The sequence below is a fragment of the Corvus kubaryi genome, unplaced genomic scaffold (assembly GCF_017639235.1).
Source record: "Corvus kubaryi isolate FWS band 111438036 unplaced genomic scaffold, C.kubaryi_AGA036_p1.0 37382, whole genome shotgun sequence".
Classification (NCBI taxonomy): domain Eukaryota; kingdom Metazoa; phylum Chordata; class Aves; order Passeriformes; family Corvidae; genus Corvus; species Corvus kubaryi.
The window spans coordinates 1,620,717-1,692,805 of record NW_024581124.1 but is presented as its reverse complement, the minus strand read 5'-3'; the positions used below and the strand labels follow the sequence as shown (position 1 = coordinate 1,692,805).

The following is a 72,089-nucleotide window of genomic DNA, read 5'->3' as shown; positions in this document are numbered from 1 at the left end:
ACCAACAGCAATGTCGAATCAACATTCCCAAATGCTGGATGAGAACAATGTTTCCTCTCTCTCAGATCCCATCCTGAGCAGCAATCAGTACAAACCACTGCCTTATGTGGGATGGTGCCAGGAACTCCCTGGTGATTACAATGTTTGCTTGTAAATGGGCAGGTTTAATAAAAGCCAAGCCTCATTAGACTGGCAGGATCCATTCAAGGCTTCATAAGCACTATAAAGAGTTTGTACTCTACAGGCAGATACTTGAAAGTCACCATATGGGGATAAATACCAATAAAGCCAGGGAGATTAATAGTGGTTGCCATTAAAAGCATTACTGTTGCTGTTTGCAAGTAAAGCATTTTAATCAGCTCATAGTTCTGATCTAGCAACAAGTTTACAGAGTATCAGAAATACTTTAATTACTTGCGCATAAAATAACAACGATGGAATGATTCTGCAATATATTATGCTGGCCTTGTTGATATAACATAAAGCTCTTTAGGAGGCCAAGAGAGGCTGGAAGTTCTAAGATTTGGAAGAGCAACTTTTTGACGAAAACATGGGCCTGGGACATTTGGCACATCTGCATTCAATCCTAGGCTCACGCTGACTTGTGCCAGATGCTGGCAAAGCATTTCATATCTCTGTGCCCGTTTTCTCAAATACAGTATGAAAATAAAATTTCTCCAGCTCATAGATTACAGTACTAATTATATCAATTTGGTTTCTAAAGTAGTTTGAAATCCACTGGTAGAAAGCAGTCTAAGAAGTAAGGATATTTATTTATTCTATTCAGAAACTAAAAATACCAGAATATGAGCAGATGTTGGGTTATGGGTTATTTCGATTCCATAAAAGAATTTCAGAGGCATTCAGAAAGCTCAGAAACATCCAAACCCAAACACGATGCACTTTTCAATCACAGTCTGCCTACTATGAATGCTCGGAACTTACAAACTCCAGAATGAATAAATACCAAAAATTTACAGTAAAAACCCAAAAATGTCTGTACCACTGGCCTATAAAATGTACTGGAAAAAGACAACAAGATAAGCTGAGCATATTGCAACTGGAAAGCTGACAGTAGATAACTAGCAGTGTGAGAAAAAAGAATCAACAGAGTGACTGCAGGAAAAAAGAGAATGTCTTAGAACAGTGGCAAAGCCAGGAGCAGATTTCATGTCCATCTCTCCTGGTCTGGTGCTCTAATTACTTAGATATGCTTCCTCTATAAGGGACCTGAAGGCTGGGAACATCCATCCTCCAGTTACAGATAGCTGCTACATATGACTAAGCAGAAATTAAGACCAGATTGTATTTAATTTTCAAAATGGCATGGGAAGATGAATTAAATCTCAAGTGGTTTGGTATCTCAGGAAACCAAACCAAACTAGGATACATTTTCCAACAGTTATTTCAATGAAACAAAAAATTCTCAAACTTCTAAATTCTAGTGCAGCCACAAACACATGAAGTTAAATTTTACATTTTTTTAAAGTTAAATTTTTTCTTCTTCTTCAGCCTAACATTTTCATTGAGAGTTTATATCACTGCACAAAGACAAGCTTAAGGCAAACCACAATTTGGGCTATGAGACCAAAATGCTCTGTGTTTCATGCTCCTGTTGTTAGCACTATCAAACCTAATGCTTGAGCAAAATCAATTTTAAAATGAAGAGCAGATGATTCTGAGCAGGACAGAGAAAAGCATTTGAAGATGACAGCTATGGAAGCTTGCTTTGTTCAAAGGCCATGTTAGGCAACAGTTTAGGATGACTTCAGATTCCTTGCTTATGTAAACCTCCCACACTCTTCTGGATAAGAGTTTTTATTGTCTTCTTGTGGGATGGAGACAATGTCATCTCAGTTTATGAAGGCCTGGCCTCAGACAGATGTTTTCAACACTCACAGCCTGCCCAGGAGCCAGACAACTCCACAGCATGGAGCCATCAGCCCCCAGGACAGCCAAAACAGCTCAGTGGGAGCTGCAGAGCACCCATGGGTGCAAGGGCAGAAAAAACGCAGCTGAAAAAACCCAAACCACAAAGGAAAAGAAGTATGGTGGAAAAAAAAAAGTGAAAAAAGCCCAGATATGAGGGGCGCTTTGGGGCTGGGGCTGTGAAAGGGTAAAGCACTGGAGGGCACAGAGTTCATCAGCCTTGGGAAGAGGGCTGAGACCAGTGCCACACGTGCAAACTGTCCCTTAGCAGTGGCAGGGGCCTGTTATTGATCCCATCACACTGATCTCTATCACCCACACCATGCTATTGATGTGCACATGAATGTGGGTCTGCATCAACCACAGGGGCTGTGATCATAGACATTTGAGTAGCTGCAGGGGAACTGAAGTTTTACAGGCTTTTTGGCACAAGGTGTCCTGTTGGCACTTGGTTTGGAGAAGCAAAGCAAGTTGGGTCCAACAGCACTGTGTGTGTGTGTGTGTGTGTGTGTGTTCATATGCATGAGAACAAGAGAGAGACACAGAGTGAGACAAAGAGCTAACTCAGACCCTATTATGGGCAGTGTGGGCTTGCTGGAGGAGTTCAAAATACCAGGAGAGAGGGCAAATGATTTAATCTTTTCCTTTCTTTCTTTCACTCAATCTCATGGATTGTTCAGTCTGACTCATAAAGTTTGAACTTCTGGGGTTGATGGTACTCGCCACATAAAACCTATTTCAAGGCCATGAGTAGATTTTAAATAATAAATAAGCCTGGGGTGATGCTCTGTGGCTAAAAAAGGGAAATCTTTGCCTGCAGTGCATTAAAAAAAATATATCTGAAAATAAAAAAATAGGCAATCTTCCTAGATCTCCCCAAAAGCTCCAGTAAGAGCGTTACTGATAAGATTTGGACCATCTTTTGCTTTACCCAAGCTGACTTGCTGGCTTTCCTTCCCAACTCAACACCTCAGCCACAAACATGGAGAAAGGATTGCTTCTTACCTGTTCATTCGTTGTGCGCCCTCGGGCCACTAGAACAATATGGAAGCCAGTGAGACCAATGACTGGAATAAAGAATAACCCAGCCACACACATGACAGCCATTCTGTATCCAAGAGTTAAAGAAACTGGGATGAGTGAAGGGAAAAAGAGTCTATGAAAGACAAGAGAGAGGAAAAGGAGAAAAAAAAATAGGGAGAGTGTCACAGTGTCACAGAACGGTTTGGGTTGGAAGGGACCTTAAAGATCACCCCCCTGTTCCAATGCCCCTGTTGCGGACAGGACACCTTTCACTAGACCAGGTTGCTCCAAGCCCTGTCCAGCCTGGCCTTGGACACTTCCAGTGATGGGGCAGCCACAGTTTCTCTGGACAACCTGTGCCAGTGCCTCATAGTGAAGAATTTCGTGCTAATATCTCATCTAAACCTGCCTTCTTTCAGTTGGAAGCGGTTTCCCTTGTCCTTTCACTCCAGACCCTTGTCCAAAGTCCCTCTCCAGGTCTTTTGGAGCCCCTTTAGGCATTGGAAGGGGCTCTAAGATCTCCCTAGAGCCTTCTCTTCTCCAGGCTGAACAACACCAACTCTCCCAGCCCGGCTCCAGAGCAGAGGGGCTTGAGCTCTCTGGGCATCTCTGTGGCCTCCTCTGGACTTGCTCCAGCAGCTCCACATCCTTCTGATGTTGGTGCAGCACTCCAGGTGGGGTCTCATGAGTGCAGAGTAGCGTGTCGCTCACCTTTAGCAAGGTCTAACTAAATTTCATCTCAAAGTCCATCTGCTCCTAGTCTGGGTCCTCCTCCCTGAGATGGTTAAAAAGTAATGCGAACTCAGTGACTCTGGCTCTACCTACCTTGTAAGAATGTTCTGCACTAATCTATCAAGAGCAGTGACACCCCTCAGAGCCAGTGGTTCGTGTGTTACACCAGCATGCAGGAGGCTGCTTCCAGAGCAAACTCTGCTCCAAAATACAGCAATAGAGTTTTGAATACAGAAAACAGCAGCTGAGAGCTACACCTGGTTCTAAGCAAAATTCAGGGAGGCAGCTCATCCTTCTGCTGGGTTGTCATGACAAAGACTGAGAAAGACAAAGGGTCAGCTATAGTTTCTGGAGCAATCCATGTTCACACAGGTACGACAGGAACAGAGGAAAACCTGCACTGAGCATTTACAGGAGGAGAACAGTGGGGGATCAGGAGAGGCTCCACCATCTCCTGCAGGAAAAATATTCAGATTCATTCTTTCACATTTTCCTCAGTCACCTTGAGTCTTGAAAGACCAAAAGGAAGGATACGTAATGGTAGTATGAGCTGCTCCCAGCTTTTCCATATGGTTTAGTACGAAGATGAGCCCAAAGGTGAACACTCCAACCATGTGCGTACTTAAGGACAGCAAGAAGAGAAAAAAATAGCGGTAGTTCCTCCGTCCTATGCAATTGTTGACCCATGGGCAGTGATGGTCAAAATCCTTGTAAAAAAAGGGAGAGATAGGGAAAAATATCCAAACAGTGAAAGAAAATACATTGCCTTAGAGATGAACCCGAACCACTGTCATGTAAAATTACATCAGACTAGTTCTGCAGCTTTACAAAATGCTTGACTGTCTTTATAAGGCTCTTTTTAGAACCAAGTTGTTTCTCTGTCCATGGATGGAGAGGTACTTGAGTGTTTATAGCATTTGAAGAGAGAATATATTAAAAATAAAGGACAGGCTATTTATCTGCTAGCAGCAGAAGCCCTAATTTTTTTTCATCCTTAGCACGAGTCAATTACAATGAAGTTATTATAACCTAAAATGGTTTGAAGATGCAATACTGCTGCAGAATTTCCTGTCCCACATTTCAGTACTTATACATCACTGAATGAATCCACTTTGAACAACGGACATCACAAAAGTACCTTTTTACCAAGGAGGTCCACAAAGAAAAGCAACAGCTGGATCAGACACAGGCAAAGTTCTGCACAGGTTCATTAATAGTTATGAATCCAAACCTAACTATTTTTCTCAGTCAGAAGTCCAAAGTACCTCACAAAGTCAGATCCCTTTTAACAGGAGATTTAATAATGAGGGCAAGCCACAGACACCCTCTGAGTGCCTTTACACAGTTTTGTAAGCATGTAAATCCACTGTCTCCAGTGGGATTATTCTTGACGTGAAGACAAGATCAGATGCAAGAAATAAACCCTTCTCACCTCTGTGTTCTTCAGAACAGATATTACACTTTCATTGCATCCACAAATGAACTGTTTATTCTTTGCTTTGTGCCAATGCTATTTTTAAGCACTGCTCAATGATGACACAGGGGGTTTTATATTTCTAAGTTTTGCACAACACATTTACCAAAAATTTACAAAATACAAAAAAATGGATTAGAGCTTTCTCAAAGCACATTAGAAAATGAGAGGGGCAACTTAATCTTAAGATCATTTCAGGCTATATCTGAAATGCTGACATAACATCTGTCTGTTATACAAATATGGCTGTATGCAACCCAAAATACCTATGGATTATGAAACCATGTAAGTACTCACTGCAAACATTTCAATTAAGAAAACAAAAATCTGACTACTTTTGTCACAGATTCATTTTTGGGTCCCTCTGGTAACAGCATGCTTTAAGTTTTAATTGGTTTTATTTCTGTAAATGTTGTCTGCTTTTGTTGTTTATTCACTTTTACCAAATTGTTCAGAAGTTTTATATTTGGGAAAATAATTTTTATTGTACATTCTAGACTGAAAGTGAAAACATGTGAACTACAACTCTGAGTGGATCCTACATGGAAAGCCAGCAGAGTCACTCCTGTTACTGTCTCAAAGCTCTTCTAGGATAGACAGGTGAGTGGGAAACAAGCATCACAAGAATCAATAAAACATGTTTTAGGCCATGATTTATTGATTCAGAAGTCATTAATGATTTTTGCCTACATTCCTCCACAGCAGTAATAACTTAATTACAAGGAGAGCTCCTTACTTGGGCACCAGAATAGTAGGGAACATTCAACTGACCTGACTATCAATAGAACTTGTGGAGAGCTAGCCAGTGTCACCTTGCCTTCTGCTATTTTATGCAGGTTCCTTTTGGATTCTCTCCCATTTTCACTTCTGCTGCAGAACTGACTCCCATGGAGGCCTTACATCAGCATGAAACTTCAAGTGTTTATACCAGTGAGTTTTGAGCAATCTTTTTCTAAGAAAACTTCATTTGTTGAAAACAAAGTTTTATGCTGAGCCACCGGGTAAGGTGGAAGAAAGAAATTCCATGGGACAACTGAGAATTTACCATCATCTAAACAATCCTCAGGATCTAGAATTAGTGCAAACATTTATGTTTTAGAACTAGGAATGTTTGATTCAGGTTTTCTACAAAAAATCCAGCTCTATCCAACAATTCACAGCAGTCTAAACAAATTGTGCGTCACAACTTATGAACAGCTATGGCTATTCCCCTCTACCCAGGGACCTTGGCAGCTCCTTACTCTCAGGCTTCTAAAATCCCACATCCTTCTAAAGCCTTCCAAAACAGGACAGACTTGTCCTATTTATCGATGGTTACTAGGCACAGCACTGCTTCCAGGTAATTATAACTTAGATATATATTGCCCTGAAGGAGAAAATGACTGACACAAGATAAATACAGGCAGCCTTTCTCTCACTTGTAACTGTGCTGCTTTCTTTGGGACTATTCCCTTGCTTATGGCAAAGAGGACTAGGACAAAGGTAGTGCATACAGCATTCCAGCTGACTACGGTATTTTTTCCTCTTCTGATTAGTAATTCCTTTCATTTTAATGGCACAGCTGAAAATATTTTAGACATATTGAAGATTTCATCTTTTGAAAAAAATTAGACCTTGCAGCAGAAATGATCCTTTAGAAGTAGAATTATTAGCTCAGCAATAAAAAGCATCCTCTGGCAATACACTACTGTGAATACAGTGCTCTGTACCTACATGTTTGGGAGATGCTTATAGCCCAGAAGCACATCTTACTGTTCAGGGGTTATTTTTTAAAAATCCTGTGTGACTCACCAAGACCCTAAGGGTATCAAGAATCATGAAAATCCCCTAATTCAGAGCAATCAACATTAGAAACATGAATGATCTCATGCACTGAGCTGAGGTGTTGAAAGAAACATGGGCACCTTCCATTGACTGGAGAACCACTTACTGAATTCTGAGTTTGGTTTTCCTGAACTCACACACCATTCTGGCTTCTCTTCTTGTCCACTAATGTAGGCATCAGTTTGCTCCAAATTTAATGATGAGCCTTAAGCTCACACATGACAAGTTAAAATGGCTCACCCTGCATTTCTTGCTCTCCTGAACTCTGCATCCACTCTCCCATTCACCCCTTTTTAACATTCAGAAGACACAGCCAGCATTATAAATTTTTATTCTAATTATCACTGCCAACAAGGCAGACATCGAGCATTACTCCATCTGTGACACACATAACTGAGGGCTGTTCAAATGGTACCACTCAGCAGAGTCCAACAAGGCTACAGCTGTGAACTTCCAAGAACTGGAATACTGGGGCAACCCCACTGCCTGTTTCCAATAGCAGGTGCAAGCCCAGCCCCAAGGCAGAGCCAGAGTGACCTGACCCACAGCAGTGTTACCTCCACGCAGTTGTCACAGACGCTGCAGTGGGAGCAGCGGGGCGGGCGGTAGAAGTGGCAGGTGGCACACCACTTCATCCGTACTTGGATTCCTTTGATCTCCACGTTCTTGTACAGCGGCGCGCGGAAGTCGTCGTCTTTATCCTCATCTTCGTCTGCTGCTCAATGCAAAACTGGAAGTTAGTGGAGATAGCAGAGGACAAAGAGAACAGAGCTAATCCTGTCAGCACCTGGGACACAGGGGCACTGCACAGTCCCCTTACTGGGGACAACACAGAGGGCAGATGGTTTATCACCTCTGCCCTGTTTAAGAAAAGAGTCCATTTAAAAATAAATGCACAAAATAAAAACCGGTCTATAACAGACAAAGATATATTGGGAAGAAAAAAATATTATTCTAGATTCCCATGGTCTTTGTTTGTTTCCTCCTGACAGAAAATCTAAGAAGTTCACATCTATTTAACACCTGGTTAAACATTATAGCGCAGCTGGCATTGGTTGACTGGCTCCAAATTAGGTGGAATTTGATAATGTTGTCCCAGTGGAGCATCAATTACTGTCATGCAGTTCTATATTAAATCTTCTCTAGATGTGTTATCATGATCCAATTTCCATTGACTTCAGAGGGAAATTCTCCCTTCACTTAGATGAGCTTGGGATCTGGCTCAGCTACAGTATTTATCTTGCAAGAGTATTCTCTGGATTAACGTTTGTGTGTGGAAGCAGAGTGCTGTACTGGCACCATTCCCTATAATTTTCCTTCATAACTAGTCACTGGGACTCTTAGAGAGAGTCAGACTCTAAATCCCTTAGGCACTTCTATAAATACAGTCTGTAGGTTCTCCAATACCATTATAAACCTGCCCATGCTGTGTTACACATGTGGGCAGATGAAAACAAGACACCAGAACAGTCAAACCATTTAAGCTCTTATAAAAAATCTGATTATGCTGACAAAAAGTATGTACATTATATATATACCTACATGCATTTAAACGTGTTGCTTTTGCAGAATTCAAATACAGAGTTGATATAAACCAGATTCACATCAAAAATGCTGAAAGCTAGTTTGTAGTTGGTATAATTAGCCAGCAACAAACATTGCCAGTCTCAGCCTAGTCTGTAAATCAGATTTTTCAAGGCAGCCCCAGTTTCAGTTACTTAATACTTCCTTTCCTACTCACTCATTCTGGTGTATTACCAGAAATTCACTCACACAGAGCCAGTCCTGATTCATACCAGAAACACTCAGAGAGCCAACAAATTTTTAAAAATATTCAAAAATGAGTAATGGATCTGGGAGTTTGATTAAGATCCTCTTCAACAAGCTGGGTTTCTGCAGCCCAAGTTCTATCATTTCCCCCATAGGCCAAGTTCTATCTGCCAGAGAACCTGTAAGCTCATATGATATAGCTGGAAATGTGCTTACTTCCAGTTTCCAGTGACCTGAGCAGAAGAATACATTGGCAGAGGAATGTATCTTACTACACAGATTCTCATACTGTGATCCACTGACACAGAGTAGCCAACCTCATATTTTTCTAACAAATTTTTGGAGGCTTCCTTACAGGAATTGTGTGATTTCATTAGAGTCTCAGCTTTTGTATTGCTTATTTGTTGTTTTGATTTTGAAGTAAATTCCTAACTATCAGAAATGTGCTAAGAAGCTTGAAAACCAAGAAGACTAAACCTAATTTCAACAGCAGAAAGCAAATGGAGTGATTGTGTATTCATTTTAAGTCCCTCCTACAATTCCTGAACTCCTTGCGCTGGCAGCCCTGCAGGTGGCGTGGGGTGGTGATATGCTTTTTTTCACATGCACACTTGTGATCTGAAATAACATCTGCTCCTCCTTCCTCCCAGCACTGGTATTTATAGTCTTTTCCATCTTTTCCCTTATCAGTTTGCTTCCTTCACACATCTAAACTCCTGCTCCATTACTTTCTCCCAGGACGAATTCCATGCCTTTTCTCGTCCTTTCCCCACTCCTCTTGCTCCCAGCATCTTCCTGACAAAGCATAGGCACAGCACAGAGATGCAAGGCCAAGGCCACAAATGAAGTGAGAGACAGAAGAGTGGTGAACTTTAGGAACTCCTCCTTCCTCTTCCTGCTTTGCTCCTGGACTCCCTTGTGTAAAGGGAGATGGGATGGGAGGGAAGATGATGAGAAAGTTTCTATTTGATCTCCCTGTGTGTTTCTTCCTTAAATGCAAAGTCCAAAATGAAGAACTTTGTTTGCAAAAGGAAGTTAGAGGAGCCCAAAGGCAGGTATGAACTGACAATACACACAGCACTGATCACTCCTGGGGCCTGGTGATGTCCAGCCCTCTGAGGGAACTGCCCTGTACAAACACACTGGATTCTCAGACTGAGAATGTTTAATGTTTAATTAACCACTGCTATCTCTGCTGAGATAAAGAAACTAACAAGTCCAGGAAACTCCTTAAAACTCCACCTGCATGAGTTCTTCCGAAAGTCACTATCATTTGTAGCTTTAAGCACCTTTACACTTTATCAGTTATCTTACACAAGTGACCGAATCTTGCCTCTGCCTCAGTTTGCCTTTACACACAATTATTTCCTTAACTGGAGTGCTGCAACACTTAATCAGGGGTTCAGAAGCTTCGGCTAAGAGGAATGGCAGAGAGATCCTCATCATTAGACCCTGCTGCCTGAAGAAACCTGGCCTTGCTACTGAGCAAAGCCAGCAGGACTGGTACCTTGTTCTTGTCAGGTAGCAATTCAAAATAGATACTGAATTTGGTAAATAGAGGTGAAGAAGCACAGCTTGCAGACAGCACAGATCCATTGGTTTAGACAGACTGCCTAGAGCAGTCTCTGCTGCAAACTGCATGTGAATAATTATTGGAAGACAGATAAAATGAGGTGATAATTCTCTCATTAGGATGTGTTAAAAGAGATAGCTGCACTGTGGTTCCCATTACAAAAGCTGAGTGATCTCTATCCTATTTAATCAGCTGTGAATCAGTACTAATTTAAGCAGGAATATCTTTCTAAATGTATACATTTTTAGACACTCTAAGGCAAGCCTCAATCATCTGTTCTAGCGTTCAATGCTTCTGCTTTTTTTTTTTTTTTTTGGTATTCTGGAAGGACTGCTTTTATGAAACTGTTTCAGAAAGTTTAGCCTCTCCCCTCTGCCATGCTCTGCTACCTATTGGGAAGACAGTGACTTAAATCCAATGTGCCAGCATGACACAGGGGATAGCAATCAAAATCACATCACCCAGGAGAGCTGTTCAAGGAGAACCATTCTACACAACCCTGTGCCCTCGAGTGCCAGTCTGAGCAAGTGCAAGGACAACTGACACTCAGGAGCTCAGAAGGGAGCAGGAGGATACCCAGCATTTCACTGCCATCCCACTTCTACTGGCAGTCGAGTATAGTAAATAAATAAATACAGTCTACAAGATTACTCAGCACCTTGTGTGTTTGGATACCTGGCACCTCCTTTGGCTTGGATTTTCAAAGCCTCCCCAACCCCTGCAACAGTGCCATTTCTGTTACCTCGTGGGAAAACTCCAGGGTCCATGAAAGTTGCCATGCTGAAGTTTGCCAGTACAAACAAGAAAACGAGTCCATTGTACACTGGGATGGCTGGGGAGATGGCTTTTGTCAACCAGGGGCACCTGTGGAGAAAAAAACTTATGGGTAAGGGCTCTTTCAGCTGTAACACGTAGTTTCTTTCCACTCACCACCATCACACAGAGAAGTACTCTGGGTCCCCCCCCAGCCATGCAGCAAGGCTGAATTTGCAATGTAACAGAAATTTCCACAGAGCCCGTTTCAGTGATCACTGCAACACCCTCTGTAAAGCTGCTTTGTTCCAGAGCACAGAAAGCACCGATTGTTCACAGGGCTCACAGGGCTTTGCCACCCTATTGCCTTATCTGCAACCTGGCGTTTTACTACTCTGTGTGAAAGCTTCACCCCATTGTTGCATTTCTGTTACCTTCTCTACAGCCTTGTTGCAGTTGGGGTTACTTTCAATTTTCACTGGTGTAAAGCAGAATAGGATTCAAACCATTGATCCCCAAAGCAGGCGCAAAGAGAATCACACTTGCTTCTCACTAAGCTTCCATGGTTTTCAACACTCAGAACCAGCACTACAAAACCTATCCTTGGGGGAAGGTTTTGTCAGACCAAGCATGGGCTTTGCAGGTGTCAGCAGAACATGAAAATGCAGTATCAAAAAGAAAGTGAATGGCATATGCCATGTGAACGATGTTCAGAAGCACCAGAAAGATTCGTTGCTTACCCAGTGAGATAAGAAGATAAAGGGTAAAGGAGTAGGAGACTTTGGAAAGAGGATGGGGAAATGCCTGTTAATTAGAGGAAAATTGTTTAAACTGCAAAGAACACTTCCCACCAGCAGAGAAGGGCAGGATGAGGCAGCAAAGAGCCTGCTTTACAGGCAGCTTCACCAAATAAAAAGCAGTGTGCATTCGCTCAGCCATTCGCAACCTCTGAACACCACACCAAATGTACTTCTCCTCTCTGCAGGAGGAGGTTTGGTGTTACAGGGGCACTGAGGAGAAAAATCAGATCAATCTCATGACACTTGCAAATATAAATAAGGAACAATGTGGGTCAAAGTATGTAATTGAAAAAAAGACCCCTCACTGAGTTGCTCCTTAGATTTCCACATGTCTTGACAGCCAAGGACTCTTCCAAGGCTGCCGAACAGGCAGGCATTCAGCAATGCCTGCTGCCATTAGCATAAATCATACACCGGCTCATGTATTCTGGTATTTTGCCTGCATTACATCTACAGCTGGATCTGATTGTCTGCCAACCTGAAGGAGAAAACAACAAGCAAGCAGCCTTCTTCCATGAATTTGCACCAACAGGCTGTTTTGAACAGCTGAGAATGGTGCTACTGACCTTGAAGGGACACTGTCAAACGTGCTCTTATGGCCACTGTTGGAAGGGCACCACATTTTCTTCTCCCATTTCTTTGTGGGCAGGCAAAAAGAGATTGTTTTGCACTCCCCCACCTCTTCACAGCTGGGCTTTTAACACTGCACTGCTGCAAACTGCTTTTAAAAGGACCTTTCCTTGTGTGTGCTTCACTTAGCCTAGCCTGGATTGAGGAAAAGATGAAAAAGTCCTACCCAGGACTGAATGAACTCTAAAGCATTGAGCAAGACACGTCTGTGGCCAGGGCCAAACCTCCAGGCTGACTAAAGGAGAAGTTAAATCAGCCAAAGACAGCTTGACTCCATGAGGTACCCTAAGAACCTTATTCTTCACAAAAGGAGGCATTTCAACAAGTAGCAAGGTCATACTGACTTGCTGCCTTGCTCAGTTTGCCTCAGAGCAGCTGCTGATGACTGAAAACCAAAGCAAGGCACAAACTTCTCACTTGCCAGGAAAGGTGCTGCAGTGACCTTGCAAAGCAGGCTGCAGGCCTGTCACTAACAACAGTTTCTGCCACATCCTTTGGAGGAGAGCAAAATAAATCCTGAAGTAAGCAGTTATAAAATCAATTCTACTCAGGGAAGAGTTCTTCCCTCTAAATTATAGTAAAATTAGATTCAGTAATGTGCATGACTGACTTAATTTCTTCCCATGAAGAAACTGCCTACACAGAAAAAGATTCTGAAGTTACCCATTGCTTGTCAAGCATGGAGGAGAGATGTCCTTGGCAGTAAAGTCACGTAGGCTGGCAAATCAAGGGACAGGAAACCCTTTCTTACAGATAACTAGTTACTCTGAACAAGATTATAATGAGAGAGATTGTCTCAGATGATTAATGTAAGCATTTTTTAAGATTCTCATTAGTGATTTACTTTGTCATGTTCCAAACAAATATATCAAAATATTAGGAAGAATTTTAGCCATAAGATAAACTGCACAGCTCATTTAATGGGTAAACAGTGTATCTGAAAAGCCTTCACGGAAGTTGAAATAAAGGATAGAGTGAGTCACTGTACATACTAGCCACAAGGTCAGTTCACAATCCTTCCATTTCTTCTTCCCAGAATTGTTATGCAGCATCACAGATTACATAAAATTAGATGGGACAAAAGGGGCCTCATTTGTAAACTAGACTGGCCAATAAAAACAGATGTGGAGATCAAGTCCTGGTTCATAACAGTAAAAAGGTCTGAAAAAGAAAATTAAATTTCCAATAGGATTCACCAAAGTGATGCAGCCTCCCTGTCCCCCTCCACTAATGCACACATAATTTTTGGCAAAATAACAGAAATTCTAATCTGGGCCTAGCAGGTTGTTTTATTACTAATCCATCATGCAAAAGCCTGGCTTCTGCCCCTCTGCCTCAAGGAGAAAGCTGCAGAAATGTTGAAGCAGGACCTGTAGTGAGTTTCTTTTTACTTTGTGCATATCACCTCTCCAGGAGATCTGGTTCCAGCAACAATTATGCCTATTATTGGGGCAAATCTAGCTGAACTTTTCCTTTGCTTTTTCCTAGCAGGAGTTGTTGTGAATCCAGACAAACAGCACATAGGATTTTAAAGCTTTCCTTGGCTGGTGAATCCAAAATTTCAAGAGGCTACAGTTTTGTGTCTTCAACTCATCTCACAGTGGAATTATATAGCAGGAATGGTACCACAACTTTTATAGGGCTACATGAATCAAGTAGAGCCAGGAGCAGTGTATAATCCCCTACTGGAGCACCACCAGATTTTTTTTCTGAGAGAAAGTAATTGTACAATGTGTGTCTTATTCCAAGTTAATTTGGATCTCTCACTTGAACCAGAAGACCTGAAGGGTAATGTTGCTATTGCTGCAGGTACTAGCCACACTGCATCAAGAACTGCTCCAAAGAGAAACTTTCCTTGGCTTTGTTTACTGTGGAGGTTCAGAGCCAGCACACGCCACCATGGCACACTAGAGATAATTATGGATCTCAAATTCTTCAGAACGAAGCACACAATTACACAGGCAGCATTTCCCTCATAATTATACTTCTCTGACATAGAGTGATTCTGTTCATAACTCAGTGGAGAGTAATTCAAGGCGACAGATTTAATCTCATTTATCCTATTTGCTCTTGAAACCCTATCCTAATAAAATGGAAAGTTAAAAAGATTAACAAATAGGATCACACAACTTGCTAGGTGTCAGATAGACTTAGCATGATCAGCTGCCTATCTCTGCTAAATTAAACAACAAATAATCCTTTCTGCTTTTTTGCCTGGTGCTTTGTAGCAAGACATGTTTGTGTCTTATAATTATAGTTCACCTATAATTAAGTAATTGAATGGGACATTTTTCTTGAATCTTGCTCTAAATTAAGATTTGGTGTTTTTCATTAAAACATGCTTAGAGAGGCAGTAGGCCACAGAGAATGGACCCTTGGATTTCAAGAACCAGGTTTTAGTCTTGGCTCTGACATTGGCTCACAGAACCACCTGCTCTCCCTGGCCACCCCAGTTACATATTTTGCAACTGAGACCAAACTCAGACCAAACTGAGACCACCTTCCCCACAGCAGGGCAGAGTTTGAAAGTCTTAAAGCATCTCTGTTAGGGTCAGGCTGTTGCCCTGGCGTTCACGTCCCAGAAGGCAGCTCTGGGCACCCACCAGCCTCCCCTGAATGGGGCAGGGTGAGGATCCTGCTGCTGGGCCATGCTGTGAGGATGGGTCTGTGATTTACTCAGCAAACAAGGCCAGTGGTTCATTTTAAAGCCTGCATGGAGCACCACAAGCACACGCAAGCACACGTCTGGAGGCCAGAGACAGGGAGCAGAAAAAGGGCCAGGAGGCTACAACTCTTCCCTTTCTTGAAGCTGCTTGTGCAGTGCAGAGAGATGTGGGAACCTCAAGAGATGGGCATCCAAGCTTTGGATACTTATCCACACCTAATAAGAAGACTCTCAAGGATTGTCTAATTGGTTGTTCAGCTACACCTAATATTTGATCTGAGATTACCACACATTCTTCCCCTCAGCCTCAAACAGATGGCTGATGCACAACAAAACAATTTATTTCTTCAAAATCACAAGGCATGGGGTTATAACATGGAAAAGAAAGCACTTCTTAGCTCAAATGTACTTCTGCCCTGAATTACAGTGGTAAAAGACTAATGTGAAATAGCTGATTCAGTGCATGCAAGTAGAAGCAGCTCAGTGAAGTAGGGACTAATTAGATAAGAGGGGTCAACAAGCAAACATAATTTGACTAAGCACAAGTACTAATTTCACTGGAAACTTTCAAATGATGTCCAAAGACTGTAGAAGCCCGACCCTGATTCCTCTCCAAGACTTTCTAGCCAAACCCTGACTGTTAGGAACATGTTCGCACTGTAAAATCCATATAAACAATTTCTAATCATCTGACCAAAGATTTAACATTTCTAACATCAACTCTGGGAGCTGGACCCAACATCCTGGGCTGCCCAAAAAGCTGCTCTATCCTGTAAGGCACAACAGTCAGGATGGCTGAGAGGACACACCAGAGGAGGGACAGGTCCACAGGGGTAAAAGTCTGCCTCAACCAGCACTGCACCAGCTGGAACATAAATGAAAGGGCTGTCAACTGACTGATTCTGAACACCCACACTGCAGAAGGATATGGAATTGGATGCAAAATTGTACCTTAAAGCCCATTCCACCAGTTTGTATGTGGGACAGAGAAGGTGCAAGACAGCATTCTGAAGGCTGTGCATGGCCCAGTATGCACCACAGAGCAGAGAAGGGCAGAGCTCTCTTAGTCTTTAGCAGTGTTAATCTAACACATTTCTCACATTTCCCAGTCTGGGTGAGATTTTTCTATTTATATGCTTTTTCCTACCCTGAAATTACAGAAAAGTACCTTTCTGGAATAGTAACAGAAGAAAAAAAAATTGCTCATTTTCCATTTTTTGTCACTATCAAAGACAGCATGAAGATTATTGTACATCTAAAAATATTTTCCAAGGTGCTGAGACATCTGTAGGTTTAACAAGGCATCACTGGAAACAGTTAGGAGAGAATTTATGTGAGTGTCATAACCAATGTGAAACAGAACAGCAGGTCTTGTGAAAATAGCAGGAGGTTCTGGACTGCCAGGTTCTTTGCTCAGCTCTGCACATCAGATTTTGATAAGTGAACTAATTTCTGCACTATATCTTACTCATTGGCAAGACTGCAGATAATACATTGTTGCCATAGCACTATATTCTCACTGTGAGTACGGCAGTTGTACTGACAGAAAGTGATATCAAAGTAAAGGATAACAAATCCAAATGTTACCAAAGAATGGGAAAAGGACAAGTAAATACTGGAAAATTTATTACTGAAAGGCAGTAAATTATGAGAGCTGAGTGCTACACAGAACAGCTCATGCTGGTGATAAATAGGAGCTACCAAAACATCTACCCTGAGTTTTCAGGTGCAGTTATCCATCAGAAAAGGCAAAAAAATCATCCCAAATCCCACCACCAAAACCCTCATGAATTTAATGAGTCCCTTCCTCATTGAAATAGAGACAAACACTAGAGATAGAGGTTCAAATCCATCACCTGCTTAACTGTGTTTAATTATTCACAAGAAATGTGCCGGGCTGGAATTCACTCAGGTTTAACAAGAGCTGATGGGGTTTCAGTGAACTTTCCATTACACTCTGGACTCTATCCAAAGGCTAGTGGTTCATGTCTGGCAACGTACAGATCAGAGGAGCTAAATCAATTAAAAAGTCAACTTGAGATGTAATGGTCCTTGGTGAAAAATCTTACCCGGGCTATACATCATCCCCAAAGTAAAATACAATCTACCTTTTTCACAAAGCTGCCTGAAAGCTCTGGATCATGTTTCCTTCCTGCCTTTTTAAACAGTCGCCAAGTATCTGAGAAAAGACAGTATTGTCATGTGAACTGATGTGGGAGAAACACACAGAAGAAACAAAAATACCAATAACCCAATCTGAGTGAGACCACCGCAGGGCTAAACTCACCCAGGTTCAGAAGCTCTCCAGCCATCCCAGACCTATTGCCCAAGCACAGGCTGACCCTGCAGCCAGCGGGCAGGACGTCCTGTGTGAGCTGTGACACTGTGTGACTTTACATCGTGTGCACAGCAAGCAGACAGCCCTGGGCTGGGCTGGACTCAGTGCTCACGCCTTGCAGAGATGCTCTCTGCACACTCAGTAGCTGCTGTGAGCCCAGGAAAGCACCCCCAACTGTGGCCAAGCCATGGGCTACTGCCAGGAGCTGCAGTCGCACACTGCTCAGAGCAGGGCTTGGGCAGGCAGGGCTGGGCTCACCTGCAAATACACAGCAACCCAACAAAATCCTGCTCTGCACACTGGTTTGAAATCTGCACTGTCCTGCAGGGAGTTAAGGACCTACTCAGTCAGTTTGCACTTACTGACATACATGAAGGCCCAGGACAGAGGTTTTGATGTATTTGTAAAGGAATATGCTGTAATAGTGCAGCAGCACTTGCACACTGATCCGGGGTATAGACAGGCTGAATTTCAGAGGGCACAATAACATTTTTGTATGAGGAGAAGGATAATGCTCACAGCAAAGTGAGGCAGTAGGTCTTCGTGGCACTTCAAGTGTCAAATGGGCTGTGAGCAGCGTCACTCCAAGCAGCAGTGAATGCTCTGGTGCCTCAGGAAAGGAGCCAGTTGCCAGTGCTTGGGCAAATCAGGGCAGATTCTGGTGCGGGTACACAGGGTGAGCACACAGATCCAGAGACAAACACCTTTTGTTTGCTTTCTCAGTCCTGGACTTTGCAAAGCCTAAAATGCCACACAAGCTGGAAGAGGCAAGGACAAGTGTAATCCAGGGCTTCTCAGATGTGCATCAACCTTTTATCAGTGCCACGCTGGGCAGCTGGAAATGAACCCTGATTTTTCCAGCAGCCAGTAAGAGAGCTGAGTGTATGGGTTGTGCTTGGGTCATGGCAGAAGAGAAAAGCAATAAGGACTCACTGCAAAATAACCACAGCAGGAGAGACACTATTGCCCTGTCACACTAAAAGTTTTAAACCCACTTGGTTAGAAAAAGAAGGAACTGCTACCTAGTAACATTCCTTTGCAGCTCTGCCTGCATATGGCTGGCCACCAGCATCGCTGCACTCCAACAGCTAAGCGACTTCCAGCCCATTCCAAAGGTCACATAAGCGAATCATCAAGCCATGGAAACCTTGCTAAATGGGCAGTCAGAGAATTATCTCCAAAAGATGCTGTATGAACCAATAATTCATAACACAGCAGAGTTCTCAGCGCATGTGGCTGCAATGCCCTCTGTGCTCCCATGGGCACCACTTCCAGCAATAATCACAGTCCAGCTGCCCAGGCCAGTGTCCAGGGAGGTCAGAAGATACTTCAGTGTCTGAAAGGGATACACACCCTACACATGCCAAGTTTTTCTGAGCATTTAAGACACCATGTGGAATGCAAACTTGTGCTTCTAATTCGTAAACATCAGAACTATGAAATGAATGTCACACTGACTACAGCAGTGCTAAAAAGAGACAGCCCCTCATCCTGAGTCCACCAGAGCCCCATTTCCCTGAGTAACAGAGAACACAATTTATTTGGTCCCCACCAGTGACTCTTGTGACCTTCCACGCCTCACAGCAATCAGTAACACAAGTTTTTGTTGGATTGCATTTGCCAGATCCCAACATGGAAAAAAAAGCACAGGATAGCTCCTCCCTGGCTGAAGGCTGTTCCTCCTGTTTCTCTATTGTCTTCATCCTTGTCAATACATGCATGAATCCAGCAATGTGGAAAGCTGAGGTGGGCTGCTCCTACAGAGTTGCTTTATAAAACAAGTTTAAATTATCAGCAGTCTAATTCAGACACACTTGAGGTGATCCCAGCTACTGGCACACAAGGATTTGTACACGTGCTCACTGTATTACCCAACCACATACTGGCAGAACTTATAGTACACATTCAGTGTTTGAATTCGTAAGGTAGTGGTGTAGTGGAAACAAGGCAGCTCATTCTAAGTATGTGGTGATGAGAGAGAGAAAAACAGGTAAAGAAATCTTATGATGTAAGGAGGGAGGTGGTGACATCAGTGAAAAGACAGTCTGTATTACCCTTGTCAAAAAGTTAATTTGATTTTTTAGATATTCCTTTTCCACATGAGCTCAGTAGAAAGAAATTAAACTTCACAAGATACCATCCCTTTACAGCTACTGGAGCAATTACCTAACTAAAAGACAGCATCTATTACATTAAAGTATGTGCCACTTAAATTAACAATGAGCCAATATGCATAAGAAACGTTCAGTGTGAGCTCTGAACTCTGTGATCATGTCCTCGGTGGATTAGCAGAGAACAGGGTAACATGATGTGCTTTCAAAGATGCAGGGGAAAAGAAGAAAAGCAGGGTACACCAGCAGAGACAGCCCAGGTGTCTGAGGTTGATCCTGGGCAGGCTGGGTGTCCTGGTGCAGTCACAAGGCTGCATCAGGGAGTGAGCTGCCCTGTTAAAACACTGCACTGAGAAGAGCTGGAGGGGCTGCCTGGGGGAGTGGACACTACCAGGGAATATCTCACTGGAGGATCTCATCTACCACACGTGCCACTCCTCCATGAACTGGGCGTGAGATGCCAGCCAGCCCTGTCAGGGATGTTGCATGACCGGAGTGGGAAGGACAGGATGGAGCATCCACTGCAGGTGAGATCTGACACTGCCTCCACGACTCAGGTGTTTGGCAGGGCACATAGAGCAATGTACCAAATATACCAATGTACCCAGTACCCCCAGCTGGCTCTGACAGATCTGCCAGCTGCTCTTTGCAGTACTGGGGCACTACAGAGACTTGGACAAAGGATGGGCAGGAAAATGCTGTGAGGTTGGTGATAACAGTTAGATTTCTTCTATGACTGGAAAACACTGTTCAGGAAATTTACAACTAATTGAGACCAGAAGTTCTTGCAGACTTGTCTGGATCTTGTACTGCCTTTGAAATCTGGAAACAATACCTGTCCATGGCCCGAATAACATGCTTCAGAGCTGCTCCACAAGGTCTTTCATCTATGCGATCGCTTGCCTATGCAGGGAAAGGAAGCCAGTTCCAATCTGAACACCCTTGTTGCAAGATTTCTAGACACATGGTGCAGCAAAATTACTGCAACTATTGCAAGGTTCCCCTGAGTGAACCAAAATAATTAGGAACTTCATATTTTATAGAAGAGATGAACAAGACAAAGAGATAGAGGCACCTCTATTGCAAACAGATACAGAAGATAGGGTAGGAAGTGTAAACATTATCATATTTCAAGTACTGGAGCAAATATATAATAATAAAACAAAAGCCTCTCTTAGAATCCCGTCTTTAATTTCCCTCTGGAATATCCTCCTGAAAGGGTTTTATGGAAACCTGAACTGGAGCATGACATTTATATACCTCATTCTCACTACACTGAAACAGAACATTCGCATAGGAGGTAGAAAGGGGCCCTAATCTATTAAGATTTTACACAGGCAATAAAAAAATCAAAATTATTTTATCTGATTTAAGAAAAGAAAAATATAAGAGACCTTCATGTTTCAACATATAAAACTTTGCATTTGGAAAAAACATGCTCCTGTGGCCACCTGCTTTGGGATGTTTCACTCCTCAAGCCACCAGCTGGTACCAGTCACCTTTTGAAACTGGACATCAGAGGAGAATCATGAGTGATTCAGCCTGTTTTGGCAACACCTTTAATCATAAACTGGAACAGACCGAACAGCTATGGCCAAGGTAACAGAACAGACCAGGACACACCATCCCATTCAGCCCCCTGCTACCACAGACACCACGTGCACCACTTCTGGCCGTGCACTGTTCTGAAATCCAGCAACATTTTTTTATATCCCACATCTCTTCCCTGCAGAGTGGATGCCAGCAACAGCAGGGCAGAACTGGGGTCCTCCCAAACTGCTTCCCAGCCCATTTCTGCTGGAGGACTGGGACTGTTTTGGGGCACGAGGACAGAGCTGAAAAATCCTCATTTCTTCCAGCAGAGGGTAGTGGGACACACAAGCCTGCAAGCAAATGTGTAAGATTATATTGCAAGCAAGAGATACACACAGTTCAAACAAAACCAAGGGTGCAAAACCAGAACTCCAGTGCCTAACCCAGTGGGAATGTTCCTCCGTTTGCATTCATCAAATGAAGACACACATCAAACTCAGCTTGTTCTCATTATCTCCACCCTTCCCCAGTAACATCATCTTCATTCCCTTTTCTAATTTTGGGAAGGACACCCCCAGGCAGCAGCAGAGTCAAAAGAGCCTTTTTCTAAACATCTCTACTAGAAATCTGCCTGCTCTTTCTCTCTGTGGAACTATTCTCCTTTCCTTGGATCTCCTCGACTTTCAGGCTCTGTTTCATCTTCTCTCCCTCTCATCATCCTGTTCTAAATCAATGACTGAGCAGTCCCACACGTCCTCCCGCAGCAGAGGAACGTGGTGCAGTTGCTGCTTTAATCTGGGCGTGTGGCAACTCAAAGGCATTGTCAGGTGCCTCCACAGGCCTGGAAGCCCATGGGCAGAGCTGCACACAGATTTCCCAGGCTCAAAGCAAAGGTGACACATGCAGAGGACTTGTGGCTGTTCCCATGCATTCTCTCAACAGATACCAAGGAGAATCACTAAGGGAGAAGAACAGTCACAGTCTTCTCAAACTATTAAATCACTGTCCCAAGACTCCCCTGCCTGCACATCAGTGACTGAAACATCTCCACTTACCATCTAAAAGGATTAGGGCAGGCTTCTGGAGGCAGCTTCTCCTGCAGAGAAAATCTTATTACAGAACCCATCAAAAACCAAAATGCTTTTGGGGAGCAATAAAAACCTAAAGCAGACCATAGTGACTGTCACATTAACAGTAATTTTTTTATTTAAATGATGAAACCTAGCAGCATCACCACCTTAGGTCTAAGTGTTTCTGTCAGCGTGGACAAAATATAAAGCAAGTCTTCCAATATTTGTGCTGGTGCACAGGTATTCAATTCAGGCTGACAGAAAACAAAACTACTTTCTTAGAAAACATCCTCTGAGGTGATAGCATCTTAATTACAGAGAGAGGGAAATGGGATTCAGCACGGTATATAGATTTGTTTCTTGCCAATTCCACTCCAAAGTGCACAAGGTGAGGATTCTCCCAGCAGCCACAAAGGTGGGGGGAAGTGTCACTGCTTTACTTTTGTATTATTGACTATACCCCCAAACCCAGAACTTTTAAAGACAGAAGAGTAGCTTGCTCACACAATGCAGTGGACACAGGGTAGCTGTTTTCCCTACTAACACCTCACTGTTCACTAAAAGCCCATGGGGTTTGTCATTTTGGGGTGTGTTTCTTTGGAAGAATCACAGAGTCACCAGAAAAGGTACAATTATGCACTGGATGTGATGAACTAAAACTCGTCCAACTCAGTGGCCATAATACAGGAACATAAGCCAATTACAATTACCTGAGATGCATTAACAAAGCTTAATACTCCCAAGTCAAAATGGGACAATTAGCAGCTCCTGTACCAAAATAGAAGACTATGGAAATGACAATTGTGCCACCATCTGCTAACAATATACAATAGGCAAACCAATCCAGGGAAGGAAAAGAAAAGAAAAATAAAAAAAGTTTCTTGATGAAACTTGTTCCCATTTCCAAGAATCAAAGTGAATATTCAGCTTAAACATTACACTTTCCAGATTCCCAGCTGGGACCAGAATGAGGAGTGTCAAGCACCTTATGATTTAACTGTTGAGAAATTTCCAGGCCAAATTTTCAAGCAAGAGATCTGGATACAGATCTGAACTGTGGGATGTTTTGTCTGTGGAGTTCTGTCCTTGCTTCCAGTGGCAATAGCTTGCATTAGTACGTGTACTTTTTCAATACCCAGTGGCTCCTGAACTTTGTTAAGTTCTTAATTCATGCTTTTTCCCCTTGATTTAATTTAAAGCATAGGGACCATCATTCTGCTTTTCAGAAAAAAATGAACATTTACTTCTTGCTGAACAGCTGTCACAATGTAATGAAAATAATTCACTGTTCAGTTTGTCTGAATGAGTCCCTTATCCCTCCTGTCCTTTCTTCCTTGAATATTTCTTTAAAGTCATAAACCACCAGCAAACTAGTTTTGGCTTATACTAGAAAAGTTTCTTTAACTCTGGGATGCCTTACTGCCCTTCACATTCCTCTTCAACAGCAGATGAGTCTGCCATAATAGACAGGGGAAATGTGGAGCTGCACATCACAGGAGAACAGCCACAGAGACATAAGCAAAGCTTGCAAAGATAAAACTGCCATCATCTCCTTTGACTGGGGGGAGAAAATAAAAAAAGGAAGTGAGAGTAATCAGAAAATCTAAGCACAGAGCTGCAATTCATATTCTGCGGAAAACTTTGAAGAAAACTTGTAATTTCTCAGACTGTACTACAGAGCACCTGATTCCACAGGGCAAGAACAAGGTAGAAATGAACCATGTTCTGGGAAGTTAAATCCCTGAAGTACCCTTTGGTGAATACGAAAAGCAATTTCTTTTCCAGAGCTAGAAGAGTGGCTTTTTTATGTTTTAATTCCAGGATGCACATTTGAGTCCTCCAAATAATATTTTCCTCACTCACCCACTGGGCTAAAAACAGAGTCTTGTTTATTCACCTGAAGAAGCATAGTCAGGTAGTTTGAGTGACCTGGTTGAGGGTTATTTTTTCCACCACTTTGTTTATATATTCCACAATTCAGCATATTTTTTTTCCTCTGGAAACACCTTGCCTTTAACATTAATTCAGCAATTTTGGGAAGTCTTCCATTTAAAACAATACAAAAATATGTCAATATAAAAATTAACTGGAAAGTGTTATAGCCTATCTCAAGAGAAGTTCACCAAGTAGGGACACAGATTTACCAAAAGAATGGCTGAAATTAGTGACTCTCAGCAACAGACTAATACACCCTTAAACAAGAGATTTACACTGCTGCAGGTTGGGTGTGGAGATGCAGATGAGGAGGGCCCATCCCCTTCCTCATCTTCTATCACAACAGCCCTCCCAAAGCTTCTCACTGGTGATATAATTCTCTGTCATGCTTACAGGCCTGCTTCCACACTCTACAGAGAGGAAAAGAGCCTTTTACATTGTTTATTCCTTGGGCATGAGTGACACACTCATTTTATCAGCTCTTCAACATCTGCTGTTCAACGTTAAACAGACATATCAGCAGGTTTTATATTTTTTTACAATACCAGCTCCATCAAGTCATTGACAAGTTAACAAATCTGCTTGCTTTTCATGGTGCTTTGCTTTGATTTTTTGTAATTAAACAAAAGATTGTTTGGATCCTGCCTTTTCCCTCAAAATGGAACACTGCCATACAGCAGTTTAACTCTGCATTTACCTTCTAAATCATCATATTCTCTCTTCTCCCTCCCCATGACAGCTGAAGGCAAACCACAGTCCCTGGGACATCTGGAGGTTGTGGTTTGACTGCATCCCTTCCTGCCATGAACAAAAGCAATCAGCTTTGCTGAATTAATAATTATTTAGGAATTGTTAGTATTTCTGAATTGCAAAACTCCATGATTGCAAAGGCTGTAGAGAACACAGCCCTCCTTCAAAAGGTTATTAAAAAGAAGATAAAAGCTCCATGTTAGTTGTCTTAACTGTGCAAGATGAGAAAATCCATCTGCCTTGTTTATTCAGTAACCGCTATGCAGCAGCTCCTTTGGTATTCCTTGCTTCTCTCAAATTCACGTAACCATGGCTTAGTTGCCCAGGGACATTTTGTGGATGTTGGAAAAAAATAAAGGCTAGAGAGAGAATAATATGGTTATGCTAAAGATATAGTAAACACAGCCAGCAAGAAAATGCAAGTATCCTCATTCTGAATAGGAACAGATGCCAAGACAGCAGAACCCTGCCTTGAACTGGACATGTTTTCAATTATTCACAATTTGTGCCAGCAAAACAAAAAAGGGGTTAAAGTGAATTCAGAACATGCTAATAGATGTAGAAAAAGCAAGAGCCTGTCCAGAGGGTGTGCTCCCACTGGAGCCCCTGTGCCAGTGCTCCAGACGCTGAGGGGCCGCTCGGCATCCGTGCAGTTAAACCATCCTGGCAAAGCTGCACCCTTCGGAAAAGTCAACCTGGGTGTGCACTTCTGGCAGAAGGGCTGCCTGGGCAGAGGGGAGGAGCAGGCAAGGAGAACAGATTCCCTTTCCACCAGGATTTTGTTTCCTACGTGTTTGATTCAACTCCGAGCCCTCGCCTGCACTAACACACAGGTGTTGAATTGTTCAAATTACACACGGTCTTGTGTTGCTCATTTACAACAGCACAGCCAGTAACAAAGAAAAGAACTTAAAGTGCTCAGCGCCCTTCAAACAGGAAGAAAGCCCGTGGTGACAGGCTAGAGAACGCATGACTGGTTTTTCCACCACCCCATGATGCACACACACCACATGGAGTTCGGGAAGCTCCAGAAAACTCTGCACGCAGGCTCACAGTTGTCTGCAAGAGAGTTAAACCTCCAGCTCCCCTGCCCCGAGTTAGGAGTACAAAGCACGAAAAGCAGACCCTCTCTGGAACATCTCTCAAATTGTTGTAATTTCCCATCTGTCCTCAGCTTGGATGACTCTGCCAGGTCCACAGGGGACCATTTACAGCATTCGTTTTGGATTAAGGGTTCCTACACTGTGACTCAGGAGCCAGAGTAAATGACCTGCAGCTGCCTCACAGGGCCATGTCAAACGGTGAAAGCGCCAGTCCCAAGGGGCTCTGCTAGTGTGTCCTAAGCGAGTTAAAATCCAGCAGCTACCACCTGATCTCAAATATTAGGAACCAATGACTGTGTCAAGTTGATTTGCAGACTGATAAAAGTGTGAAAGATTTGTTGGATAACCTCCATCGGAAAGGACAGGGTTTGTTCAGGCTTTTTTTTTAACTAGCAAAGTTGTTGGCTGAACCAATCCAACTCATTTTTTTCTACTAGTGAAATCTATTGTTTGCCATTTGCTTTTGTGTTGAAAACTACTTCTACCACCACACCTTGCTTTGTGTGCAAACAATATTACAAAACAGTTGTGTTTGGCTTGACACCTAGACTAACTGCAGTGCGACTTCACTGAAGTTCACAAAGACAAACAGGCATAAGAAAAGCATCTCCTGGATCAAAAAATGTTTTCAGAAACAACACATTCATTTGCTCATTATTTCTCTGGAAACTTCTGAGTTTTGGATATTTCTGGATTTTTCAGTAGGCACAAAATCCTTTCTCTAGTGAATAGGAAAAACATGTTTTACATTTGTCTTTTATGATGGCATTTTCTAGATACTCAGTGAAAGCCAACAGTACATTATTGGACCTTCCCCTCAATTTTCAGTTGCCATACAGTCACATTTTAGCCAAGCAGTGTTGTTGTCTCCAGTGCTATATGGACTCTCCTGTACTATAAAACTCACAAGTGGAGGCCAGGCTGTGAGAGTCACCTTGAAATGTTTTGCTCCTAAAACATCCCATCTCTGCAGAGTGGATACAGCCTCACAAGTGGACGCTGCCAGCTGGTATTGGGTAATTAACTGCAGTCTGGTAGAAAAATTGTATTAGCACAGCCAAGCCTAATATCAATCTACCAGGTCAGTGCAAATCTGCAATGCAGATGCAGAAGCCTATTTAGTCAGTTTGCTTAAGTATTTTAATTTCAATAACTGAAGTAACTCTACCAGTTCGCTGCTCAGCATCTTCCACACTGAGGCAAATTCTGCAAATTTGACCTTAACTCTTGGTCACTGAGTGCTCGGTGTTGAAATACCCCTGTTTGAAACAGGGACAGTGGTCGTGCCTGCAGCGTGTGCAGACTGCTCAGAGACTGACACACAGCAACTAAATAAGCATAAAGAAACACAGTGCTGTGGGTATTATAACCATTAAGTGCTCCCTCATCTCCCACCACTACAGCTATGTTAGAGGAAAATGGGTCAAGGAAAGGTACATCTTCAACTTTCAGATACTTCCAGTTATGCCCTATCTCAATGTGGCTGAAAACTCTGGCCCCTCAAAGCTTTGGTAACCACTTGCTGCAACTCCACTGTGTCAGGCTCCAGGTCCACTCCATATTCATATATAAGCCAATTATAATGCGGACTTTGCAATTCATTGATAATGTAAAACAGACTAAGAGACTAACACATCTACCTAAGTATGCAGGAAGACAATTTTCCCTGGGTATAAGAGCATCCCTTCCTTCTGATCAAAGATCTGACAGGAACAGGACTGTAGTACAAGTACAGGAACCAAAAAACTACCTGCCAGCACAGCTGGAACTGAGCAACAACAGCTGGAGCCAGCCTTGACCCTGGTCAAAAGGACAGACAGAAGCCTCAAATCCTTCCCTTCTAGAGAAGAAGGGCAGCAGCACTGTCACCAACATCTTGCTGCACCAGCTGGCCCTGTCTACAGAGCAGCACACGGAAAGGAAAGCAGGACTTCTACAGCTTTCCCTAAAACATGCATTTGCATCAAGGAGTGAACTAGTTAAACCACTGTTCCATGCCAGCTGATAAATTCTGTCCAGAAACCAAGTAAGCATTTTGAAAAAGGTTTGATTACAGCTGCCTGGGGGCCTGGCAAGATGCAGGAAACTTATGTGACCCACTTATATTGCTCATCAGAAGCCTCTTCCTAGCAGACGGTGAGATGGTGCATGAGGACAGCCAGAGAAACTTCAGGGGAAAGCTCTGCACAGAAATATTCTGCAGTTAGCTGTCTCTGACGTTCATTACCATCACCATGTAGCATCACAACTCTTTTGGACTTTTGACTACCAAGGATACTAAAGCTTCCTCATGCAATTCCTCTAACTTTTGATTTGAACTTGTTTCCTTCAGTGGAGCTTTCTCTTAACTCTGAAAAACTCTGCATACTAATAATGTGTCAGGAATACTCCCTGTGCATAAAGAATTTACATACTATGCAGCAAGAAACTTCTACAATTGTTTACTTCTGACCAGAAAGAAGGCTCAGAAAGAAGTCCCTGATGGCTTGTAAGTGGCAGCAATGGTAAAGTAGGAGTAAAATGCTGCAGCCATGAAAGAGAAAAATAATCTAGTTGAATCATGAAGTAGATGCTTGGAACATATGTCAAGGCCAGATCAAAACAGCCAATTGTTGCTATTATCTACTTAATCTTCTGTTGTGTGGAAAAGGGAGTTAGGAAATTCTTTTCAGCCAACGCGTCTGTCTAAGCCAATGCCCAAGGCAAATAATGCTCTAAACAATAAGGCATTTTGTTCAACTCTGCAATAAATATTAAATTTGCAAAGACAGCTGTTTGGTGGCTGTCTCCTCCTGCAATTTCCAGTCAATGCTTCATATTTACATAAATGGATAACCATACATAATCCCCCCACCCTCAAGTCTCAGCTCCTTGAGAGAGAAGGCAAAAGGGTGGAAATTGGGGCTTAGAAGTTTAATCCTTGAAACAAAAAATACACTGCTTCCTTGAGAGCTGCCACATGGTGTCTGTTTGAAAAAGTGACATTTGTGGATTTTTACTTTAAAGTTATTGAAATCTTTTCACAAGATTATCAAGCACAGAACAGTTTCATTACAGAAGGATCTCTAGCAGAAGAAGGAATTGACAGGAGCAGCTCCTGTAGCATGGGAACTCAGAACAACCACAGGTCAGGGCAGCAATCTTTAACCTTTGTTTTCAGGGGAGCCTGACCTTGACAAATTACCAGCAGCATCTGACTGTACCATGAAGTGGTCCCTGATCTTTTAGCAGCTGTATTATTCATACAGTAGATTAACATTATTGTTTGCCCTACCTATTGATTGTGAAAAGCTAATAAATCAACTTTGGCTGAAAAAAGTACATGCAAATCCATGCTATGATGCTGAAGATATTGGCACAACAAGTCAAATCAACCCAGAAACCTTAATCGAAAGGGACACTACCCTGAAAGTACACTTACCTTCCTCTAAACTCAGTAAAGTTCTATCATCTGGACAGGAGTATAGAAGTTTTAAAATACTTAATAACCCTCAAAATGCAGGGTTCTGGAAGCTCACAACTCTTTGCCAGGCAGTTATCCATTCTTGCACTCACACCAAACTCTACTAAACTTTCCATTCCAAGACCACCGGAGTCCCTGGAATGAAGATGACTGAACATGGTTGTTTGCAGATACAGGAGCAGACAGACAGAGCCTCTCCATCATAAGCATTCCCACCCACGACCAGATTTCTGCATGATGGCTCAGAACATCAGGGATGCTCACTGCTGAAAACTCTGAGAATAAAGAAGTTTTGAATTTAACACCATCCTTCTGAAAAAAAAAGTATTTTTTTTTCTGTATGATTCAATGCAAGGCACAAGTCCTTGTGTTCAGTGGGATGAGTACAAATCTTTAACTTGATTTGGATCCTCTGCCATTTCCTTTTAGAAGCTAACTTGCATATGGCCACACTAAGGCTAAAATAAATACATTCTAATGTAACCACAGACCATCCATGGACTGAATCTACAGCACAAAAACTCAGGTGTCTGACATGCTCCTGAAACTGCAGATGCTTGAAATGTTAAAGGAGGAAAAGCACGTGAGCCCCAGTACAGCTCTTATACCCAGGTGCATCTTGCTTCCCCTTCCCTCCTTGTTCACCAGGCACATGGCCCATGCATTGACAAGAGTGTTTTCCCAGTTTGGTTTCCTGGGAGTCTCTACTGGCTGCACATCAAGCCAAATGTTCACTTTGCTATGAACATAGCCAGGGGGCTTAGAGATGCTCGCCAACCCTTGTTCAACCAGTGTTTCTGTTTTACAACATGTCATGCTTGGTGATATTGAAAGGAAAAGCCAATAAAAGGAAAAATTAATCTTGTGATTAAACAAAACACTTTGGATTGCTGGCTGCTGACACTGGCACCAAGCCACCTTCTTCGAGGACAGAACAGAACCTGTCTGCTGTCTTCACCAACAAAAGGATTTTTACAAAATAAGGGTGTCTTGCTATGAATGATCAAAATGAGCAGCTTGGCAAAAGGACCTGGCCAATCCTCAATTACAGCTTTGTTCTACCCACACTTAAAGATGGTATTGCCCAGTTCCAGAATGAGATTATATGATCCTGCTCTTGCAGAATTTCTGCATGCCATATAAGTCACATCTAAAATCACAAAATACAGAATTTATAGCAAATTTGTAAGAGAATAAGAGTTTGGAAATTTGTTTTTAAGGTAGTTGTATGTGTCAATGCAGTGTACAGTTTGGAAATCTGAATCCTCAGGGCTTGCTAAGCACCTGCTCCCTCAAAAGCAGGCTTATGTGCAATTGAAAGATTTGTGCTGGCCCTTTGGAAAGGGATTAATTCCTTTTCAACTGTGCATATTTGCATAAGGTACTGTGCTAGTTATGCGTAAATTGTAGTTTTTGTCATCAGTTATACGATGTTCATTTTTATTCTGACAAATGCTAAAGTTTAATTTAAACACTGCTTAGTAGGTCTCAGGGAAATTCAGATATGCATATATACTTACTAAATGAAATAAAAAGAGCTCATAAGCACAGTCAAATCAGAACATACTTCTGAGTGGCTTCTCACCATTGCTGTGCTAGAGGAATAGGACAGAAACTTCATACTATAAACTTCATACTATAAACTGGGGCAGGGTCTGTTATTTGTAAATGGAACCCAATCCCCTTCCAGTCCTGCTCTCCCTATTTCCACACATTCTTCAGTTAACCATAAAATCTCATCACTTTATACATTAATATTCTCTTAAAGTTGAACAGCACAAGCACTGGACAGTCCTTCCTGGTCCAAAAGCTAATCCAAAGCAGGGCAATGAAGCTGGTGAAGGGTCTAGAGCTCAAGTCCTATGAGGAGTGGCTGAGAGAATTTGAGTTGTTTAGCCTCAGGAGGAAAGGAGGCTGAGAGGAGATCCTCAAGAAGAGGAAATGCCCTCAAGTTGCACCAGGGGAGGTTTAGGTTGGCTATTAGAAAACATTTCTTCACGGAAAGGGTTGTCAAACTTTGGAACAGGCTGCCCAGGACAGTGGCTGAGTCAGCATCCCTAGAGGCTTTTAAAAGCATAGATGTGGCACTCAGGGACATGGTTTAGTGGTGACTTGGCACTGCTGGGTTAACAGCTGGACTCAATGAGCTGATAGATCTTCCCAAATTCTATGATCTATGTTTCTATCTACGTCAAATCACGTGAGTGACCAATTAACACCACTACTAAAACCATCAACACCACCTTCACCCAAAAGCATTTAAACTGTGATTAAATCCAACCCCCAAACACTGTACGACCTCTCACTTTTTATTTCAATACGGTTGCTGATGTTACAGTGTACCCATTAGTCCTGGCAGCACCAAGGCCCTTCAGTGGATCAGTGATGAATGTCACTTCTTATAATCCAGCTTTCTAAAAACCAGTTCCATCCAGCAGTACACATCTGTCTCCCAACAAATGTGATGACAGAGTTGCTTCCCAGTAATAAATGGTAAAGATACCACTGCTTCCCAAAACAAATACTATTTCTATGAAAACCTCTCAATTTGTTTTTTTTATGATCTTCAGCCATTCCTTTACTCATCACAGGGGACACTGGAAAGTGTTACTGAGAGGCAAGTTTATGAAGACATAAATAATTCAATCAGAAGAAACTTTTGACCAAATCTTTGATGATGAATAGCAAAATATCAGTTTCTGGAATCAGTGTGTCAAACTTCAAATGGTCGTGGCAGACAAAAATGGTTCTGAGACATAAATCCCATAATCTGACATGGAGTACAACCTGCCTGTGTGCTTCCCCTACTGAAGGAACTGTAAGAAGCTTTTATTCAGCTCACCAGGCAGAAAAAATCATGTGTCAGTAGGAAAGTTGTGCTACCTAATGCTATGAATCCATAAAGGTGATGAATAGCCCAAATGTTGATGCAGCTGGTGAGAAGATGCTGTCAGATCATTAAGCACAGCCAGGTGATTTGTCAGTGTTCAAAGATGCAGAATTTCCTATCTTCCACTTCCTCCCTCGGGCTCCTTGCACATGCACACATCCTCCAAAGCGATCTTTCATTACAGCCTGAAAATCATATTTTATCTCCTCTTCACCCTACTCACAAATCTGCCAGGTTTCCAGGGATGATTTTCAGCTCATTCTCTCCTTTCTGAGAGAGGCTGGGTCTGAGCACAAACCTTTATTAGCAAGTTTAGGCTAACACACTGCACCATGATTATCATGTCTACTGTTCTAAGGAAATTCTTTGCTGCTGCAGTAGCTGAATGCATGTGGGCTTTTTTTCCCCCTCTCTTGTGGCTATAGACAATAAGTACTGCTGATATGTGCTTTTCACAGAGCAGCAGATTGATGTCAGATTAATTCTAAAACCTATTTTATCAGATTAGTTTGATTAGCTTGGATTTCACATCTGTTCTGTAAGATACACTAAAAATCTCTCTCCAGTTTAACTTCTGGGAGAAAAAGCAGTGAATTCACAAATGTATCCTAACAGAGACATAAAACTCCTCCTAAAGAAAAACCCAGAAGTGAGAGGCACCAAGGCAATGACAAATGGAAGGAGTAAAAGCACAGATAAGCATGAGGAAAGCTCCTCCATTAACACTCTACCATGACCACTTTGTTAAGCAGCATTGCAAGATCACATTGAACTTTTTTACTTATGTAAGCAGTCCTGCTTGGGCTAGAATGACTGAGCAACCTGGCAGGGATGTTCATGGTTTAGTCCCACAGACACAGGTAATTGGAGCATTCTTCATGTTGCTCACAGGGTGGATGCTCTTCTGACTTAACCATAATGCTGTAACTGAGACATCTCACTGGAGACAAGAGGAACAGACACAAATACAATGTGAGAAAAGGATCTTCAAAAACACTATACAGAGCAAGTATTTTTCACACTTGTGCAACTAAGATAATTTCTACTGGAAAAATCCACACCTGCTGCAGGCTAATATTTTGCATGTAGTGAACATAAACCTGAACATGGAGGTTTCAACTGTGACACACAGAAAAACAGACACCTTTACATTCTCAAAGCAAGCAAACTTTTGACTGGCTAGGGGAGAGTTGGAGACACAGGAACCTCATGTTTTGGTCTCAACTGACTGCCTTCCTGTAACTCAGCAGCAGCTCTGCATTGCATTAATCTTACTTTGCAAATGCTCCACAACATGGACTGGCTGGCCTTCAGGACAGTAAAAAAAAAACCCAAGTGGAAACTGCTTGTGTTTGCTCAACACTTCATTTTCAGGCCACTTGTCTTCTTGGTATTAACAATGCCATGGCAATTCTACTGTAGAACAAATTCCTTATAAATATGGATTTCCAAAACTGAAATGTGTAGGTAATAAAAACAGCAGAGACACAAACCCACAAGTAGGATCACGTTTAAGACTGGTTGCAAAATGTGACTTGACTGGCAACTCTTCTTAACATCTTTATAAATTTCATGTATAAGAAATATGCATTTAGACAAAACAGCAAATGACAAAAGTAGCATTTGAAGACTCAAATGAATGCAAGTCGCAGAAATGTAAATAGAATATTTTATTATTGCACTACATTTTCAGGCTGCATAAGTAAGTGTACATATATTGGTGGCTGTACTAAGTCACTGTGACAACTATGACTTTATTGTGGCAACAAAATGCCAAGAAATCCCCGGAGATTTAGCAATATTTTCTGACACCACAATCCTGCAGCTATCTCCACAAGCAATTACATGAAAATGCTGCACTGCCTCCTGCTACATTCCAGAGAGCTGTATCAGGCAATTCAGCCTGCCCAAGAAAAACACTGACGATGTACAGCCAGTGACTGACAGCTGCCAATCAGCTCTAACCCACCACAACCTCCTGAAATGGTTCAGATAGGCTGGCAAGAGAAAATACTACACTGCATTACCCCTCAGATGTCAAGAACGTCTTCCAAACAGGTTAGTCTTCCTGAAAAGGAAACCTATATTCTTCAAGGGGTAAAAAAATAGAGTTGTGGAAGATGCCAGGTTGTTTTGCACTTTCTATGCCAACCCTCCCTGCCACCCCCACCACAGAGAGAGAACTGGGCTATGCTTTGGGGAGCGTGGCAGCAGCCACCAAGAATATCCAAAGGGGAGATGCTCCGCTGAGTCTAGTCAGGCATCCAGTCTGCTGCTATCAACCTCTTGCTCGGCTGGAGGAGAGGGAAGCTTGTAGCTGGCTGAGATGCACCAGTGCTGGCATAAAAAAAAGCCCTCGGAAGGGAACAGAAAGAATACAGACGCTTCCCAGGGAATAAGGCAAAAAACCCCAGTTAGAACTGACTGCCTTGGATTAAGCGTGTAAAGGAACAGTAAGTGAAAACAGAGGGAGATACTGGATGTAGAGGAGAGAGCAGCAAGGCAAAAGTACAGAAGACAGGAAGGAAAGCAAGAGTAAAGGAGGTGGCAGAAAGTGCTGCAAGAAAGCACAGCAGTGTTTTCCACAGCAGTGACATACTGGAACCAGTGTGGGTAATTTTTGTTCCAGCAATGGCTTTGGGGAAGACAATTCTTCCACCTTCATTCCCTCTAGTATGGTGCTGCTCTATCAGGCACAGTAAAAATCTCTGCCTCAGAAGGACTACTGGCAACCAACTAAGCTTGTCCTTAGAATGAAGCAGGGAGCTGAACATGGAAAGGCTCGGCATCACACAAGACAGGTCACTGAATGCTGCTAAGAAATCTTGCATGTCCTCAAGCTCAAAGCTACCAAGGGTACTTCCACAGTAAATTTACAGCATTTCAGTGGTCAAGTCAGAACCATGCAGCCTTTCGCTCTCACAGGTTATTCATATAAAAGATAATGACTAGTTGCAAATTTTGGCTTCTCTTTTTGGGAAGAGTTTTCTTGCGTAGTTTTGGCTCTGTGTCCACTATGAGCTGGGTTTAGCTTAAATAGTTGATAGCTCTGCTTTGTCATTCCAGAGCTGGAATACACAGATTTGCAGCTTGTATGTGTGTGACTGCCTCTTCCTCAGGTTGTTCAGACAATTCCTGTGTGTACCAAAGGACATGCTATGCAGGAATCTGACACACAGGAATTGGTTTTAACACATTATTCAGGATTATGTCTGTTTTCATCATGCTTTTCTATTACAAGCAAAATCACTTTCTGAAACTATTAAAGGACCTGGCATCAAATAAAGCAGAGCCTCAATTCCTGCCTGGAGGGTCCATGCTGCAGCATTTGTAGACTCAATCTAAAGGCAAAGTTTGCTGATAGACAGCCAGACTTTCAAACTTCGTTTGCTCAGGCTGTACCAGAAGCATCCACGCTAACACAATTCCAGCAAACATAGCAATCATTTGTTCTGCTTGACAAAGGTCACCAGACATCAGCTTGAATCTCCCACTGAAGTCCCTTTACCAAATTCTGCTTTCAGCGGCAGAACCAAAACTGGTTCACAATAAGCAGGGCCCCATTTTTATAATAAGCAGTCAGGAACATTATGCATTTTTTATACTCTGCAATTTTAAATTTACAGGGTATAATCCTGAAAACTAGGATTAAGTTTAATATGCTTTGAATTCACATGGTCTCATTACAGGATGAAATAATTCTAGACAGACTCTGCACAACTGCATGGTGAATGTACTCAGGGGCCCAGCATGTGACAACTACGCACGTAACTCAGCAATTCTGCCTGGAAAGGAGGGTTTGTATAATTTTACTCAAAGAACCTTTTGATTTCAGTCTTAAGTCTTTTGGCTAACTGATAAATTCTGAACACTAAAGTAGTCTGCCATTTAGCAACAACTCCCCCTAAAGCTATTAGACTTTATTCTGGGGCACAAAAAGGTACACAGTTTTAAAGAACTTTAAGCTGCTCTCTTTTATTATAGCAAGGTATCAACTCGCTCTTACCTTGCAGGAGGATTTGCAAGGTAACAGCAGGTTGATACCTTGTCTAATTCACAAGTGCAGAGTTATGTGGCTTTTGTGTCTAATTTATACATGGACATTTCCAACTTTCAAAGGGGAAAATGTGATTTAAGTACAAGATTGTCTGCCAAATTCCTCAAACAATCACAGATGTTTCATACATGTCTGACTCAGGAGGGCTGACTGCTGAAACCTAGACTTATCCAAACCACTACAAATTCCTCTACAAGCCATTTGTCTAGAGGCAAACGACGAGATCTAGATTTATGGATCATGACACAAACTTATAAATCTTTACTCTTAGTTTACGATTTAAAAAACATTTAAATATGGAGTTTGTCAGTCGAAGTAGCTTTTGGTCCTTTAATCCTTAGTTCCAGCTTAATGGAGCAGAAGCAGCATTTGTGTTTCCCTGCCTTAATGTGCACTTAGTGGTTGTGTACAGTGCCAGTATCTGCAGCACGAATGCAAGTAACCAAACCTGCAGAATTCTGGAAACAGCAAAGATGAGGAACCTTTTCCCCCCAGCCTCACCAGCAGGAAGAAGAGCCTGCAGGGTTCCCTGCAGAAGGCACTGCTGCTGGCAAACCAACTATTGCCCGTCCAGCCTCCTGAGGAGGTTGCCTGGCATGGCAGGAGCAGAGAGGCTCCTGAAGATGCACCAGCCCAAAACACAGAGTCTGTGGTGTGTGTTAGTGTCACTCAGCTGAGGATGGGGTTTTGTTTCTCAAACAGCTTGTCTTGATGACTGTGGAACAACCCCAGAACTGCCTAACATTCAGTTTCTATTCTAGATTAAGTTGCCCTCAAGTTGCTGTTGCTTGACAATACCAAAAAAGAACCTGTCCTCAGTTTTATCTAATTTACCAAACTTCAACAGTTTTGGGTGACTGAAGATACAATTTTCAATCTGTGACAAACAAATTTTTCAGTTAAGTTTTTTAACAAGCAAAAGAAAACCACTACTTGCCCAGTTAAAATCCAGTAACTTAATCTTTATGATACTAATGGCGATCATGTTTGGGGCCTAAAATTTGGCAGGGTGTTGCCACTGATTTCTTCAAACCAAAACTTTTAATCATATATTATCCCAATTTTTTAAATAGCTTTAGCTAGTTCAAAACACCATTTTTTCAGTGAATGAGCTATTCAAAAATCCTAATCAGGGACCCATTTTACTAGAAGCTGTATAAACACAGCTGCTAGAAAGGCTCTGGTACATATTGCAACAGAATGGTTTGAATTCTGTTTGGAGAACCTCACAGCGACAACTTAAACGTGTCAAACATGCTTCTGTGGCCCCCAAAAGTGATATTGTTTGATTAAAAATAATGCAAAGAGCAGAAGGTGGAGCCAGAGCAACCATGATGCAAATTTATGAGAATTTGCTCTTGAGGAGCAACACCCATGAGTGAAAGAGGAGGAGGAGATGAGGAGGAAAGACAACTCTGAGGAAAGAGAAGTGAAAAAAACCTGAGGCAAAACCAGAGCCAAGGAGGCCACCTGAGAGTTGCTCTGCCTGTGAGAGCACTGCCAGCCCTGGCCATTGAAGCATCTGAGGAACCACTAATTCTGAAGGGAGGCTTCCAGGATTTAGCACTAACATGTGAAAGACTCTTCAAATTGTATTCTGCTTCACTCAGGTAATTTTCTTTCAAAACAATTCACTGCTTTCAGGGTTCAGGAAAAATCCATTGTGGAGCCAAAACCAGATGGGAAAATGTTTAATAACGTGCAGAGTACTCAGTGCCAGGAGAAAGCCCAAACGCAGCTATTTGGAGACAAGGCTCATGAGGCTGCAGGTGGAAAACAGTGAGAGGGCTGGTCCAGGTAGCTGCTTCCACAGGCTCTTCTGGATGCTGCAAAAAAAGATCAAATACAGGTTATACACACTTTGCAGTGGTTTTAGTGAGTGGGGTGGGGAATGGGAAGGTTATTTGGTTTATTTGCTTGGTGCTGAAATAGCTCTCAGTTGCAGCTACAGAGAGCTATAATCCCTGCAATCATTTCATTGTGTCACAGAAACATATATTTGAGATAGTCTGGCTGGGATTTATTCAGTACATATAACAGCAGCAAGGAGTTTTCAAAAAAGGGTCTGTGGTTGGATTGATGGACATGTAATCACTTTGGAAGGCAAGATGAATCACTCAAACTAGTAGTGTAAAGCAAAAATACACACTGAATTCCCCTCAGCCAAGGAAACAAAAGAATAATTTATCACATTCTACATGAACTGGGGGGAAAAAAGGACCAGAAAATTTTCCAAGACAACTGACTTCAAAGAGTGTTTGAATTTCATATTCAAAGGATTTCTAGGAAGAATCTTTTTGGAATGGATGTGAAATTTGTAATAACTCACTACACAGCTTACCTTCTTGCTGGTACTTGAATTCTCATTCCTAGGAAAAAAGAGGAACATATCAGTGTTGCATCACCAGGCTGAAGCTGGGGTGTTCTTAAGAGAATTTTCAAAAATATCTACTTACCAAACTCTGTGCCTCTCAGGTGAGGAAGGTCCCTGTAACTTGGATTCTTTTGACCATCTTCAATTAAAAAAAAAAAAAAAAAGAAGAAAAAAAGAAAAAAAAAAAAGAGGGGGGCTGCATTCTCAGATTGCAAATGCTGGAGTTACCCAACCTGAACAATCAGTGTTGACTGCTGCAGATTAAATTCGCTGTGGCAAAGTAAATCATGTTGCATAGCAGATGACTTAAATCTCTTCTCAGGCCCACCCATACTACACAAAGAGAAGGCTGCATTCAATTCAGTAACCAGGCTGGGTTGCCTGAGCCTTTCCTTCTGCCTGTTCCTTAAACTTACCATTTCTTTTGACTGGACAATTTTCTACAGAATAAATGGTTCCTTCCAAAAATCCCATTATAGACTATGGATTTTTCCCCCCAGATTCTAGTTCCACTGAAGTCCAAGTCTTCTATTGGGCTTTCCCTGCTGGCAAGGCAACAGATCATTGCTATCCTTTGGATTGTTCTTGCTTGCTTGTTAATAGGAAGTGGTCTGGACTTCCTAATAGACCGCACCTGTGAGAGATTTGACCAAGCAGCAAAATCACTCCCAAGAAAACAGCTTTTAACCACAGTACTTAATAATGATCTTTGGGATGTACTGCCTGAACTGTGGATTTTAGCATGTTGACTCACAAAATGTTTCCATGAAATGGAGCTTTTGGTCTCATTATGAGGATACTTCTTGCTGGGAAAAATCTTGATGCTCATTTTCTTTATGCAGATTGCTGATTTGGGGAGGGAGATGGGAATAGCCAAGGAGAATACCAGGGGTCAAATCAAGGACAGGAGACAGGCCACTTGGTAGGGTAACTATAGATCCCTGTATTTTTCTGCAGGATATGATCTGGACATCAGGCATTGCATTAAGAAATACGACACAAAAGCCACAAACTGTGTATCGTGTTTAATTCTGGCAACCTAAGTGAGCTACGAAGTCCAGGCCCAGTAGGAGGAAACCTATACAATATGTTTGACATATGTTTGTTCTTATACAGCCCCTCCCTGTAACTTCAGCCACAGACTCCAGTGTTTGAGTGCATGGCTCACTGTACGAGTTCAGTTTTGGAAGGTATTTACAATCCTGACAGAGGATCTTATTTCTACCACAACAGTTACCCAGATTCTCTGACAGGACACTGGACAAGTTGATTTCAGGCATAAATTGACTACAGGAGAGTTCAGTGTGTTTATTTTGCAGCTTTATGAAGAAAATACTGATGGATTTTCGATGCCTTATCACATCTCTTCCGTGGCCATGTGGTTGACATTACTTTGGACCTTTAAGCAAAGAAAACTTTCAACTCTATTAATAGATATTAACCAAGAAATGTTTTTTGGTGACCTCACAGGACGGCTTACCTGTCAACTAAATGTCTGTAATTACTGATAAATTCTTATCTGGGGTTGAACATAATTAAGATTTCTGTTGATTATCCAAAGCCCTGGAGACTTCTTAACTTTGCACACTGATTTATGTCAGTGTCCAGCTACTGACATAAATCAGTTTTCTTGAGCCTATAAGGAAATCCTTCTGGGATAGGTGTTAAGTTGGTCAGAAGTGTTTGATTCACAGCTGTGAAAGTTGAGGACTTCTGCCTTCCCCAGTGCAGTAAAATACAGTCTAAATTCAAGTTTCTACACTTGCTGTGACAATTTGTCCTTTCTATACATTTTTTCTCACTAGCAGAGTCTTTGCATGCCTTCACAATCTCTGCTGAGATTAAGCTGCTATACTTTAACAGATAATACAAGCAATATTCAAGCCAGTAGCTCAGATATGATGGGACTGCTTTGCTAACAGGATTTTTCAGGAGGATAATGGAGATATTTGTTCCAATCTCTAACTCTAAAAGTTAAAACCTACAAGTTAAAACTTTCTTTTAATTTCTCTGACTCTCAGCCACTGACAGCATACCCAAAGGTGCACAGTATGATCCTACAAGTGGAGAAGATAAAACTGTGGCCACAGCCAAGTGCCTTTCCATTTTCATAAAATGGACAGAATCTTGTCTGATTGATTTTTTAAAAACTGACCTAAGGAATTAGCTAAAAGATTAAGTTATACTACTTCTGAAGTACAAGAGTGAAATTACAGGTGTGACATAGACTGTGTCGAGTTTTGATTTTTCCTTTCTTTAAATTCTCTTGCCAAATATAATTAAAACATGTTTAGGTTGCACTTACCTTTTTTTCATAGTAGCAGAATACAAACACAAATGTAAATCACCTCACAGTTCTCACTATTATCTTAAGCTGGAGCTTAAAACCTTCTTTCTAATGTACACCTTTGATTATCTTAGGTTTTGATTATTAACAGCAATTATTTTTGGAGAAGTAAATGTTTATGCCCAAATTAAAAAGACAAAAAAGGTTGCAACTAAACATACTGCTTTTCTCAGTAATCAAATTCTCCCCATCAAAACTAGACTGACTCTCAAATGAATGACCTCTACATTGAGACTCCAGCAATAACCAGAGATTACAACTGACATTGTCAGTTTTCCATTGTCACAGCACAGAAAGTGCCAAGTTTCAAGACTTATTTACCACCTGGTTTCACAAACAGAGAAGGGATGCACTGAGGATATTAAAATATTCATCAAGTATGAAGGTAATAGGAATAAATCTTCTTAAAATGTTATAGGCCAGCTCCCACAGCTGGGATTTAGCTTTTATGTTGAAAGACCTTGGTTCAAACCCAGAAACTCTTTTGGGGTCACAGCATAAATGCTTGAAGTTTCCAAAGATAAGTAAAAGATCAGGTTCATGGTCTGTTCTCCTTAATAAATAACAGTAATAATATGAATCATTCTCCATTTTCTGAGTCAAAGCTTCCCAGAATCATTCCAAACTTCCCCCCTCCAGCCTTATTTTCTCATAGAAATCCCTAGTAAAGTAAAATGAGGAAATTCAGTGCTTGTTTGCAAGAAGTATTCCCTCCCACAGAGCAAGCATTTTTCCACCCTTGGAAAAACAGTTTCCCAAAATGGGGCACTGCATTAAATCAATATCCCTGTACATGAACAGGCAGAGACATGACTTCCCCTTGTTTCTTGAGGGCAGGGCAGCCCCCAGTGTGATATAAAAGCCTGACCCACCAGGTGTCTATTCACAGTTCAGGATCACCCCAGGTATCTGGTGACAGAACTGCCGGAGCTGTGCTGCTCTCTGCCAGGGAATTGTGCAGGCCAATTCCCTGCCAAGTCTGCTCCACACAGGCACACACAGTCAGTCTCCTGGGAAACCTCTTTCTGCTTCAGTTCTGATAGCATTTGAAACTCTTAATGGAGTATTTGACTCATTCTTAACATAATCAGATCAATCAGATGAAGATGTAGAAAATGGTTACCAAAAATTATTAATTTCAGTGTTTTCTCTGGCAGAAACAAAAATAAGTTCTGGTAAGGCTGAAGATGTCAGGGAAGAACATCCCCAAAGGATGAGAGAGAAACTGGAGTCACAAAGGCAAACACATGGTAGAGAATCAGAAAATCCTCCACTGGGTTCCAACTCCTAAATTAACAGTATATTCTGACGCACGCTGGGGAGAGACAGCAGTGAAACAATCTGGTTGTTCCTTTTATGAGATGAAAACAATCTCTTCTCCTTGCTCAACCTTTTACAATAATCCCATGAGAAATTGCTCCAGCCAGGCAAACATGGAGCCAACACACCCACCCAGCCAGGCTACACAGGGAACGTTTTCCCCACCACCAATCTCCTGTGTCCAAAGGGTCAGCCCACAACCTCCCAGCTCTTTCAGGGACTGGAGTGCGTGTGGAAGGCACAACTGTCAGGCCTCCAAACCCACCTGTAGGACTCCACGGCTTGTGGAAGGGAAGGAAGGTTATCTTTTGACAGTAGAAAAGTAATGCAAACTTTAATTGCTATATAGCCAGTGCCTAGCACATGTGAGCAGGGATGATAAGGAAAATACCTATAAGCAGTTCAAATTGGGTTTTAAAGAGAAAGGGCTTAATCCATTTCTAATTAAGTCACATGAAGTAGTGAATTGACACTCTAAGTGAATGTATGCAAAAACAGGTGAGAAGAGAAGGTGGGTAACTCCTCTCACCACAAGTTAGCTCACTTCTGCAATCTATAACTCATCTACGGACAGCATTCACTGTGCCAAAACTCCACGTGGCCACTTTGAACTGGAAAAGAAGCCAAAAGCAGAGGACAGGCATCCAAAGGGAACACAAAAGCAGATTCCAGCAGCTTTGCTTACGGGCTCTATTCACGCTGGTTAACCCCACACAATGCAGCCTGGCAGCCCTTGCCTGACCAAATTAGCAGCGTGTCCCTAATGAGCCTGACAGCTCAGGATGCTGCCATTAACCAAGCAGTTGATGAGACTTCCCTGCTGCCTGCCCCAGTGACAGACATCCCTCTCACACACGGCCACTTCTTTACGGGCAGGCTGGTGACCTGTTACAGAGGGTTGTGATTTTAGTTTTTTACAGTGGTATTTTCCGTTTTCAGATAACTACACCCTTAAGCCAAAGGGCAGAGAAAGAACACAAATCTTCCTAGATTTGCTGAAATGACTTCTGCCCATAAAACTGTACTCAATAAAAAGGTACAGAAAGGAAATACCCCTGCATTAATCTCCACTCAGACACTGCTCAGCCAGCAGCTGTCCAGGACTCTGGCAGCCAAGCACCATCATGTCCTTCCTCAGGCAAGCAGCACTGTCACTTGGTCTGATGTTTTTTGCAAGGACCTCCATCCCTCCACCCACTCCAGTTCCAATCTCCAATGTCAGACACTAAAAATAAAGAGCCTTCTTACAAGCATTCCCAACCAAAAAGGAACTAATTGGTAGACCTGAGCTTCTTGACCTTGAATTTTTTGATGGACACATGATTCAAGATGGGCTAGCACCACACTACTGAACTTCAAATCGGAGCTTTGAAGAGGCTTGGATAGAGTTGCTCATATATTTAATTACAAAGTTTATTCTCCTGATATATGATATAATTTAGATTCAGAATTCTGTGGTCTACTTCTATTTATCTCTTTCCTCACTAGTGTGTGTCCAAGGGCTCTCACAAGCAAAATTTTCATAAAAACAGAACAATCAGCCTAAAGGACACTTCAAGATCAACTCTTACAAAGCTCCGTAAGTGTGTACAATGCAAATGTAGCATGGGAAGCTTTTTTCTCTAAATTAGAATTCAGCTGGGTTGATCTCTAAAGCAGTTCAGATAGAGAGTGTAACCCTGAGGTTTTTACTAGGCTTCATCCTACAGCTGGCTCTTTCACTGAAAGATGGAGTGTTATGATACTGCACTGCAAATTCAAAAGCAGGATACAGGGCGTAAGATACGCATTCAAAGCGCCTGCAAGAATCAGACATAAAAGACACAGAGCACATTGCTGCTTTCAGAGATGTGAAAGATGATGATGATATTTGTTCTATGTTAGATTAAAATCTTCCAATATCATGTTAGCAGCCGCAAGACTTGTGAATGCTGTAATGACACTTCACTCACACTCCACACTTGGGTAGGCAATTGCCATAGTAAGGAGACCTCAGCTATCCCAAACTGCAGCCTCTTTAACGTGGATTAGTTAAGCTGCTTTCCAGCCTGTGGTTCTCTCCTTATTATTCAAGCACAGACAGGAGGAAGGTGCACAATTTCAAGCAGGATGGAAGTTGAAATAGCTCACTGAAACCCATAGTGACCCTTGGTCATCAGAACAGGGCCAGCACATCTGTGTGAAACATGGGCTCCAATATGTCAAAGCCAAAGTTTCCAGCTCTCAGGGCTTTGTTTTCCAAGAAACAAAGTTCACTGATAACAATTGCTTCTCCAGACCACGACTGTCTTTCATTCTCAAATCCTTGTTTCATCTCACTAACAAAGCAAACAGTACTTAAGCAGCCTAGAGATGTCACGCACAGACAGTTAAGCAGTCTCATAGAGCCATTTTACATTTTAAAAAGCACTTATATTTTTGCATGTCTAAATGTTATGACTTACACTAAAAAAATTAAGTCAATCAACATTTCTATCTGTTAACACTACCAAAAGTTTTTAAAATTTTACATAGGATATTTTTTCTTAAATTCCTTTGAGCAGCAAGTTTCAAAACTAATCTGCAGTGGAATTCAGGAAAAAATTCTGAACAGAAGACATTTTGCAATTTGCCCCAACACTGACAAAACTGTGACAAAAGCAAAGCACGCAACTTGCTCTGTCCAAATGATACTTCTGTTCAGCTTTTTTGCACACTTAAATAAGATGCTGTGAGAAAAGTTGTATTAAAAAAAGAATCTCCTGATACATAAATCCTAAGTAATACCAAAAATAAGGAAATACTCCTTCAAGGTAGAGCTCTTAAAAAAACTCAAGCAAACCCTTCAGTTGCACTTATACAGGAGCTTTCTAAAAAGGAAATATTACTGAAGAATCTTATTTCTTCTAAACTGATCTGCAATTAAAGCAAAACAATTTTAAAAACCCCTCAAATGCCAACAAAAAAGCCCTCTAAATCACTTTTGTGACCCTCTTGCGCTGCTGGCTCTTCAGAGGGAAGACTCCAAACTAAACAAATCCATGAAGGCAGCAGCACACATTGGTTTCAACTGGTTTTGAAGTCTCACCTGCTTTTCTACCAAATAAAAAAGTACCCTTTATTGCTTAAGCCAACTGAACAATAGTTTGCTATCACACAAGCTCAGACACCTTACAAATATTACACTAATAATTCGAGTCGTAATTTTAGGAGTTCTCAGCCCTATTGCTTGGGGGAGGAAAAATGGGCAAAAGAAACCTCCAAAGCATAGGTAATACTAGCAACAAAGATCTTTGGATTCAGATTTCTCTGAGATTGGCAAAAGTGTATGTGAGGCACTAACCTAATCTTACTCTTGCTGGTTCAATGCCATTGCTCAGCCTTGTTTTCTTCATCTTGCAGGGCAAGATGGTATTGGAGGAGACACAGACTTTTGTCTCAAATCTGCCGCTGTGGACTTCAGCCCAGAAAGAAGTTCTAGAGGGGAGACAGAGAAGATACATCCCACATGGCATAACCCAACACCACGCAAAATGAAACCTTACTTAAGAGAGAAAAATGCAGATAGGAAGATGACTTGTTTAGCTCATCTGGTTTGTTTTCAGAGCAAAGCTTGCTTTAATTCCTGTCCATTTTACTAATTATTACCAAGTGTATGTCTTTGCTCAGTGTTGCTAATCAGAGTGTGCAGAAACAATACCCTCTCTGCACTTAGTGCCAAATTTAGAGGTCTGCTGTCCACTCCATAAAGTTTAGGGTTTCTATGAATAAGCTTAATTAAGTCTTGGAGAATATCCAGGCTTCAGGACATAATTCCCACACAGAGCCCTTGAAGCAAGATTTCAGCATCATTCCTCCAGGAGATGAATGGATTAGAGTGATATGGCATCATATTGTTTTCCCCTTTAACCTGAGACTGCTTAAAATGGAACATTGTTATTGAGCAGGAACCAGCTCTTCCTCTACGTATTTTGTGTATTGAACTGATGCCTTGAAGTGGCTACCTGAAAACAGAGGCTAGACAAAGTTAAGAGAATAACAGCAGGTGTTTATTTGAAGGGCCATCAAAGGTACACCTTGGGAGTCAAAAGCCTCCGAGGGGCTCCACCCAAGATGGATGCTGGGTCACACACAGTGGTTCTTCACACTTTTATAAGTTTGGTCTAGTTGCATATCAGGGTTAATTTTCCAATTATCATTTCAGTTAATGATGTAATTACCCCAAGTTTGCCCCTCCTCTCAAAGGCTTTAGTTTACATATTTTGGGGCCTGGAACAACAAGGTGTTCTTGAAGTGCAAACCTAGAGAGGGGTTTATTATGTCTAACCAGCATGAGAGAATAGTGGTTAACAGGCCACACAAAACTTCAGTTACACACTAGGCAGTACAGGATTTAAAAAATATAAAAGTTAAAACCTAAGGCATCAATGTCCTGGAATTTTTCCCGATCGAACATAAGAAAGTATCCAGAAATAAAACTAGGAAAAGAGTATATGAGCAGCCCCAGGCTGAAATGAATAGCACCTTACCCTTGTTTTTAAAAAATTCATCCCATGTACCACCAAACTGCTGGAAAAACTCTTTCTTCCCAAGCCCTCACTTCTCCCTATCTCATCACAGGTTCCCATTCAAAGCCAGTGACTCAACACCTCAACAGGGAAAACAGTCCAGGCTGAAATTTATACTCAACAGGATGGGAGAATGTTAAGCTCATTTCAAGGAGGAAGGAAGGAAAAGCCATTAGCAGTCAGAAAGGAAGCACGTTTCAATAAGGCTCTTTTGTATTTAGAAAAGAGAAAGCAAACTGAGAAAAGTTCTCTCCACTACACAGTTGTGCTTACATGGGCTTCTTGCTTGGAAAAATCTTTGATTTTGGCAAAAATCACACAAAAGAAGAAAAAAACCTAAACTGCTTAAGAAAAGAAACCTTCTAAATAACAATAACACAGATCTGTTCTGGAAAAGATTTAAATATTTGCACTTCTAAGTAAATAGGAGGAGTCAAGGCCTGTAGGTGCCAGATAAATAACACACACTGAGTCATTTTTCACAGGAGCAGTGACTGACTGTCAGACTGGCTATGGGTGAGTGGCTGGGCACACACCAGGGACACGGTGCTGGACCTTCTCTTCTGTCTCACGAAGAACATGAGAAACACCGCTCCAGCATATCCCAGAGGTTTCTCTGGTTGCCTCTGTGAGCCCACCAAGGTACAAGAACTCTTTATCATGCAACTGTCCACTCCGAAATGGAGAATTCAGCAGGGACACAGAGCAAGGAAGTGCTGCTGGAAAGGAGGTAAGGGTGAGCTCCCCAGTACAGGGCCTGCAGCACACTCCAGAAATGTAAGACTTGGAAACATAAATAAGTCTTTGATGCACTTTTCTTCTTCTACTACAGTGAGCAAATCCTGGACACAGGCAAGTGTACAGCGCTGGGAGAAATGCCAGGCAGTTCCTCCCTGAAATGGCATCTCCCTGAGCTGCAGGAGCTGTGGGACCATTCCATCCACTGGCACAGAGCAGAGCCCTGTGCAGAACAGCAGAACAGCAAGGCGTTCCTGCTTGCAGCACATGCCTGGGTAGTTTTTCCAGAGAAGTTGCAGCTCCTCCTGCAGCTGTGCCCGTCCATCTGTTTCCTGCTTTTGATGAAAACTCTGCAGCTTGGCTAGACTGGGTTTGAGCCTTAACAGGGACTGTTTTACTTTCCTCCAACCCTCTCCAGTGGAAATTAGATGTGTAAGCACAGCTATCTCTCAAGATCACAGAAGACAAAGTATTATGGGTTATCATATTAGCTCCCTTCCATCTGACAACTCCAAGAATAGGCACACTGTGTACCTGTCACTGCTTGTCCCCATTGAACAAAGCCACAGTACTTTATGCTTTCATTGACAAGTTTAGGCCAAGAAGAATAAGTCCAAAGCACCCCTGACCCAGGCATTCCCAAACCACCCAATGGTGGGTGGCACCAACTCCAGCCCAGAGCACCTCTGAGCGCACTGCAGGCATGGCTTGGCCACGGTTTGTGCCACCACACATAATGTGCTCTTCAGACAAGGGCAATAGAACAATAGAAGATTTGTGAGATAATGTACTGGAGCAAAAATGAGTACTTAACATTTTGAAAAATACAAGGGCCTGACAGGGCCAAGCAGAGGCACACACTGAACAAAACCTTTCAGAGGCAGACTGGAGCTGCCCACATGTTAGCAGCTACCGGCCTCCGACTACCATGAACTGAGGCTCGATTGTGTAACACAGATCAGAGGCTTTCACCAGAAGTCTGGCAAACTGAAAAGCCCTCTCAAGTTTTCAACAGTGGGGCTGTTAGCAGGAAGCACAGCTCATATGACCCTCACAGCCTTCCCAGGAAGAAAAGCAACAGCCTACAAATGCAATGGAGAGTTGGGATCACCACTGCTGTGATGGCAAAACAGATCCTAATAACATCTGCTGCCCTTCGCTTTATTGGAGGAGGCTTTTCCTCTGCATATTTCAACTCTCTGCTTTAGCTGAATAGTTTTTGACTACAGAAGGCATTCTTAACTTATTTAGCTTTATTACAACACTTAGACTAAGAGTCCATTATTCTTCAGTTATGCCCAAAACATAATATTGCTTGAGCTCAGGAAGGCCAATTCCCTTCCCAGGCCTGTTCTGAGTAGCTGTGGTGTGGGACTGCTGCCCAGGACCTGCTGGTGACAAAGGAGCCACACGCTCACCTGAGCAGACTGTTCCTCCCAACTTGGGGACCAGCACAGCTTCTCCATGGAGACACCTGGGGCTGGATCTCCTGACTCGTCCACATGAGGAGCCAAGTGCTGGCAGACCCAGCCCTGGCACGAGCTGTGCTGCCAGGGCACTCTCTGCACCATGCTCCGTGATCCTTGCCTGACACTGCACAGAAGACACCACTGCTGATTTAAGAGCACTCTGGACTGCAGTTGTAGGAATCAGGGACAGTATTTTGGCCAAGCATCTCATCTGGATTGTTCCAACACTCCTTTTCAGGCAACTGCTACTGGCTACTATCACAGATGGGATATAGGGCTAGGTGGACCCAGCACAGCTGAAGTCATAGTTACAAAAGAGCACTGCAAGAGGAGATACACATCAACACAGATTAAGTTTTTTAGGTATCATACTGGGAATAATTTGGCCTGCAGAACTTTGGCAACAAGGGTAGAGTCACATGCTGTGACTTCCAGATCTGCATGCCTGACAGAGCTCCTCAGCTGAATAGCAATTTCTCATCAAGAGCCTCTCTGGTCATTCACTGTGAAATATTCTGTTCAGAAGAAAAACTATTTTCAAGTTAAAGAAGGGGGTTTTAATTTTAAATTGTTTTTCAACCTATTGCTTTTTGGCCTGAAGCCAGCAGACAAAATTCCATTTATATTTATAGATCAGATTACCTCCTCATCATTCACACATCCATCTGTTTAAAAGGTGCACTTTTCATTTATACCTTCCTAGGGGAAAAAAAACCCAAACAAACCCCAAGCCTTTTAATTTCTTCAAAGCCTTTCAATGACTATAATTGAAATTAACAGCACCCACTTGTGCATAACTTCATTTCATTGCTATTTGTCACATAAGCCCCCATTCTGTAACTACAATAACTTAGACAATAGTAAAGAATTGGACAGAAACCTGTAGAAATATGAACAAGCCTGTAGAAATATGAATAAACCTGAGGTGGGTTTGGGCCATCTGATTCTGAATGGATGGAAGATGGAGCTCCTGCCTGCAGCTGCTATGTGCCAACACCCTGCATGCTTCCCACGCTGCCACAGCTTAACACCACGCCACAGGCTGTAAAACCCAAACTACGAAAAAAGGAACAGGCCAACACACTCCTGTACAACTAACAATCATTTTTAACAAACGCTACCTTGGATGGATGCTACAATCAGTGAGTTTTAAGATTTGGGTTTGTTTTTAGGGGTTTTTTTAGTAAAAGCTTGTCATTTGCCTCACAGATAGATATGTAATGCAGGTTCACGTCACAGATCACAAAAAATGTTTGGCTAGTTCTCTATTCAGGTGTACTCACAAACAAGAGCAGTATATCAGTATCTCTTCTCATAATCCTTCCCCATTGCAGTTATCTCAAGATAGTTCAACCTGCAGAAATTCAAACTTTAGTATCTGCTGCTACAGTAAGCAGGAGGGAACCATGTCTGAAAAGGAAATGTTGATTTCCAAAGCCATTCATGCTTTGGCTCAGATTTCGGCAGTGGCAGTTTAAGTGCTGGCCGAAATGCTCCCCTGCTTCAGCTCTGGCACAGCCCCACAGAGCAGAACAGCCCTGAGCCAAATACCTGAGAGCCAGTTTCCCACTACAGCTCTTCCCAGAGCTACTGTCATTCCCCCTTACCCAGTCAGATTAAAAGCTAGTAACACTGATGTAAAGGAAAATATTTACTTAATGCTGCAATCTTCTCAACAACGATTGTTCTGGAACGAGCAGTGATAACAATGCCTCGATCACTGCAAGCAAATGCCTGCTTTGCAGAGCGGCCTTGGAAGCCACACCTGCAGCGCTGAGCACACCTGCCAGCAGCTGCAGATGCTTAGTCACCTCAGCACAGCAAACAACCCAGCAGCCTCGTCTGTGCCTGCCACTGATTTCATTTGCAAAGTTACAGATGTGCCTACTCAAAAGCACCCTTTACAGGCAGCTCCTCGCAACATTAAAGCCCCTTTACACCTTCTGAACAATTCTAGCTGCCTGTACAGCAGGGATGTTATTTGTTATCCTATCCTTAGGGATTACAGTTGAATTACTTTGCTGTGTATTATCCTCTACCCAAATATTCAAAAATCATGCTGACCGCTTGTCTGTGCAGGAAGTAAGAGTTTCAGCTGTATCAAAGGGGAGGAAAAATCCAAGCTGTGTCTACAGTGAACCTCCTCTAACATCCCTCCCCCCACCTGGTACTGTGCAATTTCAATGTCAGCACTACTGTAGTTCAGCCAGACTGCCAAAGCCTACTTAAAAACTGAGCAACAGAGATTAGAGATGGAGTGGCTCAAAAACGAAGTTAAGCAAAACCTTTATACATTTATCATAAAATGATAGGCTTCATAGTCCATGAGGATATTACTTGGAAAACAATCTGCAACTGTGATGAATTTCCTTAAGCTTCTGCAGGCACAGGTCTGTACAGAATGGGATTAATTCAAAAGCTTATCAGCAAAAATTCATATGGCCCAGTTCATGGATCCCGCTTTACAGGGTTAAAATTTAGGCTATCTGGTATACTATGGAGGAAAACATTGTTTTTATAACCACACTTTTGATTCTCAGAGCACAATACTGCCCTTGAGCAGGTTTGCTATTTCATTGTTAATAATGAAACCCTAAAGGAAAAGCTCAAAGGAACTAAAAGGAAGAAGAAGAAATCTCAAACTGTTTTTTGTATTTAAGTCTTCTGCTGACATTCCCATTTCCCCAAAATAAATATTTATTACACTCCTTAAGCAAAATAAGATTTAATCCATGGTTCAGTTTTGAGATAATACTGAGCATCCTATGGGTTTTAGTTCCAGCCTTGTTTCCTAGAGGCATAAGCCGTAGGTGAAAACACCCTGAACAAGTGTTTCTTTTGCTGCTGATGTGAAAAATAAAAGCTTGGGCATCCTGGGGGACTTTTTTCAAGTGCAGTGAGCCACATGCCTGTCTCTACAGTGATATGACAGCAGCGGCCTCTCCCATCACTCAGAGAGGCAGATCCATGAAGCAGCAGCATGTGCTCATGGGCCATCAGTTGGATTAATCCTGCTGTGAGCAGATGGCTCTCCCTCACCTTACAGCATGGAGGCTGTGATAAAGACATCAGTCATGGATAATTCCAAGTTATCAGAAGCTCCATCAGAAGCATGTAAAGGGTGGTGACTGCACACCAGCTGGCTTCAGGAAGTGGGTTTTGACTTGAGTTTGCACTATTTTGATTTAAACCAGCCTTTTCCAATTCTGCAGAAGGCTAGCAAGATTAGTAAAGGTAGATTAAGATTAGTAAGGATGGATTTACGCGAAACTAAAATAGACTTGATTTTAAACTCCATTATGTTCTTCCCACCGTGTAAAAGATTCTTCTTTTGAAATTACAGTATAGTGATATAAATTTGCAAAGAGGGAAGCCCTTGAATGTTCTGAAGCTTCCTCAATATTATCTTTCAAGCAGAAAAGTTACCTCATCAAATGAATTCTACTTCTCCCAAACTCTCAGTGTGTGATGTTAATGATGGGATCCTCTTCCCAAGATACTGGGTCCTGTGAAGCTACTGCAACAGCCACCAAACTTGAGAATCTAAAGCAAGAGATCAAGCTGAAATCTGCAGTAGCCCCAGTTTAAGTTTTGAGTACAAGGCCAGGCCAGTTTCTCCACTCAAAAAGTTCAAAGATTTAAGAAATGCATTTTAAGTGTAGCTAAACTGTGATGAGCATTCCTATCTGGGAACATTTATTAACATCATCTCTTTCCACTGAAGAAAACACAATAAGAAACTAGACTTGTGAATCAAAGTATAAACAATGACATCAAGTACAAACACTGTAGTTCCCAGAGATGCTGACCTCTGACAGGCACTTGGAACACAGAAGCACAATTACAAGAGTCACCAATGTCTTGATGGAAGCCAGCAGCCTGTGATCTATTTGAAACACTTTCCTCACCCAGCACTTAATATATCAGCTCCAAATTTTCCAGTCTGTTTGCAGTTTTTAACAGCTTTAACTGATACTCAGCCTGTAATGAGTTCATTTTTAAATGTACATCTCACTGGATGCAATTCTCCACGGTTCCCAGAAGAAATGACTGCTAACTTCACACCTTGGCCACGGGGGCCTTGTTTGCCCAAAACCAGTGCTGGAGTGGTTGAAAAATTTGCAACTGAAAAATTTGCATAGGTTTCTATTAAAGGACAGGAATGCAACTAATGGCAATCTCAAGGGGTTTATGATACCAAACAAACCTGATTTCAGAATTTGAAATGACAGGCTTGGCTGGTAGAGTTGATTGAGTAGTTAAGACTTTCAAGGCACGTGACTTATACCACATGATATTCTGACTACAAATTTGGCTCGTGTCAATAAAGCACATGCTAAATGGATTAAGGGTTGGCTAACTGACAGATCTCAAAGTAGTTGACAGCTTAAAGTCACTGGGGAATGAAATTGCTTTAGTTTGGTTTTGCATTAATCAGAGTTAGCCAGATGCTCATCCAGATACATAAAAATGCTGAAGTCTAGATATAACCAATTCCTTGGAAGAAATGTTCTGCTAACACATAGATTGGCAGAATGAAATAAAAAAATAAAAGTATAAAGAAGAAAGAAAAATGTGCACACGTTCAGTTAAAACAGGCAAAGCCAGAGCTACACCTCTGGCAACACAGAGGACAGGCAACTGCTCCAGGCAAGAGGATGTCTTGAAGAATTTCAGCATCCTGGCAGGTGAGTGGCTCAGGAGCAGCTTGCCACTGCCACAGCACAATGAATAAATAACTCACAGAGCCTTCAGCTTTCTGAAACAAGGAAAAAGAAAGTCAGGATGTGATTCCATGGCACTACTGATGTTCTACATTCGAATCTGAGTATCCAAATTTTTAAATTTTTATTGGAAAATTGAAGGTGGCAGAAAAGAAGTCACCAAGAAAAAAATCTGAGGGTTGAAACAAAAGGTTTCTATTGGAGATTTTAAACACTCTCTCTGTTGGGAAGTGACAATTATAAACAGCAAGTAGTAATCCTGAGGAGATGCTAAAGGATTCTTTACCCAGGAGGGAGGGCACAGTGGGGCTCAGTCCCAGAAGCTGCTGCTGTTCAAGCAAGACAAATTAGAAATATGATACCAATTTATGGGTGAGGCCAACTAGTTACTGGAAGAAAACTGGAGAAGTGAAACAGCAAATCCTTCACTTGGGTGTCATTAGACCAAAACTATCAGCTTTTCAGAAAAATGTACTTTAATCAACAAGGATATGGTAATGCCCGTGGATTAGAGATGGTGAAACAAGATCATTATTTGTTCCTTTTAGCTGTTCCTTTTTTACATCTGCACCAGATCCTACAGAGACTTTCAGGTATACTTGTGGGCATGCAGACCTGTATCATTCTAGTAAGGGTTGGAGAGATGTAAACATTGAGTTACTTCAATATTAAATTTGAGAGTGGAGAAAGAAAAGGAAGTCAGTCAAAGCTATGATGATGAGATGGACAGAAACATTAAGAAATTAAATTAGTATTGACATTTTATAGCCAAAATTAGCACTTGGGAATACTGAATCAATATTACAATCTCCCCTGAACATTACAGGGGCAAAAAAGGTTTTAAAGCTAGTTTGATATTATATACACATTTACATAATCTTGCAGTCATTCCCTTACACCCTTATCACACTGTACCTTTAAACATGAAGGTAAAGAGCTATGTTTTCCAAATTTCATATGCATTTGGAAAACTTCCTGTACCCCAGCCTCTCAATTATGTATTGTATGCCTACAATTAGGTATCAAAACAAGTAAGAATGAAACAGGAAGGGACGCAAAAGCCATGCAGAAAAAAACCAGCAAAACTACCTGCACTCATTCAAAAACAACACTGCAAGGCAACTTTTATGTTTAGACTACTGGGCCTCAAATTTCCATTATGTGAAGTTTCAATTCATAATTCAGGAGCCAGTAGTCAGGTTTTGTTTGCAGCTGAGCTAATTCCTAGTCTTTTCTTGGGTTAGATCCAAACTCTGGGCAAGAAGGCCATCTCTAAGAAGGCAAAAATACATTTAATCTATTCAGGAGCTTTCAAGACCTGTCAATATTAAAGAGCAGCACATGTTCCTTGTCCAAAGCTCATCCATCATGATCCGTTAAGGAGTACTGGAAACGTTTAAGACCCAAACCTACTAAACTGGAATATTTACAAAGAAAAGAATTAAAACTTTAATTGAGAGATTATTTCATTCATATCTGCCCTGGATATTCAGATACAAAACACTGCTTCCCTTTATTCCCTTATTAAATCAGGAGTGGGCTCATCATCCAGTTAGAAACAGATGCACTAAGAGTATGTCAATGATTTTACTGCTCACGAAGCTCTAATGTCAAAAAACTGACCCCATATGTGTGTCTGTGCAAGTGTTTGTAAGATCAGGTTTTTTAAATTCATAGATGTTAAAGTCAGGAAATCTTAGAAATTCAAATTAGTCAAGAAGGGAGGAAGGGCAGTGAACCAATAAACCAGAAAACTCTGAAACTATTTATGGTAAAAACATTATTATTCATAGCACTAAGCTTAACTTGTTTATTTGCAGTTTCAGATGTTCAAACTGGTCACATTTGCACAAGTGAAATCTAGAGATCCCCTAGAAACTCAGATATTAAATAGATGGTAGATTCAATCATTTACAGTCTTAAACCTTGTATACACAAGTCCCAATTCAGTCTTTCTCACATTCAGTCATGCCTTTGAAATAAAAAACCAGAATGTCTGGCTAAGGCATAGACAACTTTGCAAAGCTAAAGATAAAACCAAACATTTTGTTTCCAAGGTGGTGTGCTAGGGACCTCTGATCATCTCTCTGCACAGCTTCCAGTTCTCCTTCAAAATATAAGTGTGAGCAAGCAGCCTCCCATTTCCACAGATATTCTCCAATACATGAGCACAATGGAAGAAGAAAACATTTGCCAAAGCTGCTTCCCTGAGAAAGTAAAAGGGATAGTGGAGCATGGCAGACAGGAACGATGTGCAGCCATCAGTCCTTGGGTGAAGGGAGGCAACATGAATGCTTTGTCTGGAAATCACAGCCCTCCTACTCCTTGGCCTAAACACGACGCATTACAGCAGTCCAGTCATGCAGGACCCCTCTCCTTCCTCTCCTCTGCTTCAGAGGGAGAGAGCATTTTCAAAATTCTTAAGAAAATAACTCTTGTTTGATACCAGAGCACAAGTTCAGCAGGCTCAGCCTCCTGTCTCTGACAGTGGCCAACAGCAGATGCTTAGGAAAAAACCCCTAAGAACGACCTCATCCATCACTTCTTATCTGTTGAACATTCTTGTGCCACTGACGGTAAAGCTCAGGGCAGACAGAGCCAGCAAGCTCATAATTTAGCACCAACAGTAAAATGTTCTATTCCCATTCAAAGCAAGACATCTGAGCTATCAGAAATTTGAAGCAGTTCAAGACACAAGATGAAGGGCAGGTACATCTATCAGCTGTGCTTTTGGTTGAATGCACATTTTTCATAGCACTGGATTTGATGACCCATGAAGTTTCTCCCTGCAATAATATCAAATCACACAGCACTTTGTTTTCTTTGACTTCAAGCAGTGAGATGAGCCCCAAAGAAAAACAACCCAAGGATCACAGCTGTATTTCAGAGGAAATTTGTTTCAGGTTTGAGGTAGTCTCCTCTCTTTGTCATTTGGTCTCATTTGACATGCTCGGGTATTTCTTACAGCTCTTCCCATTGTTTTAGAGACATATGTGTATATAGTTCACATACAAAGAGAAAAATCTAAGTAAAGATGACCTGTCCACACTGGCCAATTCACTGGTCAGCTCCTGTCAAATGATGTGCAACAGCTAAATGCTGCTGCTTCCTCCTGAGCAGAAATGTTCATTTGTGTCACCCTTCCATTTCAGAAGGAGCAATGCTGTTCCAGGCTTCCAGCTCTCTTCTCAAACATGAAAACTGACCAATGAATTCAGGAATTATTCAACTGACAGGGCAATCACAAAAGCCTGGCATTTCCTTAGGAAGCAGTCTAAATAGAGTAAATAGCCTTATACAGTATTTGGATTCAATCTAGGCATTTTTGGTTGGAATACCGAAAATAGTAAGGAGAGATAAGAAGTTGATCAATAGAAATGTCTTTTTAAAAGAAGAAACTAGGAATGTAACATTTGCAGATATCTGTGAAGCTGGGAAATACCAATATCTGAATTATCCAAGCAGCATGCAAGCTCTAACTGTAACATTCACTGGTTTTCAGCACCAGACCTCTGGCAGGTTAGTTCTTACCATCAGAGAGCACCCACCTGGACACAGCTTGCCCTAGCTTAGTAAGCCATTTCAAACCCGGCCTAACAGTACAATAACAGTTTCTATTGTCTTTTAAGGTCAGTTTTGGTTTAATCTCTTCCACAAAGTCAGATTACTAGAACTTGCTCAAGAAACATTTTCATGAAAAACAGAAACCATAACTAGGCTTTTTACAATAACACCACATAGCATCTGTGAATACAGGTATTTCCATCTGTAGTTTTCACTTCTTATGCAATTATGTAGTCTGCTTTGTATTTTACTAATTAGGCAGTTTTACCATTCTATTGCATTTTATGTAAGGGCCATTTATATGAGGTCTAATCTAACTAAGTGTCAGAACTAAAAGCTCATTGTTCCCAGGCAGGAAGGCAATAAAATGATCCCAGCAGACAAGGCAAAGGCCTCCAGGGTCAATTGCCAGGGGCCACTAACCAAGCACCTCCAGGCTCTCCACACACCTGAAACAAGGGGTGCTCTGGAAATGGGTTTTCTTATGAAGAAAACTGTGCAAGGAGGTCACAAAGCAATGGCTGCCTCAGGACCTCAGGTTATCACTTCAGCAGATGCTATTTCTGTTCTTTTCTTCTATTCTTTTCACTGAGATGAAAGCTGTTGATGGAGACACTGATTAAGCCTCCAGACATTTTGTACCAGTTATTATCACAGGTCGTTGTTCTAAGATTTATGGCACATGAGCAGTAATACAGAGACACTGACAAACTATATCAAAGAAACAAAAATCATTTTTAGTGAAGCCCATGATGAAGCAGCACCAGCCATTTTTCTAGGCATGCAAATTAAGGGGAAAAAAATTCCTTCTTTCTGACATGAAATAGGATGCTATTTAACAATTTATTTAACCAAATATTTTCTGGCTCAGGAGAGAAGTCTTGTAGGAATCAGGCACTCAGATTCCACTTTAGCTTACAGCTCAGGAAGTCAGGTGTAGGTGTGGAGGGAAGTTTGAACCCAGATATCTATTTGTTTAGATACCTCACCGTAACCTACATTTTGGCATTCGTAAAGGCCTTAAACAACCACAGACACTGAGCACTCAGGCTTGCCTTTCACTGCCTTCCTGCCAACACACAAGGCACACCAGATATGATCTCCAGAGCCGCTGCTTATTGTGGCAGTCTTGCACAGTGGAAGTGAGAAGCAGTTGTATAGTCCAGTATGTTAACTCCCATTATCAAAAGTGGAGGCACACCCTCCATTCCCTTTGAGCATACCTACTGACAAAAAAATGGCCTTGGAGGCCAATATAATTTTGTAGAGTCAACTAGGAAATAAAATAATCCCCATGTGATGAAACTTTGCATTAAGAATCTTTCTCACCTCCAAATCTACATCTCAAGCACCAACACCAAACATATTTCAGAACACAGATCAGCTGTTGTACAGAGAATTCAGGCTCAGTCTCCTAGCAGCATCACTATTAATAGAATCTGTTTAGATTAATCTTCAGTTTCAACCTTACCGAACTCTGTGGACTGAATTCCAAAAGCCAAGATTATTTAGGTATCCATAACTAATTTTTCCTCCTCAGTTTTCTGCAACTGATGTATGTAATGTCAGAATAAGTCCAAACAACAACATTCTCATTAAATGGCCATCAGCCCAAAAGACCAGAATAAGAATATTTCACCTTCATTACAGATTGAGTGGCCCACAGGGGCTTGTGTTTTTGCCAACGTGCCTGTGCTATGGTAGAGATGTTTAGGAATTGTATAGCTCTACAGAGCTGTTTCTAGAATTAAAGCAACTCTAATGCTAGCATGATGCCTTTGAAATTAAAAATATACACATGCTGACATGTTTTCAAACTTGTCAATTCCCATCTGGAGCTGCATTCACTCATCTCTGCCTTCAGCTTTAAAAAGAGTGCTGTTCCTGGAACCACAAAGGGAAAAGCACTGTGTGCACAACCCTGGGCCACACAGCCCAGGGATGGGATCCATTTGAAAAGTGCAGCAGAGACAGCAATTGCAGCTGTATCACGCTGACAGGGACTAACATAAGTCTGATCTCCTTCTGCCCAGGCTCCCAGACAAAACTCTCCTCCAACTGCTCTCTAATGCTGCCAACTCCCAGAAGGACATGTGCTCCAAGCTCCAATGGCTTTCAGGTCTTTGGGAAGCAGAGTTCAATTGAGAGGTAGTACTAACTACAAACAGCCAGTTTCTACTTAATAAACAATTACAACACATACACACAGCTGCTTCTTTCCCCCCATGGTTTTAAAGCACTCAAGCCACTACAAAGCCTTCGCTCCTTACAGCCTCTCCAAGTGTCTATCCCTCAGCCTCAACCATTTACATATTGCTCAAAACTGTCTGTAACATCTCTTTGTTTTGGCTGTTCCCTCTTCAGTTCTACCACACTTGAACACCATTTATGACAGCTAAAAATACAAAAAGATCTTATTGTTCTCTGAAAGAATCTTAGAACTGCGTTTTACCTGCAGTCAAGCATGCAGGAGATGATCATGGATCTTGTCTTGCCAGCTGTTTTGCTTATTAAGCTACTTTTACTTCTCCTACATAGAAAGGGTTTCTTTCTTCCATTCATCTTGTATCCTGAACCTTGAAATGTTGGTACTCTCTGTGTCAGTGTCACCATGATTCTGGAGCCTCTAAACCAGCACATTCTGACCATTGGTATCTGCTGGTGCAAATTACTTTTATTGCACTGCTTCTTATTCAGATGGATTTTTCATTTTATCTGCAGTGCTTTGTACATCTTCAAATTCCACCTACTGCACCTATTATATCCATAGTGACCTCCTCATGGCTCTCTTTGGTGCTTTACATCCACTGAGCATAGGACAATTCTTTAGGGCAAGGATTATGTACTGCTTAGCATATTCTACCTCTTATTAGGCACAGGGTAAACGATGATTATATTTAAAAACAGACATTGTCAAATTCATGCCCTTAAAATTTTAGACCATTTTTAAGTGTTCATGAGCTAGTGGCATTTCTTTTGCATTCTTTCACTGTTTTACCCTCTCAATATCCAACAGCACCAAGCACAGACTCACATATTAAAGATGTAACCCACCCCTGGGATCTCTAGTTCCTGAGATGCAGCACGTTAAGCTCTAAGAAAATCTTATGTTCTTTTAGCTGGCCACAATTCTAAAAAATTGTTTATTGGTTATTTTATGATCACCCTTTAATGTAAATGATAAGCCCTTCTGAAAGTCAATATTATGTGAGACATTAAATATGAGTTCCCTAAAGGCTTTGGACGGGTCCTTTTAGGTTTTTTCATTGACTTACATAGCCAATATATAACAAATGGAAGTAATTAATTCAAATATAAGTCGATGTGAATAGCATCTGCATTTTAGGGGTGAAAAAACTTAGTTCTGTAAGACTGACACTGTGACTTGACACAAAAACAAAGGTGTTTTTGATCAACCCGCAGCTAAAAGGCTTGACACTGAGAATTCCAGTTTAAGTGGGGACACAAATCACTGGGTAGGTTTAAGTACTATCTGCTTGGCTGCCCTATGCCCCATGGAATCTAGGAACTTACATGTTCTGAACCACTTGCAAGCCTGGCTGGATTGCACAGGCACAGAGGAAAGAGCAGAGAGCAGAAAAACACCCCATTACAATCAATTCACCATGCATTTCCTATCCACTTGAATTTGCAGGGTGGCACTTTGCTGTGAAGAGGAGGTAAGATAAATCACCAGCCACCTATAGAAAATCCTCCTGCTTCATAGGTCATTTTGAAGCCCAGGAAATCCAGAGGAGAAGAACACCAGTATTTAAGCTAAAGAGTGAATCTCACCCTAGATAAAACTAATCCACCCCAGCAGGTCTGACTTTTATTCATAGTCGAAAAGATACTTTGAAGAGAGAATGCTTTGTATTTCAAATGCATCTGTTTTGTATTTCAAATGCATCTCAATTCTTATGAAAGACCATGCAAGGCAGGAGGTCTCCTAAACCTCTCCACAAGAGACTGCTTTTCTTTACAAATCAAAATGACGACTGAACTGAACCCTGGGATCTGGCTAAATCTGCAGTTCAGACAGTTTGGGGTTTTACTGCTCATGAGTAAATCAACTCCTGGGAAGCTGGGGGTAATAATCCTTCCTATTTGATATACCTCCATCAACAAGGGGTTGGGGTTTTCCTGTAGCGAAGGGAGGAAGAAAGGAAAAAAAACCAAGGAAACAGGTGGCAAGTAGAAAGAACTGGGTTTACTACTTATCTGTGCTTAGTAAGACAATTTGTTAACACCTACTGGACCCACATAAATCATCTGAAAATCTCTCAGGCGTTTACCTCTCATGTTTGGTTCAACTTTCCTGTAAATTTTGTCCACCTAACTAAATGCTGCCTCCCCTTCCAGACCTTCCTCTCCTGTGCTTGAACAGGGGTAACAAGCAGAGCAATGTTTCAGAACAGTAACAGTCAATTACCACAAGCATTTCCTTCAAAAGTGGCACTGTGGCACACTTGGTAACAGCTAAGTTTATGTTGAGCATAACTACTTTATTAACAGAATAACAAACTTCAGCTTTCAGCTAGTAAGACTCACTAAATTCTCAGTTTCTACCTTTACATTTAGACATTGCTGGCAAGAGGCTTGGTACAGATCACCTAATGTGGGAAGTCTTGTGCTTTGCAAGCACATTTCTTGGGAAGGAGAAACTAGGTCCACCAGTGTCCTGTCCCTGAAAGGAAACACCTGGGGTAAGTAAGCAAAAGATAGGCAAGACTGCATCTGATCACAGCTTACATCACATGTGCTTCAAAAGCCCAAACTATTGCATTCTTTTCGGGGAAATATTAGGGAAATAAGGCCTGCAGTTTCAAAATGTAGGCCAAGTTTTCAATACTTGAATGCTAAACTAAGGCAGTCTGTTCTATATTGTTTCAGGTATAAACTCCAAAAATAGAATATTCAATTATGTGTATGATGGATATTTAGTGTCAAGGAAAGCCCATTGGGTGTTTTGTGGAATTTAGAAACAGGTTTACAGTCTTTTAGAAATGAACTACAGAGATACAAATCCTCTCTGGAGAAACTGATGCATGCTGTGGGTACTCCACAAGACTGAAGCACAGAATTTGGAACTAAGTTTCAAAACATCTGAGACGTTAATGAGGTTTTACTGAGCTCTTTTCAAGATTTCAAGTCCAGTGAGGAGGGAGAAGGGGGAGAAAGTATGAAAACATAAGATTTTAATCTGCCATCACCCAAATGTACATACAATATTCTGTAGAATCTTGCCCAGCCCTCTTGGTAAGTATCACCGAAAAGTGGCCTAAATGTTCACTCTAATCGGCTTTAAAAGTTTAATCTCTTTATTTATACATACAGCTACCTAAGTAAGCAATAATTTGGAGTTATGAGTCCAATGTATCACTGATTCAGTTCTGCACACTTGGGATTCCCTATGCTCTAGGTCTCTGCAGGCAAAGGAGCCTTTGGTCTGAACACACTGGCTGTGACTGACAGCAATTTACTGTTGAATCAGCTTTTCCCAGATCTAAATTGATAATTTCAATTCCAGAAACAGGTTTAAAACTGTCCTGTTTGAGAAGGTTTACAAAAAGACAAAACAGAAGCTGAGCTCTGAAGGAAGCAGAATTACTACAGAGACTCAGAAGCCTATGTATGATCTTATTTTGTTCAACTGCATTGTAAATCCACCCACCATCCCACAAAAATAACAGATTGCACTATTCTGTTTCTTGGACAAGATTTTCAAATACTTTCTAGTTGGCCAAAACATGCTCCAAGACTTTTACTAGCAACTTTAACAACAGAAAAACTGACACGCCTCTGGTAGCACTGAGAGCAGACCCAGTATGAGATGTGTAATAAAGCACTTGGCCTTTCAGCCATCCGGGCTGAAAAGCAAACTCTGCCAAATATCCATCTTGAATGTGTTAGCTAAAACACCCCCGGCCAGCCAGTGATCTACAGAGTGTAACTGGATGTTTGCATGAAGCCTGCAGATTTAAAAAGTATCCACAGGTTTGTTTCAATGTACTAAAATCGACTAAAAGCCCTTCTTTTAAGTATAGCACTCCCTGTAGATAAAACCTTTCATTCCTTTATTACATGGTGTATTATCAAATTATATACAGCTTCAATTGTGCTAAATCATAAAGCATACATTTGATTTCCTGAACACTAAGATCTGAAACAGTGGGAAGCTAGTCAGCAGTCCTAAACCTAGCTCTTCCCACTAATACATCTTCCCGAGCTCTTCTGAAGAACTTTGCCATCACAATAAAGGCGTATTTTTAAAAGAGCTCCTTTTTAAACATCTCTGGAGTGGCAGCTCCCAGGCTAGAGCTGTGTGAAAATGCAGGAGTCCTGTAGAGTCTCTCCCTAGAGCAGTTCCATGCAGTGTAAACTGCAAACTTCTACAGAAATCCAATGAAAAAATAACATTACTTGGTACCTAATGACAACATCCTGCTATTGAGTCAATTAAGTCCTATATTCCTCCAGATCAAAAGGCAGCAGCTGGTTACACTCATCTATTGATTGAGATTTGCACAGGGCAGCCTTCACAGCCTAACACCTTTCTGCTGCATTCCACAGCCAGGAGATTAATACAGCAGCAGGGTCTCTGCTAGGTTAGGAAGCCAGAGTAATTACCAGTCATTTACTGCTAATGTCTATTCAAACTCTTGAGGTACTGTCAGAAAAGATATTAATTCAACTCCTGCTTTTTGCTAACCAAAGGCGAGCGAGTCTGCCCTGTGTTACAGTGAAGAGTCTATTTAAATCCCACTGGAAATAATGGGGCTAAAGCACCACAAAGAGTTAGAAAAATGGAACCCAGGCTTTAAAAGAAGCTCAAGTACTGCTGATGCCTTCCTTTAACACAGGTTTTTTTCTCAGGGTGTCATCAGCCTTGCACAGCAGTCTGGGAAAAACTCACTACAGAAAAAGACCTCTAGAAGAATTCCTACCTCTAGAAATCAAGACTTCAGCTCAAAGCCCTGACTGTATCAGGGATCTACAGGAAAGAAAATGTGGTGGCTTTGAGCCATTTCCCACTCGATCTACCTTTTCTTCCAATTAATCCTGAGAAGTTCAAATTTGCTCAACACTATTTCAGTTATTGCTTGAATAGAAACACTCTTGCCAAAGCAGAAAAGAGAAATCAATCTTGCAGATTTTTCTCTAACAATAACTTTGTCTAGTAGAACCACTTTCATTACAGTCCTACCTGAAATCACTACTTGTGAAACAATACTCATTTGAGAAAGCCATTGTAGAAGCATACAGAGTCTTCATGTGTTTTAGGACAGATTGCAAACAATTTGAATCATAGTCAAGAGTGATTCTTTAAATAATTCCATTGCTAAGTTGTCCTGTAGCAACTCACATTCATGGACTCTCCTTAAAACCATCAGGGGAATTTTATCACCAATAGAATATTGAACGTAATCACAAAGATAACTACAGCCTGTGAAAGAACCTGGAAGCAACTCCAAACTATCTACTGGAAAGTGTTAATGCCAGTCAGCCGGGAAAGGGGAAGAAAAAACTGAAGCTTTTTTGTACTGCGTACAAAATGCAGTTCATCTGGGTCTACTTTGCTGCCAAGATTTTATCATGGCTGAGTTTGGGTTTTGTTTTTCTCTTCAAAAGATTAGTGTCCAAGCATATGAATACATGGTATTTGTTTTGCTGTCAAAACATAAATACCATGTGTTTTATCCAGCAACACGGTTCACTTCAAAGATCTATCAGAAACAGAAGACATACCATAGGCTAAGCCATTCCTCAAGTAGGCAGCGGTCTGGGGCAGTTTCTGACTTCCAGCTCACTCTCTAAAGGCTGGTTATTTTATACTCCACAAGAAAGTACTAATACATTCTTTGCTCTTCTCTTGTTTGAGATCCACTCAAAGTCTCCCAGTGCATGTGTTTTCTTTAAAATTTCATCCCCATCCCTAATTACTTTCTCAAAGGGAACTGTCAATGTGAAGAGGCCCATATATTTGCTCAATTTATAGCCTTTTATTAGCTCCCCCTGCATGTGATGCCAAAGGCTGTTTTTTTGCCAAGTCTCTTCAGTCCCTGCTTAAAGCAGAAGCAGATGCTGTGCATTGTCAGCACAGAAATACACGTTCTGATTTAAGCCACCCTATCCCATTATTTATAGGTAATTTCAATTCTTGCAGAAGCTTGAATATCACTTTCTCATGGATAGGACAAGAATGGCTAAGGAGTTTAAACTAACTTCTTTCCAGACCCCCTCTCACTATGAATTATTCCCTCTACATCTACAAGCAGCCTGTTTCAGAGTAGAACTGAGCAGGAGAGGATTCCCCCCAGCAGCACAGCCCAGATCTCTCACTATGCTTCTGCCGAGTGTCTGGCCAAAGCCCTGCCTTTTCCCCAAGTACAGCATAATTAAACCCCAAGGCTATTGCACGTGCTGATAGACTAGAGAGCCCTAAGTTACCTGACCACGAACATCACCAAGCAGTGTTCCAGGTGCACACTGTCCTCTAACCTTCCTTTTACATAGATGGAGTTGCTACACTTACACTACATGTTCAAGTCTGCTCAAATTTCTTCCTCCTCCTTCAGAACTGATTTCTCAGTCTTGGTGCAAAATAGCCATGATAAACAGCAATCCTCAAGGACACAAGAAGAGTTGAGTCCCATTCTTTTCCAAATGCTTCAAAATCCGCTTGCCAAGCAAAGCCTGCAGCTTCAGAGCCAGCAGCATGCAGCTCCTGGGTTAGCAGTTAACTAGCTCCCACCCACTGGTAGACAGTTTCGTGCACATGCATCCCTTGATCCTTTCCTCAACCAGGCAGCAAGTCCACAGCACAGGCCAACTTGCACATTGTTAGTTACCCCTCCCTTCTCTCTGTATCCTTCTCATTCTGTGATCCAATTAGCTCAGGTCATAATGAACAAGTAATTTGTAGTACAATCCAAAATAAAAATATTAAAAACAATTACTGGCTATGTCCAGTAACATCATGATCCTGTTAGAGCTTTTTCAGTCAAGTTTCCTATCCAGCATATTGTTCAGACACCCACATCTTCTTGTACCCCTTTGGATCAAAGTCAAACTGTACAGTAAAAAGGATGAGCCCCTGAACACACCTGTAACACTCTGGCAAAGCCTCAGTTTAAAATTTTCCATAGGATCAATCACAGTAATTCCAGTTGCCTTGGCATAAATCTCAGTTCCACACGCTGGATAGTTAAACTCAGAAAAACAGACCTCAGCCATCAAAATTCACCCTGGAGATTTTATTACTAAGAGCAAAAAACCCCACAGTTTCCTTTTCCAAACCAAACAAAATCCTGGAGTAGTTTCAATACACTAGTCCAACACCTGAAAAGTTCAAAACATTATCTCCTGTTTGGACATGGCTTTCACTCACACATCCCTCATACACAAATTATTTTAAAAACCATTTAGGTGCAGCAGAAGAAGGGAACAAGAACCTGTGCTGGATCAAACACAGTGATGGAGAAGCAAAGTAGAGGGAAATGCAGGTCCTGCTTGATGGGTCTGAAAAAACTGAACTGCTGACTCTTCTGAACAAAGTATAATTGTCTTACTTCTATTATTGGTGTTTTTACTTATATATACATGTACGTATGAATATATTTAAATATATGTATGTATGTATATATGTATACATGTATGTATGTTAATGCTGCATAAACCATTGAAAACACTATAGAGAGAAGTTAATTTTCCTGGCTCTCTACTAAAAGGTACCTAAAATGACATTTTCTTAAGTGTTTTAATTCCAGAAACATCACCACAATAAACGGGGTCCTATTCACAGCCCATTTAAACCTCAACAACGGATCTAGTAAACTTTTTTAAGTCACAGAGAGACATGAGAGACAGGATCACTCCTCATTCCTTAGTAATACTGAGGCTGCCTGAAACTGAGCTCTGCAGCAGTGCATTTCTACTGATGTTTTATTGGCCCAGCAAGCTATTTAAAGGTTTTGACAGTTTTTGACAGTTATGAATTTGCAGCAATTTCTCCCTGCAGCTATTTTCTGATCTTTTCTGTATTCTGTCCCATTCCTTCCCACCTGACTCCTCCGAACATCCCAGCAGCTGAACAGCAAGTGTACAAAGCCACATCTTAATCCTGCCTAATAGACTCTTGTGCAGGGTACTAAGAACAAGTGGCTCCAAAGCAGTAACCCTCAGTAAGGTAATGCAGAGGTGTTTATGCAACAGTGTCCCCCCTGAGAGAATTGTGTAAGCACAGCGTTCACAAGGGCTGCCAGAAGAGTGAGGCATCAGCAGCTCTTGACTCCCCAATCCAACATATCTGTAAGCTAATTTTACACCCAAGACTGTTTAAATAGTTACGACGTGTGAGAATATACACCAGTGTTCCAGCATCGCCTCTGATACAACTCAAACCTTATGAAATTGTAATTTTCAGATGTGCATTGAAGACATGCACTAAATCATACCCAAACCTATTTGACTGCAAAGAAATTATCAAGAGTATGAAATTGGCCTGGTCAGTCAGGCCTACACAGATAAGAAAACAGTTTCCTAAAACATGTGTCCTAAACACATCCTCCAACTTACAGTATACTTGCAAAACAATCTGATATGAAGGAAAAGGAAAAATCATTCCCTTAACATCCTATCTGGGCAGAGCATTTCATAGCTTTTTTCCCAGAAAGGGAATATATTGCCAGTTCTGTAGCTACATGTGTGGTGTTTGTTAGAAACGCTCCTCCAGCATCTCAGATAAACAGCAAATATGTGAGAGACACAGGAGGGAGATGTTGGCAAAAACAAACTTAACAAAAACACACAAAGAAATCCAAAACATGCGAAGTCTGGAAGATCTTATGGTTTTTACACCAGTGCTTTGTCCTGCTTGCTTCATGATGGGTGTTCAAGAAGAGGGGAAGGCTGGGAGTACAAAAAACAACAGAAGTTTGGGCTCCTGGCCCACAGAACTGAAGTCTGAGATAAAGCAGAAGCAAACTACAAAAGAACCCAGATGTGGCCTTGCTAGAAAGAACTGACAGATGCTTAGGTACCACCCTTCATCATCTCTTTGCTAAAAATATGGGCCAGACTCTTTCAGAATTACTGGAATCACTCCACCTAAATTCCGTAGGCTTTGGATCAGATCTTTAATTGGGCTAAAAGCAAACTCACCATTTGCTGATCAAAACCAAAGCTCAACAAGAGCTTTCAAAATACATACTTTCCTTGGTAAGGGCAGACAATTTCTAAATCTCAAAGTTCCCACTCAAAAAGCAACAACCAAGGCAATTGTTGGCTGATTCCCTGGCGTCCCCTCACTATAGCTTGGGAACACACAAAAAAATCATAGTGTATCTGTTATTTATGACTATTATAAGTATATTGACTGTACCACTGCCATTAAATTGAAGCATTAGATAAGAACTTATTAATACACATAAAATTTTTGAAAATACAGAATTGTAAAAATCCTTTAAAATTAGTATCCCAATGAAACATTTCTCCAAGCTGTAACTTGGACAAAAGGCTCCACTTGTATAAAGTGGCTTTCTTTTTATTTGTTTAGAAAGCTTTACAACTATGGTCTGTCAGAAATCTTGAAAAAGCAGCCTCCCCATAACACACCTTTTCACTTAATTTACAGTCCTACTAAAGCAGGGCCTTTCCCTGCAAACACATTCTTTGTGCTCCATACCTAAATAATAGGATATTACTGTAAATCATGCGTGCACTAGGAAGGAACTGTTATGTTTCCAATACAAAGTGAAGTACCAAAGACTAGACAGAATATCCTCCCAAAAAAGAAAACACTGTTTAGCTTCCATAAGAACCCACAATGAACTTTGCCCAGTGGACTGGCTGGCACAGAGGTGTATGACCTCAGTGATACTAACACAACATCATTAGTATGAGAGTGAAGCCATTTCTTCCACTGGATATTAAACAGCAAAGTATTGCACTGCCTCTAGTCCTTCCCCTAGAGGAAGATAAATCATTGCTGACGTGAAGTTTCCCTCCAGAAAATGTTTTATAAAGCACACTTTTTTTAAAAAAATGTGCTGCTAGGCTGTCTCATTTCTACAGCTCTGCCAGAGAAACTGCTCGTGCTATAAAGCTCTGTTCCTTTGGACAAAATAGTCAGTCTTAGCCTCAAAAAGAGGGAGTTTCTTACCTGCACAATTTGTACAGGTATTAAAACCAGTTTAAAGTTCTATTGAAGGATGCAAGGTGAAACAGTCTGGCAGCCGGATCTGTACGCCACATGAAGCATGTCCAGCAGAAGAAAAGTGTCTTCTAGAGGATCCCCAAATTGGAGATGATGGAGATGGAGCCAGCCTGCTTTTGCCAACTTTTGAGGGGGATCATTTCACTAAAACCAGAATCAGATCCTTTCCACAATTAGGCTGTGTAATAGCAATGCAAAATGCTTTGATCAAGCCCTTTATCAGGGACACACTGGAGGGGACAAGGAAAACAGCATCTGTCTTGCTCATTCTTTTGTGACTAAGGAATTGTTTAATTGTTTCTATAGACAAAAGTGTTACAAAAAGGAGTCCAAAGTTAGTCACACACTTGTACAAAATTGCCTCCTAATAAGGCAAATTCACAAGTGGAGAGGAAAGATGAGCTCTCTGGCCCACACCACTTTCAGTAACTTAAGAGGAAAAAAGCTTCAGCAGTTAACTCACAGATGAGAAACAAGCCAGAGAAGGGGCAGGGGACAATAGGGTGTGTAAAGCACAGCTGTGTCAAGTTTAGCTTTTTCTTGATTCCAAACCACTCCAGTACTCCAGAGTTTTCACCAAAATAACTCAATTCCAATGAACAACAGCATTCTAGCATTTTTATGTTCACACCTGCACACACATTTAGGAGGTCCATTTCCTGCCTTACTGTATACAAGCACAGTGAGGCTCCTAATTTGTTTATTGCTCTCCAGACAATATTTTTACACTGATGGAGAAATAAGATATACAAGGTAATTTAAAAAAAGAAAATAAAATAAAAAGGGAAGTGAAAGTTATGAATTATCCTAAATGCTGGTAGCTCAGGAAATGTCTGTGATTTACAAGTAGTCAGCCCAAACACTTGATGTGGAGACAGCCACCTTTGCCAAGAGTCCATTTTTTAATCAAACCTCCCGAAACTCAGGCATTACAGGACCTCCAGCATTAAAAAAGCACCAACCATCCAAAATACTACACAGAACCCAAGAGATCTTATCTTCCAGGTTTATGCAAACATCTTATGCTTAATTCCTCCAGCCTCAAGATTCCTGAAAAGAACACCGGCCTGGGGAATGCCTCTCAGGATCCTCTGCTGTGCTTCTCCCCAGACTCTGCCTGGCAGACTCACATGGAGAAAGAGACTTCCTTCTTTTGATGGAAGAAATGCAGCAGAGGAGCTGGACATCGCCTCATGGCTGGAAGAAAGGGGAGGAGATCTTGGCCTCTTTCACATTCCCTTCACTGGAAAAGGGATTTCCCATTGATAGGGACACATGAAATAGCTTGGCAGCTGGGAAAAACTAACTGCAAGGAAAAGGGAGGCTTTAGAATGGTGGAGACTACTATCACAACGTAGATAAATGCAGAGAAGTCAACAGCACATAGATGCTACTACTGAGCCTCAAAGCAGTTCCAGTGTTGCTGCCTCTCTACATTTTCCATCACGATTTCTTAATACTCCTCCACTCAGAACAAAAATAGCCTCTTCAATATGCCAAATGTGAATGGCAAACATATTTGGCTTCTACATCTAATTTTATAAGCAAAAAATGAGGAAATGGGACTGATCTGTGACAAACAGCAAGACAGTCCAGTTTAGCATGTTCTCTCTCCCGTGTAAATATTTTTGGGAAAGGAGACTATAGATGTAAGGACTTGGGAAAGGATATTCAGCGTAGTAGCAACAGAAGCAGATTTTTAGCAACAGCAATAAGTGAAATGAAAGATTTCCCTGCCATCAAAGCTGTCAGTCCCTTCTGAAAATTATTACAGACACAAAATTTCCCAGGAAGACCATCATCACAGCTCAGCTTTGTGAGACAGTATCATTCCCTTCTCATTCCTCTTCTACAAACACGGGACTATCAAGTTCACTGAATTTTATTAGTTGTGCCTCTATCCCCAACTACTTGACTATCACGCTTTAAACTCAGTTCAAGTGGAGATCAGTGAGTTTCCTTTAGGGAGACTGAGGCTCTTGCTGCCCAGCTATCCTGCACTGTTCTGGAATCTCAGCATTGGCTTACAACAAGACAGGATGAAGCACAGAGTAAAAGATAGAGGAAAATATCTCCTGTGGGTGGCCACATGCTTGGCGTGAGCAGCTCTTCACTTCCTGAAATTCTATCATTTGTCTCATCTTGTTTTCCTCAAGGTCACAAATCAGCTTTAAACTGAATTTTATGTCCTTTCCTACTTTTCCAGGAAATCACACCTCCAGCTGGTTAGTATTAAGCAACTCCCCGAGTTATAGCCCAGGGAAATCATCTCAGTAGCATAGTTGCAATCACAGTAAGAAACTAGCATGTCTTTATATGGTTCATCCCTCACACTATTTTTAAAGAAGTCTTTACTTCTAATTTAA

General features: G+C 41.6%; 1 protein-coding gene and 1 long non-coding RNA gene across 2 annotated transcripts in view; both read right to left on the bottom strand.

Moving 5' to 3' along the window:
* Positions 1–12,017, bottom strand: part of ZDHHC8 (zinc finger DHHC-type palmitoyltransferase 8) — a 26,136-nt gene extending 14,119 nt beyond the window's left edge. The window contains exons 1-5 of the mRNA XM_042034683.1: positions 11,930–12,017; positions 11,068–11,250; positions 7,540–7,697; positions 4,219–4,391; positions 2,935–3,037 (exon numbers count right to left, since the gene is read on the bottom strand). Coding sequence (XP_041890617.1) covers positions 2,935–3,037; positions 4,219–4,391; positions 7,540–7,697; positions 11,068–11,250; positions 11,930–12,017 — 705 coding nt within the window. The remainder of the gene's footprint in view (positions 1–2,934; positions 3,038–4,218; positions 4,392–7,539; positions 7,698–11,067; positions 11,251–11,929) is intronic.
* Positions 12,018–38,098: 26,081 nt separating this feature from the next.
* Positions 38,099–51,591, bottom strand: LOC121667887. Its single transcript, XR_006017180.1, has 3 exons — positions 38,880–51,591; positions 38,765–38,792; positions 38,099–38,249 (listed from the first exon to the last, which is right to left on the bottom strand). It is a non-coding gene; the product is annotated as an uncharacterized LOC121667887 (long non-coding RNA).
* Positions 51,592–72,089: the final 20,498 nt, after the last annotated feature.